This window comes from Schistocerca piceifrons, chromosome 1 (genome assembly GCF_021461385.2).
Source record: "Schistocerca piceifrons isolate TAMUIC-IGC-003096 chromosome 1, iqSchPice1.1, whole genome shotgun sequence".
In the NCBI taxonomy this organism is placed as follows: Eukaryota; Metazoa; Arthropoda; class Insecta; order Orthoptera; family Acrididae; genus Schistocerca; species Schistocerca piceifrons.
The window spans coordinates 1,220,277,776-1,220,349,864 of NC_060138.1; positions in this window are offsets into that span (position 1 = coordinate 1,220,277,776).

Sequence of the window (72,089 nt, forward strand, 5' to 3'; positions counted from 1 at the left end):
GGTGAGAAACACACTGAGGAGCCAAAACATGATGAACACCTAGTTAAAAGCGTGTTGGTCCACGTCTGGGACGCAACTTAGCAGTGATTCTGCGTGACATGGACTCGCCAAGTACTTGGTAGCTTTCCAGAAGTTTGTGGCACGAGATGTCTACGCGCTTTGTAATGTAATAAAATAAAAATTATTTGTGACTCTTTTTCTTTGCTCTCAGTGTAATTTAATAGAATGAATATGAGCCGTGACTTATATAAAAAAGAAACACACATTAATGCAATGGCTCAGCATAAAAGAAAAACAACTAATGTAGGAATATTATTAACAGTGTAATATGTTTCCAGAATGAGATTTTCACTCCGCAGCGGAGTGTGCGCTGATATGAAACTTCCTGGCAGATTAAAACTGTGTGCCCGACCGAGACTCGAACTCGGGACCTTTGCCTTTCGCGGGCAAGTGCTCTACCATCTTTTTTTTTATATATATATATATAGCCGGGAATCGAACCCGGGCCCTTAGAATTGACATTCTGTCGCGCTGACCACTCAGCTACCCTTTTTTTTTTTTCGGGACCTTTGCCTTTCGCGGGCAAGTGCTCTACCATCTTTTTTTTTTTATTTATTTATTTTTTTTAAATATATTTTCCTGGACCTCTTCCGCTTCAGGCGTTGGCCCCTATCATCCATATCACCCCCAAAATCCTATCTAACCTAAAAAATTTAAAAAAAGAAAATAATGATAAAAAAAAGAAATCTGTTGCCACCGCCACTTTCACCCTAACTTAACCTACTCTTTTTTATTGATTTTTTCCATTATTTTTTTTAACTAATATATAAAGGAACTGAATAAATCTTCTTGCCGTGACAATCTGTCCAACACCCGTGAAACAGAAGAACACGAAATCAATCAAGCACTTCTGATATGTTTTATGTTACGGCTTCTGGCAAAGTTAATTTTCCTGAGGCACTTTCACCTGTTGTACTATAAAAATAAATAAATAAATAAATGCCAACTTAATTATAATGAAGCACAATTAGTATCGACTCGCTGTAGTGTTGTGTACCGACCAAAAAAAAAAAAAATTACCGCTTCATTATGGCAAAGTGTGAAGTAAGAAATTTTGAAACAAAGCTTTGTATTTCCGACTCGTTTTAAGGTTGTGGTGCTCTTCCATTATATACTGTATGTACTCGTCTATACTCGCATGTGTATTCGTAACTGCAAAATATGCAAACTGGCCGATAATCCAAGCATAGCTATTGTGCTTTGTTGCAGGAAAGAAATGCCAGTCTGGTTGAAGTACATCTTTAAGTGTTATAGCAGAGTCTGTGGTTCTAGTAATTATTGCGAGTTTTTTTCTAGTCCAGTTCCATATGTGGTATTGGTCGCGGCAGATGAGAATGTGTGCCAAGGTATCTACAGTATGGCAATGATCGCAGTACGGACTCTGCTTCATTTTGATATTGTGCAACTTTTCACATGTGGGGACCTTCTCGTTCACAATGTCATACCACGTGGACACTACTTTGGAGTGGAGGATGGGATTGTTAATGTTTTTCCAGACGTTACTCCAGTTGACCGCTGGATATTTCGCTTCAATTGGGTTTTGCCTATGGTGTCTCGTGAGGTGGTAATAGGTCCTTCTGGTGTTAAGCAGCTGTGAAGTATCTTGAATATAGCTCATTTCCAGGTAGTAAGTCCGGACGTGATCGAGTTGAGCGCTGATGCGACCGACATCGACTGGGGCCTTTTTGCTCGTTGGTGCTAACCTGTTGAATAACGTTTTTGTAATTGTCGGATGGGGTGACTGCAGTATTTTGCGGATTCGGTCCATATATACGGCAGTGCATTGGTTCCTGATGTCTTTGACGCCCAAACCACCAGCGGCGCGGGTTAACACTATGGTTGGCATGGCGACTTTAAAGATGTTTCCGCTCCATATGAACCAATACGCTGCAGCTAAAAGCTTTTGCGCTGTATCCTTGGGTACTGGTAACACTGCTGCGATGTGATATATTTTGCTTAGCGCATAGCTGTTAATCAATAGAGCTCTCTGTATCCTATTGAGCGTTCTAGTTTTGTGTTCACGGAGAGTAGCCCTGAATATATGTAGTTTACGGTCCCAGTTGGCTACTGTCATCTCTCTTGGGTTGGCCATTAGAATCATACCTAAGTGGTTCGTCTTCTCTGTTCTTTGTAGTCATGTTCTTTGAATGGTCTCCATATGGGGTCCGACAGGTAAAATTTTCGATTTTTGTTCATTGAGTTTGGCTCCAGAAGAAGTGGCGTAAGCGTGGATTATTTGTTGAACGACTTCCATTTCTGAGTGCGTGTTAATTACTACACTGACGTCATCAGCATAAGCGTGACACACGGTTTTTGTACCCAACACCTGTAGACCTTGTAACCTGTGATGCAGGTTTAACAGTAACGGTTCTACGGCGATTGCGTATAGTGCCATAGAAAGAGGGCAGCCTTGTCTCACTGATTGCTTGATCGGGACTGGTGAACTTAGCTGACCATTAATTTTGATTCGAGAGGAAGTGCCGACTATACATTTGCGTATGATCTGAATAAAATGAGCACTGAATCCCATCCGTTGCATTACAGTTAGTAGAAAGTGGTGGTTGATGCGGTCAAAAGCCTTATCGAAGTCTAAAAACATGAGACCAACATTGCATTTGCATAGCCACGACAAATATATTATGTCTCTATATTCACATAATGCATTCGACATTGATCTCCCTGGGACAGCACTCATTTGATAAGGGCCAAGTACTTTCGGCAGTACCGTCTTCAGTCTACAGTTTATGAGTCGGGTGAAGGTTTTATAGTCGGAATTGAGGAGTGTTAGTGGTCGAAAATCCTTCAGCGTAGCGCTACGTGGTTTTTTGGGGATCAGTACAATCATTCCTTCGGTAAACTGAGATGGCATCTGCACGTCTCCCAATAATTCATTGCATATTTTGGTGAATTCCGGTCCTATGATGTGCCAAAAACAAGCATAAAATTCTATGGGTAGGCCATCTAAACCAGCAGATTTCTTTGTAGGCGAGTCTTTGATTATGGCACATACTTCTTCCTCAGTTATGTGGGCTACAAGGTCGGCGTTGTCAGTCGGATGGACCGTGGATTGAATGTTGGATAAAAGCAGCTCACCTGCCGTCGCGTCAGTCGCCGATGCGGAGTAAAAATCTGTATAATGTTGCACCACGTAGTTTTTTACTGTGACCTGTTGATCGTATTCGTTCCCCTGTTCATCACTGAGAGTGTGGATTAACTTTTGTTTACCTCTCTTGGCTTCCCGTATCACGTGATATACGGACGTATTCTCCTGCGTCAGTTCAATCGGAGGACGCGATCGAACTTTTTTCCCCTCTAGTGATTGTCGTACCAACGCCGTTATTCTTTCTTTAGTGCGTTTTATTCTAGAGCTGTTTGCTACTAATCCCATGGGGTCATCATATAGTTCGCGGAGGCAAAGAAAGTGATACTCCAAGGTGCGTTTTCGCCAGTACGCTTTCATGCGACCATATCGTGCGATGCATTTTTTTATCTGCGGTTTCGCAGACTGTAGCCACCACATGATGCGTGTTGGATATCTGGATTGCATCCGAAGACAACGCTGCCATGTAGCATGGACCTCCTGTTTCAGTACTGCGTCCTCCAAAAGTGACACGTTTAGCTGCCATACGCCCCTTCCCAGGAATGTTTTTTGTTTAGTATGCTCCGCGGTTATATGAAATGCGCAGTGATCCGAGAAGTTAAGAGGCCAAATTTCACAGTCAGTTACATTATGGATAAAACCTTTCGTTGCATACAGCCTGTCTAGTCTGCTTGCTGAAGTACTGGATACATACGTGTATCCTCGGGTGTGCGGGCGGAGGTGGCACCAAGCATCTATCATATCTAGCCCGTTAATTAACAGCAACAGCTCCTCACAAAAGTTGAAGTTCGGGATTTTATCTTCTGGACGCAATACGCAGTTAAAATCTCCACCCAAAATTATGTGCAGTCGAGGATCCGTTATTAATGGGACAATTTCGTCCCGGAACAGGTTGCCCCTAGCTCGTTTTCCGCTGGATCCAGAGGGAGCATATATATTAACAAGAAGCAGATCATATATTTGTGCAGTTATGCCTCGTCCAGATTCAAGTATTGCTTTTGCTGTACATGGTATGCCGTGTTTGAACAGTATTCCTGTTCCACATTCATTGCCTATGTTTAAGATCGCCTCATATCCGTACACATCCGCTATTTTGGTCGTAACTACCTCTTGTAACATCGCTATGTCAATGTCGGCGGCATATAAGTAGTCCTTCACAGATTGTAACTTTACTTCCGAAACTATTCTGTTTACATTGAGCGTGGCGATTTTATACGCCTGCGTCATTCGGTAGTCCGAACTAAGCGCATTCAGTGTCGTCAGACCATGCTGTCCCCATATCAGTTCCGCAGCGGTCAACAGTGTCCATTGGTTCTTCAATTGGAGGGGCGAGGTTCATCTGTACGTCCTCATTCGGGTTGGGGATGTCTGGTTTTCCGATGTCTACCACGCCTTGCTTTCCGCTTCGATCTGTTTTAAGAATTTTTTTGGTACGGGAGAGTTTTTTCTCCAGTTCTTGAATCTTATCAGGGCTCTGTTTTCGTGTTTGCCGTTTAGGTTTCACCGGCTGCTGTCTGATGTTGTCTTCCTCAGGATTCTTCAAATCTTCTAAGCGGATGGTGTTTCGAGCTAAATTGTCGACCGTGCTCTTGGTGGATGATGGTGTCAATAGAGAAATCGGTTCACTATGAGGTTGCTCATTCCGGGATGGTTCTTGCATGTCATTCTCAACAGCGGAGGAATCGGAGAATTTGCTGTGGCTCCCAATATCTTTCGGTGTCTGTTGTGTTGAAACCGTTACAGCTGTCACGATTTCCTTAGGTTCGGTTGGTCTAGCTTCTGTTGTGTCAGTGGTGGCAATCTGGGCTTCTTCTCGGGTTGGATGGTTCTCCGAATTCACATCAGGGCTTGTGGTCAGGACTTGGCCGCGGGCAGCCGTAGCGTAAGTCGCCGGCAGCGCAGTCATAGCCGGCGGTCGCGGCGCCTCGCCAGCCGGCAGCTGCGCCACTCGCCGCTGTAAACACTCAGCGCGGACGTGGCCGGGAGAGTTGCACGCCGCGCACGTCCTCGGCTGGCCGTTGTATATAACGATGCCTCGGTATCCGCAGACGCTGATGTATGACGGTACATGTTTGTGCAAATCGACCTTTAATTGCCTCACTCCGTTGAGAACTTGGAATTTGCGCGCGTTGGACCACCGTTCGGCAACATTGCTGAGAACTTTACCGTACGGCGCTATCACTGCGTTTATTTGTTCCGCCGGTACTTCGAATGGTAGTTCGAATATCCTGATAGTTCGTATTCCAAACCCTGCATGCGTTACGGTGACTTCGCCTACGTTTCCATCACAATGTTTAAATTTCATAATTCCTCCGCAAGACTCAACTATTTTGTCACATAAGTTAGCATTCCTCAATTTCACAAATACAACGCTGCTCACTATCGAAAGATGCATTCCAATGACATCCTCTGAATCAACTTTCACTTCGTATTCCAACCAATCTTCGATTTCGTGTAGTTTAGGTCGGGCGTAATTACGATCAAACGAGAATTTCAAAGTATCTTGTCTGTTCAAGTGGGCCATCACGGATTCATATTTCAAATTTCAATATGCGTAGAAGTTCTGCAACGATGCAAGAAGCACTGCGACTTACCACGCCGAAGCACAGCAGACCGCGGCGCACGAAACTCAGCACACGTCCGCACAGCACGGCTGACGCGGCGAGACTGGCACGAGATGTCTACGCGCTTTGTAATGTAATAAAATAAAAATTATTTGTGACTCTTTTTCTTTGCTCTCAGTGTAATTTAATAGAATGAATATGAGCCGTGACTTATATAAAAAAGAAACACACATTAATGCAATGGCTCAGCATAAAAGAAAAACAACTAATGTAGGAATATTATTAACAGTGTAATATGTTTCCAGAATGAGATTTTCACTCCGCAGCGGAGTGTGCGCTGATATGAAACTTCCTGGCAGATTAAAACTGTGAGCCCGACCGAGACTCGAACTCGGGACCTTTGCCTTTCGCGGGCAAGTGCTCTACCATCTGAGCTACCGAAGCACGACTCACGGCCGGTTCTCACAGCTTTACTTCTGCCAGTATCTCGTCTCCTACCTTCCAAACTTAACAGAAGCTCTTCTGCGAACCTTGCAGAACTAGCACTCCTGAAAGAAAGGATATAGCGGAGACATGGCTTAGCCACAGCCTGAGGGATGTTTCCAGAATGAGGTAGGAGACGAGATACTGGCAGAAGTAAAGCTGTGAGTACCGGGCGTGAGTCGTGCTTCGGTAGCTCGGATGGGAGAGCACTTGCCCGCGAAAGGCAAAGGTCCCGAGTTCGAGTCTCGGTCAGGCACACACTTTTAATCTGCCAGGAAGTTTCATATCAGCGCACACTCCGCTGCAGAGTGAAAATCTCATTCTGGAAACATCCCCCAGGCTGTGGCTAAGCCATGTCTCCGCTATATCCTTTCTTTCAGGAGTGCTAGTTCTGCACGGTTCGCAGAAGAGCTTCTGTTAAGTTTGGAAGGTAGGAGACGAGATATTGGCAGAAGTAAAGCTGTGAGTATGGGGCGTGAGTCGTGCTTCGATAGCTCAGATGGTAGAGCACTTGCCCGCGAAAGGCAAAGGTCCCGAGTTCGAGTCTCGGTCGGGCACACAGTTTTAATCCGTCAGGAAGTTTCAGTGTAATATGTTGTTTAATTTAGCCCGACGTGTATAAGCACTCAGTAAACTAGCTCAGTTCTAAGGGTAGTTACGTAATCGCCGATAATTAATTGTCCTTTTCTTATTTACCCAACGCTACATTTATTATCCCAGGCTCGTGAGAATTCGTGTGCTTATTGCACCAGAGAATATTTGCCAAGTCTATTCGATGTACACTACTGTAATACGTAACTTAATGTCGTGGTTTCTTCTCGATTCCCCAATATAAGATAACAAGAGCAGCATCTACAAATGAAATCCTGTAATGGAACTGGAATCCCGTGACCAGAACTTTTCTGCCTGGGATGTTATCTCGTTATATAATGAAAATCTGTAAGTAAAATTGTTAAATTATTAGTAACTGCCTCCGGTCTCGTGGGATCTGAAATAAGATTAATTGTCCTAACGGACGGCACGTCTCGCAGATGAGCCAAAAGAAAAATGTTAAAGATTTTTCTATTTCAGAGAATCCAGGTATCAGACTACCAATTGATTGAGTACATACACAAATTCTTTTGACAAAATAACCATTATATTTTTCGTGTTTAAGTACAACTTACATTATCAGCTGGTACAGCAAGATGAGCTTTACACAAGAACGTCCTCTTAGGTCCGAATCCAAGCAGATAAGATAAGTGAAAGACAGAGGAAAGATAGTTCATGCATATAAGCGCTAAGAGTGCATGGAATAACATGTCTATTGTAGTTCTATCTCTTCTTCTTTGGCGTACTTGTGAATTATTTATGAAATTTATCGTAATATTTAGTTTACATTTTTTTAAACCCAAGTCCACCCAGGAGAAACAGTACAACTTCCCGTAATTAACGGGCGGTTGGTTTTTGGACGCGGAGCTTGCGCTCGATAGCGTTCCAGGTGGGTTTCATCGGATTCAGATAAGCCGAATTTGATGGCCAACACATCAACGTGAGTTCACTATCATGCTCCTTAAACCACTGGAGCACGATTCTGGCCTTGTGACGCGGACAGTTCATAATGGTTCAAATGGCTCTGAGCACTATGGGACGTAACTTCTGAGGTCATCAGTCCCCTAGAACTTAGAACTACTTAAACCTAACTAACCTAAGGACATCACACACATCCATGCACGAGGCAGGATTCCTAGAACCGCTCGGACAGTGCGGTCGGCTAACATGGAAAAAAAACACATAGAAAATATTGTGGGGAAGACGAATCAAAGACCGTGCTTTATTGGCAGAACACTTAGAAGATGCAACAGAGCTAATAAAGAGACTGCCTACACTACGCTTACCCGTTCTTTTCGAGTACTACTCCCAGTGTGGGATCCTTAAAACATAGGATTAACGGACTACACCGAGAAAGTTCAAAGGAGAGCAGCACGTTTTGTATTATGGATAAATATGAGAGAGAGTGTCACGGACATGATACAGGATTTGGGATGGAAATCACGGCTCCAACCTGCCAGCGTCCGTGGCGCGCTGCACGTTTCGAGCAGCCGTTCACGTGGATGGGGACGTATCTGGCCACGACCATCAACCTAGTTTAACCATAATCCGACCAGCCGACACGTTTCCATTGATCAGCGATCCAACCTTGATGGTCCCGTACCCCACTTTAATCAGAACTGACGTTGTTGTTGGGTCAGCATGGCAACAGGTAGGGGTCCTCTGCTGTGGAACACTATGTTCAACACTGCGAGCTGGACGGTGTGTTCCAAAACACTTGCGCCTGCGCCGGCACTCTACTCTGACGCCAGTTCTGCCACAGGTCACCGCCTATCTTGCTTTAGAGAGCCGCCAGTACTCCGATCCCTATGTTCTGTGGTGAGGTATGGAGTGCACCTTCTTGTCGCTTACTCGTTCAACCACTTTCCTTTAATGCTCACGACAGCATCATGTTCGCTGTTTCCAAGATTCTCCCGCCCAGGCGCTGGGCCACAATAATTGGGCTTTTGTCAAAGCCAAATAAGTCTGCGGATTTCGGCATTTGCGCTACTTATCGTCGCTAGAATGATTCCCCAATGGCCCGCTCTGCTCATAAACTTGTCTTACCCCTCAGTGCCCCCAGGCAGCATACAGCCTTGCGGTGGGCAGTGGCCATAATGTTTTGGCTCATCAAAGCAATTTATGAACATATACCAACAGATTGCAAGCAAAAGTACTGCGATGCCTCAGACTACGCATAATGTAAATGAGATCAAGTCTGTCATAAAAGAAAGAAAACCAAAATTACCGAAAAAATTTGACCCTTCAACTCGCATACTAATTCACTTGGTGGTGCGTCGCCATACTGGCTAAACTGTACAAAAATCTGGCAATATTGTCAATAATAATAAATAAATAATAAATAAACTTTTATTTTAAAACAGGGTGGTACAACTTTACATATCAAGTGGATATCAGAAATGCACCTCCAGTCACGTCTTCGACCTGGAATCTCATTGAACGGAGTAGAATTGTCTTCAGTGATGAGTTCCGCTCCGACTTGAGCCCCGATGACCTGCGAAGACGTGTCTGGCACCATCCTGACTGTCACTCACCACGCGGGCCGACAACCAGGAGCGATGGTCTGGGGTGCGTTTCACATCATAGCAGGACCCCTTTGGTTGTCATCCGTGGCACCTTTATGGCAAAGCGTTACGTCGGTTACTCTACGCCCCATTTTGTTGCCCCTCGTGGTAGGCCATCCTCGTCTTACACTTCAGCAAGATAATACTTGCCCACACACGACGAGAGTTTATACTACTTGTCTTCGTGCTTCCTAAACCCTACAGTGACCAAAACGTTCATCAGATCTCTCCCCAATTGAGAACGTTTGGAGCATTATGGGCAGGGCCCTCCAACCACCTCGGGATCTGATGATCTAACGCTCCAATTGGACAGAATTTGGCAACATGCCTCTCAGGAGAATATCCAACAACTCTATCAATCGATGCCAAGCCGAATAACTGCTTTCATAAGGGCCTGAGTTTAAACAACGCTTTATTGACATGCTCATTTTGTGAAGCTCTTTCTCTTGAATAATGGTTCAAATGGCTCTGAGCATTATGGAACTTAACATCTGAGGTCATCAGTCCCCTAGAACTTAGAACTACTTAAACCTAACTAACCTAAGGACATCACACACATCCATGCCCGAGGCAGGATTCGAACCTGCGACCGTAGCGGTCGCGCGGTTCCAGACTGAAGCACCTAGAACCGATCGGCCACTGCGGCCGGCTCTTGAATAAATAATACATTTTTTTCAGGAAATTGTAATAATTTGTTTGCCTGTATATGTAGGTCACATCTACACTCCTGGAAATGGAAAAAAGAACACATTGACACCGGTGTGTCAGACCCACCTCACTTGCTCCGGACACTGCGAGAGGGCTGTACAAGCAATGATCACACGCACGCCACAGCGGACACACCAGGAACCGCGGTGTTGGCCGTCGAATGGCGCTAGCTGCGCAGCATTTGTGCACCGCCGCCGTCAGTGTCAGCCAGTTTGCCGTGGCATACGGAGCTCCATCGCAGTCTTTAACACTGGTAGCATGCCGCGACAGCGTGGACGTGAACCGTATGTGCAGTTGACGGACTTTGAGTGAGGGCGTATAGTGGGCATGCGGGAGGCCGGGTGGACGTACCGCCGAATTGCTCAACACGTGGGGCGTGAGGTCTCCACAGTACATCGATGTTGTCGCCAGTGGTCGGCGGAAGGTGCACGTGCCCGTCGACCTATGACCGGACCGTAGCGACGCACGGATGTACGCCAAGACCGTAGGATCCTACGCAGTGCCGTAGGGGACCGCACCGCCACTTCCCAGCAAATTAGGGACACTGTTGCTCCTGGGGTATCGGCGAGGACCATTCGCAACCGTCTCCATGAAGCTGGGCTACGGTCCCGCACACCGTTAGGCCGTCTTCCGCTCACGCCCCAACATCGTGCAGCCCGCCTCCAGTGGTGTCGCGACAGGCGTGAATGGAGGGACGAATGGAGACGTGTCGTCTTCAGCGATGAGAGTCGCTTCTGCCTTGGTGCCAATGATGGTCGTATGCGTGTTTGGCGCCGTGCAGGTGAGCGCCACAATCAGGACTGCGTACGACCGAGGCACACAGGACCAACACCCGGCATCATGGTGTGGGGAGCGATCTCCTACACTGGCCGTACACCACTGGTGATCGTCGAGGGGACACTGAATAGTGCACGGTACATCCAAACCGTCATCGAACCCATCGTTCTACCATTCCTAGACCGGCAAGGGAACTTGCTGTTCCAACAGGACAGTGCACGTCCGCATGTATCCCGTGCCACCCAACGTGCTCTAGAAGGTGGAAGTCAACTACCCTGGCCAGCAAGATCTCCGGAACTGCCCCCCATTGAGCATGTTTGGGACTGGATGAAGCGTCGTCTCACGCGGTCTGCACGTCCAGCACGAACGCTGGTCCAACTGAGGCGCCAGGTGGAAATGGCATGGCAAGCCGTTCCACAGGACTACATCCAGCATCTCTACGATCGTCTCCATGGGAGAATAGCAGCCTGCATTGCTGCGAAAGGTGGATGTACACTGTACTAGTGCTGACATTGTGCACGCTCTGTTGCCTGTGTCTATGTGCCTGTGGTTCTGTCAGTGTGATCATGTGACGTATCTGACCCCAGGAATGTGTCAATAAAGTTTCCCCTTCCTGGGACAATGATTTCAAGGTGTTCTTATTTCAATTTCCAGGAGTGTATTTATTTCTATCCCATTCGGATAAATCCTTAGCGCTGTGTCGTTTTCTTTTCATATTATGTAACAAACAGACATCCGGTGAACAAATATTTCTAGTCTCAGATTCTCATCTCCATGAACTAAGGAATCTCCTACATCATTAATTTTATGTCTCATTTCACAAGAACTGATCAGTAGATACCGTCAGCAGGAATTCTCAGGAAATTCCTCGTCACCGATCACCCGTAGGGTTAGCTACTTACTGTGCCGCTCGTCCCGGCGGAGGTTCGAGTCCTCCCTCGGGCATGGGTGAGTGTTTGATCTTAGGATAATTTAGGTTCAATAGTGTGTAAGCTTAGGGACTGATGACCTTAGCAGTTAAGTCCCATAAGATTTCACACACATTTGAACATTTTTGTTAGCTACTTACCAAACATTCAGCAACCACTAACGACAATAAGCCACTTGACAATGTAACTGACACATTCTTGCAAGACTGATTAGAGGAATACATTGTTCATCATAGCCATTGAGACTGTTCACTTGATTTCTGCCAGGTTTCGGAGTCCAAGGGTAGTGAGTTAGCTAGAAGTTGAATCCTAGTGCGTGTTCAGTGGAAGTAGTTAATCGTATATAAATGATACAGCTAGGCCATTCCCATGGATAAGTGGCTGATTCGCACTGGTGACAATATATCTCACGCATGTGATTCATGTAGTTCCTCTTCTCCTTCGAAAGTATGCAGTTCTAATAAGGAAACAGATTAGAATTTAATCAAAATGCATTCTTCTTCTTCATCGTTTTCTGTTCTGATCAGCAACATTATTTCTAAACGCAAAACCGAAAAGCGTAAATATAACAGTCTGACATCAGACTGTATCGGCATTCTTTTGAATACTGAGGAACAATAGCAGCGTTTTCATTCTTTGGAGATTTTACCCAACGATATCCTGAAGCCTACAAAAGAGTCACCTGTAGACAAAATATCCTAACCATGTAAGTAAACCCAACGAATTTTCTAAGCGTCATCAGGAACAACTGAAAGGTACTCAACTGCGAAATAAAAATAAAAAAACATATATACTAAGAAAGCCCTAAGGGTAACCCTAGAGGTATTCTACTCAATTGCAAAATCCAAATGACGACACGTTATTGGTGAGAAAAGTTGCGAAATCATGCAAAGAGAAAGGTTTAGCGAGAGTCTGAAGTCGATACTTCCAGATGATGAAAAACCAACTGCTACCACGTCTTCATGATAGCCCACTGTCTAGGACTGTCTATTTTGTAACTCTCTGGAAAGAAGGACTATTGGCGAAGATATTTTCTTTCGTGCGAATTAGTTTTTTGTTGATACCGATATGTCATGGAGAAATTGTGTTGGTATACGTACCGATGGGATGGCAAGAGTGTGTGCTGTTTCTCTTTCTGTAAAATTCACACATTGCACGATACACACAGGTAGGCACTGGCTTCTAAGTTAGTCCAACCAGAAGTCAATAAAGTTCTGAACTAAGCAGTTAGTGTTGTAAATTTTGTGATAGCATAAGCTTTAAACAGTGGGCTTTTTCCATTCTTTGGGAGGAAATGGGTGCTACTCATGATTCTCTTTCACTGCATACGGGCGTACCTAGGTTGTATCGTGGTAATGTTCTTCGTTGCATTGTGGAGCAGAAGGGTGAACTTCGTCTCTTCCTGCTGAACAGAAATCATACAGTCGTGGCAATGTTTCTGGGTGAAAAATGACTTCTGGTACTGTCCCAATTGGACGACGTTTTTGAGGAACTGAAGGATGGTATCGCAATACTAATATCGTCTTTCTGAGTTAGAAAGTACTTGCGTTTAAGAGAAATACTGAACTTTCGAAAATCCGTATGAAGAATGGTAACTGAAAATTATTTCTTGTCTCAGTGATTTCGTGGATATACACTACTGGCCATTAAAATTGCTACACCACGAAGATCACGTGCTACAGACGCGAAATTTAACCGACAGGAAGAAGATGTTGTTATATGCAAATGATTAGCTTTTCAGAGCATTCACACAAGGTTGGCGCCAGTGCCGACATGGGGAAAGTTTCCAACCGATTTCTCATACACAAACAGCGGTTGACCGGTGTTGCCTGGTGAAACGTTGTTGTTATGCCTCGTCTAAGGAGGAGAAATGGGTACCTTAACGTTTCCGACTTTGATAAAGATCGGATTGTAGCCTATCGCGATTGCGGTTTATCGTATCGCGACATTGCTCCTCGCGTTGGTTGAGTTCCAATGACTGTTAGCCGAATATGGAATCGGTGGGTTCAGGAGGGTAATACGGAACGCCGTGCTGGATCCCAACGGCCTCGTATCACTAGCAGTCGAGATGTCAGGCATTTATTCGCATGGCTGTAACGGATCGTGCATCCACGTCTCGATCCCTGAGTCAACAGATGGGGACGTTTGCAAGACAACAACCATCTGCACGAACAGTCGACGACGTTTGCAGCAGCATGGACTATCTGCTCGGAGACCATGGTTGCGGTTACCTTTGACGCTACATCACAGACAGGAGCGTCTGCGATGGTGTACTCAACGACGAACCTGGGTGCAAGAATGGCAAAACGTCATTTTTTCGGATGAATCCAGGTTCTGTTTACAGCATCATGATGGTCGCATCCATGTTGGGTGACATCGCGGTGAACGCACATTGGAAGCGTGTATTCGTCATCGCCTTTCTGGCGTATCACCGGGTGTGATGGTATGGGGTGCCATTGGTTACACGTCTCCGTCACCTCTTGTTCGCATTGACGGCACTTTGAACAGTGGACGTTACATTTCAGATGTGTTACAACCCGTGGCTCTACCCTTCATTCGATCCCTGCGAAACCCTAAATTTCAGCAGGATAATGCACGACCGCACGGTGCAGGTCCTGTACGGGCCTTTCTGGATACAGAAAATGTTCGACTGGTGTCCTGGCCAGCACATTCTCAAGATCTCTCACCAACTGAAAACGTCTGGTCAATGGTGGCCGAGCAACTAGCTCGTCACAATGCGCCAGTCACTACTCTTGATGAACCGTGGTATCGTGTTGAAGCTTCATGGGTAGCTGTACCTGTACATGCCATCCAAGCTCTGTTTGACTCAATGCCCAGGCGTATGAAGGCCGTTATTACGGCCAGAGGTGGTTGTTCTAGGTACTGATTTCTCAGGATCTATGCACCCAAATTGCAAGAAAATGTAATCACATGTCAGTTCTAGTATAATATATTTTTCCAATGAATACCCGCGTATCATCTGCATTTCTTCTTGGTGTAGCAATTTTAATGGCCAGTAGTGTCGGTAAAATTAGTGGAAATGGCGTAGTACATCTCGAAGACCTTTGTCAAGAGTTCGAGGATAAATTTTCGCAATCTTCATCTGCTTATTATAGGAACCACAAGCCGTTCAAACGAACATAACAAACGAGCCGCCAACAGAAGACGGAGCTAATAGAATTCTCAAGTGATAGAATACTTCGATTTGAATTTAACTCGAAGTCTCTTAAAAATTTTTCGTTAAAGACTCGAAATGAATATCCCAATTTACAAGAAGGGCAGTCAGTGGACTTGTTATTATCCCTCGTATCAACTTATTCGTGTGAGCCAACATTTGCCGCAATGTCGTCAAGACAAAACAATGCTCTCGGCTGTAACTGAAAGGGATCTGCGAGATCCTGTTTGCAAATTCCAACCAAGACTAGATCCCAAATTCATGCGCACACATCATACTAGGATGTGTGTGTTTGTGTTGGCGGGGGGGGGGGGGGGTACGACGAAAAACGTTTGAGAACTCCTAATCTCAGCCACGATATTCAGAATGTATCATATTGATGTCAATGGCAGTTACTGATGAAGAGATTCGTAGGGTAAAACAGGCAAAATATTTTTCGATCTCGTTCAACTCCACTAGAGACAGTAGCCGAGTTGAAAAAATGTGAGTTAAGGTTTTGTAATACATCAGCTGCCGCAATAGAAGAAAACTTTATCGGGTGTTGGGCCATCGCTGAGACAACCGAGGAATATCTTACTAACGCAGTACTGGAAGAGATAGAGATCAATGGATTAGATATTCAAAACTGTTGTGGCCAAGGATACGACAATGGAGCAGATACGCCGGATATAAATAGTGGAGCTAAAACTCGAATATTAAATATAAATCCCTTGGCGTCTTTTACGCCCTGCGCGTGTCATAGTTGGAATATACTGTTGGCAGACGCAGCTAAATTCTTCAGCGACAGCAAAAACATTTTTTGGTTTTATTCAGGAAATTTATTTGCTATTTCCAAGATCCAGTAAACGCTGGAAATTAATTTCAGGCAAGTTAAAACTTACGATAAAATCTTTATGAGACAGAGGGTTGAAAAGCAGAATCACGGAAGTGAAGGCATACTATAGCAATCTGAGGATGTGGAATGAACTGAGATCTTAAAAAATTACTCGAAAAGATGAAACACGCACAGTGATTCTGACTCAGCTTCGAACGAAATGATCCGCTTAGAATTTATCAGTCATTACTTTTATGCTATGGGATGTTATCGTATGTTAATATTGTAAGTAAATTATGGCAATCTGTAGAAGTTCATCTAAGTACTGATCTTGAACACTTGCGTACATTTTGTGACTGGATCAAAGAATGTCGACAAACTGGGCTCGAGCAACAGTTGTCTGACTCTCGTCAGTTTGCTGAGAAAAACAGCTATGGTCTGCCAAAAGATTTTAAAAATGAAATGTTAGCCAACTGAAAAGGATATTCATTTACGAAAGCACTGATGAAACTGTACAGTTTCACGAAAGCCAATACGAAACGGATATTTTAACACCATGATTGATTCCATATTGAGCAATATGGATTCAAGGTTTATATCTTTAAAATGTTTTGAAAATCTAAGTAAAGTAAAAGTTATTCCAAAACGTATGTTAAAAATTTGTCAAGTTTTACACTCAGTGAAAGCTGTGGTTCTAACCTTACGAAATGAAGAATTGCAAATAACGATCCAAATTGACCCAACATTATTAGAGATGTGGAACTACTGCCGCAGTACATAACAGAAAATAACATAGAACAAATTTGTCCAAATAACTGTATTGTCATTCCAATTTTGTTAACAGCACCTGTAAGAGCCTCAGCAGAGAGAGACTTCTTAAAATTAAAACTAAAAGGAAAAATATTATTTAAGTAGTACAATGAGTCAACAAAGGCTTTCAGCTTTGGCAGTTTTATTTGTTCAAGCAAGGATACAGCATCTACACTAGATTACAATACAGTTTTTAAGGAATACATTAAGGCTAAAAGCTGAAAAATTTAGTTTCATTAATGTTTAACTGCTGGTTATTAGTAAAATTACTTAACAGAGTTCCATAAAATTAAAATGAATTCATTTTTATGAACGAAGTTTGAAAAATTCGAAAAAAAATTTTCATATAAAATGTATACCCTTTTGCCGCCAAAGGGCCTCGCAAAATTTATCTTGCCCACACCAAATATTGGTCTTGCCCCGTCACTGTATGTAATATAAATGACCAAATCCAGAAACAATAATCACAACGACAGACTCTGTCTCTGCTGTTTTCTGGAAGAGTCGATCAGCACAGGGTCTGCATGTGACGTTATCTTTGCCTTCTTCGCAGTTTGAACTTAAAAACTCCAATTTCAGTCGGTATCTTTAGTCACCCTTGCACGAAATTTCCCCCGACATGCGACGAAGAGCTATGTATCGCCAAATTGTAAGGTGTCAGGCAAATCCAACACATTCCATGAAAACCCTGACATGATAAGCAAATCCAGTAGTATGTCACATAGCTCCGAATAAATCGTGACATTAAATTACCCAAAGTAATACGAGTAACCAGTGAGCAAATGGAATACCACAGACTAACACAAGAATGCCTAAATGCATGTCATACCTTCCCACCGTGAGACAGACGCAGTTCCGAGGGGAGAAACGAGAACAGAAGCCGAGAGCAGAACCGTGTGAAGCTAGAAGGCCCTACGATAAGGGACGGACACCCACGTCACCAGATAACCACCAGGACCACCCCCAGCCCATGTTAAAAGCTAGAGCCCTCCAGAAGAACAGTATAGATCTTACGATAACACTAAAAGGGCCACACCAGCCGTAAGTTTTAGCGTGAGATTTTTTCGCTTCTCTGTTACGTTGCAAACCTAAAAAAACATTGCCCCACCACGAAAAGTAACCGCTAGGACCATCCCCCAGCCCATGTTAAAAGCTAGAGCCCTCCAGAAGAACAGTAAAGATCTTATGATAACACAAAAAGGGCCACACCACCCGCAAGTTTTCGCGCCTCTGTTACGTTGCAAACGTTAAAAACATTGCCCACCACGAAAAGTAACAGCTGGACTACCCCCCAGCCCATGTTAAAAGATAGAGCCCCCCAGAAGAACAGTATAGATCCTACAATAACACTAAAACGGCCACACCAGCTGCAAGTTTTAGCGTAAAACTTTTTCGCGTCTCTGTTACGTTGCAAACTTTAAAATCATTGCCCCACCACGAAAAGTATAATGTTTCTCATTGGATAGACAGAAGTTTTGTAGGCGGAGCTTAAGGTTAACATTGAGACCCTGATTGGTCAGATGAAAACACAGCCAGACAGTTTTATTTTTAAACCAACTTCGGTAAATTGTAGTAAGGAGAAGTTAGAAAAGAGTTGCTTCGGAGACAGCCAGGTGTATGGAGCTGCGCCGGCCGCCGCCCCGTGACGAACACCGACAAGGTAATGAACGCACGCGATACCGAATTTTTGAGTGCATAAGGCTTCACTCAGAACTGCGGAAGTCTCATCTGTTACATCCCCTTTTTACGTAATACTAGTGTCGATCGTCAATTGAAGCTCATGGTATTCACATTTGCTACATAAGTTAAAATCTGAAACGCGATGATTTTTCTGTTATATAATTATTGAGAAGCCACATCAGCCACTGTAATTTACGACAAGTTAGATAAGTAATTAATTGAGGGTCACTGTAGACCATTTTGATAGTTTTCTCTTTTGTGAAACTTAATTTAAACCTAGATTATAGATGTGATATGGCATAGGTCATCCTTTGATCCATTGTAGAACTTGGAAACCCATTCAGGGAATATTCGTTCTCATTTTTGTTGAACGCAGTTGGTTTTTATCATCCTGTATTAAAACATTTCCTTTTATCAATAGTGCAATTTATAAACAATGTTTTGTGAGTAGAATGAAATTTCCAATGGTAAGCTTAACTGCTTTTACGACGTTATTTTACCAACTAACTACAAATAGGAAAGCCTTGAACCCCTTCCACTAAATTTAATTAGTATTAAGATTCTTTTACAGGGAGTACAGTGGAGTTGACGCTGAAATCATTAAGTATTTGGTTATATCATCGCTAGTCTCACTGAACTCCTCTGAACTCTACATGTCATGAGTGGTCTGGCGTCTCCTTACCAACAACAGGTGCCAGGTTCAAACTAGTCAATTCCCTAAAAAACACACTCAGAGCGTCGTTGCCTGAAAGTGGTAGGTAGACACGACATAGAACAAACAGAAACCACGCAGAATGTTTGAGAATGGCGACCCTGCCAGGTTGGTAAAATACCATGATTGAAGGTCGACCACATGCCTAACTAGGTCAGAAAAATATCTTGTTGAAAAATTTTTGTAACAACATGTTTTTTCCTAAAGTTATACATAGTCGAAAACAGTATCTGAAGCGATAGATAGTAAAAGTATTCAATAGAAAGTGAGACATTCTGGCAGAGACAATAGCATAATTAAGTTATGAATTTTAATATTGTTAGAATTAAGTTTTCTCTCCAATGCAAGCGCACAGATGGCGGATACATTGCTGACAAGTTGGTTCTGACCCAACAAGTAAGTGAATGTATTGTCAAGTCGTGTGTGCAAAACGTTTATGAAACGCGTGAGATCGTATGAGCGCATATTGACGCGAAGTAGGGCGCGTGAATTGCTTTTAAAACAGAAAATAAGGGATTCGGAAAAATCAGCAATGGCAGATCGAGACCTTGACCGAATTGAGGTAGAGACCCAACATGAAGATGGACAGAGAATAGAGGACAGTACAACAGACGATGCAGTATCGCGAGAAATAGGACAGATAACGCACCATAACGAGGATAATGTACGCCAAGGCACAGAAAACCTAGGTCAGCATACGACAGAGGAGCAGGAAAGTAGAGAGACAGGCGATGAGGATTCTAACTTGCGTCTTCAATACGTAGAACCCATAGCACAAGTAATCAGAGCTCCGTCACCACAGAGTACAAGGAATGCGAGCAGAAATATGTCACAGCACAGTTCAATGCAATCCGTTGCGAACCAACACAGAGCGTAGGACGTCGGAAGAAAACGCAAGAGGACCCACCAATCTGGCAGAATTATTACAATTAATGACGGAAAGCATGACAAGACAAAATAAAGAAATTGCGAACCAAATTAAAATTCAGTTGCAGAAACGACGAAACAAATTGCAGAAACCACGAGATAAATGCGTGATACTAAAGAACAAAACAAAAAAAAATTCAGTTACACCTAAGTCATATTGAAGACGAGGCAAAAGAATCTCGAGAAGTGATAGGAAACTTAATAACAGGTCACAATCAATTGAGAACAGACATTTACAGAGTACAAGCGGACGTACAAACATTGCGTAATGACACTCAGGACGAGATCAAAACATTACGTAACAACACCCAGGGAGAAGTCAGGAAACTACAGATACAGATAAACGTAATTACTAGACAAGCAGCAGGTACAGCGCGTGAAATTGTTGAAAACAGTGTGTTACACAAACGTACCACAAAAGCAGCGCTGAAAAGATATGATAACCGCATAGTCAAAATAGAAGCGCAAACGAAGCGACAATTTCAGAAATTGCGAACAGAGTTGTTGCAAACTATTGAAGAGCGTAGTGAACAGGATCGAACAAGCACAGAGTCTGCAACCACATCCGTATCTGTAACAGCACCGGAAAAACAAGCAACTAACGAAGATATTACGCATTTGCGATTCCAATCACAGGCGGAAAGTAACATACGTGAAATAAAACAGCCTGCACAGCAACAAACACGTTTCGAAATTCTTGATGAACAAACGGCATCACAAACACATACGGAACCACAAATATATGTTTCAAGACAGTTTGGATCATGCATTGAAGCAGCAAGGTTAACCAGACAAGATACCGAACCAATACCTGACAATGGAAAGCCAGGTCGCGAAGAGTACAGTGCAATGCATTCAGCTACACGTTCACAACCGATGGAAGAAAATTATTGCGTACCACTCCAACGATACTACGCGAGGGTAGGCGAAAGTTACAGTGGACAATATCCAATGGATCTACCACAACCGGAAAGAACGACGGGAGAAATGATCAGAAACAAAAGTGGCGAAGAATCGCGAATTTCATATGGAACTATGACGAAGTACGACAACGATCATTTCCTCACAATTAGAAAATTTCAACACTTTCGAGAAGGAAACTCGTTACATCCACGAACTTTTATTGATCAATTCCGAGTAGCCAGAACACTGGACGATAGCACACAAATTAAACTTTATATGTGCACACATGTCAGGAACAGTCGCAGAAACCATGCAGAATGTTGCAGCGACATGCCGATCGTACGAAGATTTCAGAGAGAAGTTTCTCTCACGATACTGGTCCAGCGAAGCACAGAACAGAGTGAAGTACGAATTATTACAGAACCCATATTTTGAAAATTCAGGAAAGAAGAGTCCCGTGAAATTTTTCGAATTAATGGCAAAGAAAAATCAATGCTTAGATGTACCATACAGTAACGGAGAGTTGATTAAATTATGCGCGATGAAGTTACCATTGAAATACCAGCAATCACTAGTAGGTCGCGGAGGCAATGACGTCGAAGCATTTAAAGGTATTCTAAGGGAACTAGAGTTCATATTTTCGGAAGATGACGCAAGAAAAAGACGAAGCGTACGTGAAAACGAAAGCAAAAAGCAGTACGAAGAAACAATAATTACGAACCACGTGATAACTTCGCACCAAGAAACGACTATAGATTTCAACAAAGAACCGGTTATGGATTAGAAGAGAATATGGCAATAAATATAATTCACCCAGGAACGGCAACAACTATTACAGAGGGAATAACGACAACCGGAACGGGCATTGGAGCACCAATAGATCGACAAATTATCAACAAAGAATCCAATATCAACAAGCGGAGCAAGAAAAGAGAATACAGATAGAAGAGGTGGAGGTAAGACCACCAAACCCCGAAAAACGTTCGAATTGACAGCTAAGCGCCCATGCCAAAGGGAATGACGCACCGACCCAGGAAAATTGCAGCCCCTTGAACAGAGAAGTAAATACCTTATCACGAGAAGAGAAGAAGGAAGAAACAAATGCGCAGGGACCAGATGAAAACGAAGGCAGGAAAATAACAATATCGTGTTGGGACGAAATTAATTGGGAGAATACTGACGAGGAAGATGAATTACTAGAGGCATGCACAACGAATGTAGGAGGAAAGGACGAAGTAATGAGTATTGCAGAGCTATTTGAGATGGAAGCGAATTCAATGAGGATAATGCGCAGTCGACAGAAGTTGAAAATAAGTTACTAGTGGGCACACAACCGAACGTATATAATGAAGGAAGTTATGAAGCGATAATTAGAGCATTTAGATGCGATTATGTGGAAGTAGCGACGAAGAAGGAGAAGATAGACGAGGATGAGGAAAAAGTAGAGGATGTTGAAGAAATCGTAAATGAAGGAAGAAATAGAGAAGAGGAAACAAAAGAGAGAGAAGTAGCAGTCGAAGCTTATCCTACAGAAAGTTCGAATTCACAAGGGAAATTCCTGAAAAGACTCATGTATGATTCAGTGGAGGATTCGTTGATGCAAGAAGAAGAAGAACAGAACCAACCCTTTCAAATTCAACCAGTTGTGAAGGCCATGGTAAGGCACATCCCAGTCAATATTGTAATTGATAGCGGAAGTGAACTGACTGCGATCTCAGAAAATTTATTCATGCAGTGTAATGCCAAAGAGGAATTGCCAGTTCTGAAACCACGTAAGATTAAAGTCCTATTAGAAACAATGCTCCGGAAGTTACGAGACAAACGAGGTTGACTCTTTCGTGTCAATGTCAAGAGGTCGAAGCCAATTTCGTGATTATACCTAAACTAACTGTAGATTTGATTATAGGTGCAAATTTTTTAAATGAGAGATGAGCGATAATAGATATGGGGAAAGGTAGCGTAACATTCGGGAATGTCACACTTCTCTTTGAGCAAAAGCTAAAATTAGAAGAAATACCGGTTATAAACAAACAATTAAGAATGACGCGAGATAAAGAGGATGAAGAATTAGAATGGTATGCACAAAAGGGGGAATCGCCTCAACTCATGTTAGAAGTCCATAAAGAAATCGACGAAAAATTGCAAGAAGTTCAAGGTATTTCGGAACACAGTAAAAGAGAATTAGAGGGTATTTTACGAGATAAAGCAGAGGTATTTTTACCTAAGACTGGCAGTATTAAGCACTTTCAGTACAAGTTTGTAGTAAAACAGCACAGATGTTTGGAATCAGCAGAAGACCAGTTTACAATGTACTATATGAAACAAGTACCTTTCGAAAACTACATTACGACAGCATTGAAAAACATAGGCAAAGAACAGGACAAGGATCCCGAAATACTAGGAATCAAACACAAGTGGAGAAGTAAGGATTTTCCAGACATTCGACAGCACTATCTCGTAAAAAACAATGTTTTATTTTTTAGACGAAATGTTGCAACGAATGAATGGTTCATTTGTATCCCAGATGAACTAATTAATAAGTACATATGGAATACACATTTAAGTAATGACCACTTTGGACCAAAGAAATGCTTTTTAAAAATAAAGCAAACAAGCCATTTTCCTAATATGGAAGGACGAATTAGAACAGTATTAGTCAAATGCAAAAAATGTATGAGGGCTAAACACGTCACTTTCCAAACCAAACCACTTATGTTTCCAATAATCCCTAAAAAATTAAAACAAATAGCTGCAACAGATTTGATGGGGCCCTTCCCACGCACAAAAAATGGATACATTTTCATATTTGTCATTTTGGAACTTACTTCTAAATATGTTACCTTGACACCATTAATACGGGCAACAGGTCTTACTATAAGTAAAGCATTTCGACAAGATTTTCTCAGACAAGTAGGTCGAGTGGAACGAATAATTTCGGATAATGGCCCACAATACAAATCAGTGCAACAGGTTAAAACAACACAAAATAAAACCCATCTACATATCTAAGTACAAACCTAGTGTAAATCCAGCAGAACGATCTATGAAGGACATAGGCGCTTTATGCCGATTACATGCAGGCAAAAGACACAACACTTGTGATATATACCTTAAAGATTTTCAAGAAGTAATAGATGAACTGCCACATAGCACTACACTACTACCTCCAGTTACTGTACTTAAAAATATTGAACCCCCAAACATAACCAGAGAAAATGTTAGATTTCCTATTGTACCACATAGACAGCACAAACAAATCATAGCAACAGCACTCTCCAACATCAGAAAGGCAGCCATTAAAAGAAAAGAAAGAGGAGATAGAACAGCAGTTAAAAGAACATTCTCAGTAGGCCAGATAGAATTTTAAAAACACATCATCTCTCCAGCAAACAGAAACACAAAATACATAAGTTTTACGCTGCATACAAAGGACCTGTCATAATTAGCCGAATTGCTCATGATAATGCTGTGGAACCCAAAAACAGGCAAAACCTTAGGATTTCACCATGTGAGCCACATCAAAAAAGTTTGAAGATTAATTTTATTACTGGTAAATAATTAGCACAATATTTCAAGTTTATGTTGCAGATAAGATCGTCAGGAGAAAGAAGAATGAAGAGAGAGGAAGGTGGGAAAAAGAAAGTAGTGTCAATAAAACAAAAACAAAAATAACACCTATACTACCATAGATTAAGGTGAAGGGATAAAGCGTAGACAGTCTAACAGCATGAAATATTAAAATGCTGTACACCATGACACTATACAAAAATAAAAAACGAATTTGAGGATTCTTGTAGAAGTTAAGACTCAACATATCTTAGAATTGTAACATGGAAAGGGCGTTGAAATTTGTAACGCTTTTTAAGAAGGCCTAAAACAATGTAGGTACTAGACATATGATAGATGATTATAAGTAAAACTTTTTGTAAGAATCATTGTAAAATCTCCAGCAAAGACCAGATGCAACGACCCACAAGTTGCAATGCGAGAAGTATCAAGAAAGAAAAGGATGTAATTAGCAAGACACAATCCTACAAGGCAGAAGCGTCGCAAGAAGGGAAAGGACAGCGAGACCAACAGAGGGCCCTTGTATCTGATGTGGGCAGTAAATCTGTCTGCTAAGCGGAACCCTGCTGTGACAGAACACGGAAGGTCAAGAGGGTCTTGCGACGCCCCGACTCAGTGGAGTGAGCGAAAAACGGCCCGACGAGAAGACCACTTGGGCAAGCCACCACTGGCAAAAAAATATGTATAAAAGTCACAATACTGCTATTAAACAGCACGCTGTGCACGAAACTGAAGAAAACTTCCACAAATTAAAAATGACATGCCCAAACAATTTATCAAGCTGTTACTAAGAGGAGAACTTCAAAGCGACTAGTTATCAATAAATATTTCCATATCCTGCCCAGAGAAGAACCAATAATCAAGTAAGAAACAGAGAAAAAGGAGGAAGAACAGAAGCTGAAGATTCGCAAGATTGAGACCAAGAAAGAAGATGAGTGAAGAATAGACGACATACCTTCCCAGATCCCTGTCCCATTGTAAACTAGTCGTCTGTGAAGTGTTACTACAAAAAACGACCGCTTTCAGTGACACATAACGATGACTTTCACGCATACAAAGCCAGTAAACCACGAGATTCTGCACTCACAGCTCCATTCCATTATGAGACCTCCACAACAGCAACACACACTTGTAAAGCCAACTAGGAACGACGAACAAAGCTGTACATCAAATACTTGCCCACATCCATCTCGCTCAAGTCCATCACCTTCATGCAAAAACATTCGCCAACCTCATGCTTAAACATTCATAGGATTGTGTGAATGTGTGAAATCAAATTATGTGATGTAGGAATTGTGCAAAAGAAATGTGTGAAAAACTAAATAAGTTAAGCACACCAGACAGCTAATAAACTACAAAGTAACAGTCATTGACTATGGACATAAGTAAAAAATAGACTATCGATAAAAATAAATCATTAGTTCTGAAATGGACAGTATATAAAGAACAAAAGTAAGGCATAATAAACACTAAAACTATATGCCACTTATTTTCTCCTCATAAAAATATAAGAATAACTATATTTTAATTATTTTCTCCTTATAAAAACAAAGAATAAAAAATTATCTTGTTGGAGGTTTTCCATTTTTTTTAACATGTGTACCATTTGTTAGGATAATATCTCAATACTTGTGTATGTATATTACTTTGACAAAGCAATTCTTGGAAATAATTCTTATTTGTTAGTGTAACAATGTTGAAATGAGCGTCTAGAAACAAAAACATTTTACTTGTACATGATATTTAGAAAATGTGTTAGGAATAGATTTTACTTAATTACTACATTTATAAAAAAAATATTTCTAAGAAAATCGATGTGGAAGACTCCTCACTTTTGATAATGAACTTCTTAAAAAACAAACTTCACACTTAAATAAAGAAAGAGAATAAAAATAATAATAATTATAATAGAATAAAAATATTCTTCTCTTGTCAATATAAACATATTTTTGAGAATAATGTGGAAGAATTTAAAAATATAAATTAGTAATACAAACTAGCATAGAACCAGAATAACGTGGCTGAACAGTAGGCAACAAAATTTAGATAAAGGAATAATTTTGGACTGACTTAGACAATGATTCAATCATTGCCTAAGTTCAGTGCAAAAATTAAGTTCGAAGGGTGGTGATATGTAAGGTGTCAGGCTAATCCAATACCTTCCATGAAACCCTGACATGATAAGCAAATCCAGTAGTATGTCACATAGCTCCGAATAAATCGTGACATTAAATTAATCAAAGTAATACGAGTAACCAGTGAGCAAATGGAATACCACAGACTAACACAAGAATGCCTAAATGCATGTCATGCCTTCCCACCGTGAGACAGACGCAGTTCCGAGGGGAGAAACGAGAACAGAAGCCGAGAGCAGAACCGTGTTAAGCTAGAAGGCCCTACGATAAGGGACGGACACCCACGTCACCATATAACCACCAGGACCACCCCCCAGCCCATGTTAAAAGCTAGAGCCCTCCAGAAGAACAGTATAGATGTTACGATAACACTAAAAGGGCCACACCAGCCGCAAGTTTTAGCGTGAGACTTTTTCGCGTCTCTGTTACGTTGCAAACCTAAAAAAACATTGCCCCACCACGAAAAGTAGCAGCTAGGACCACCCCCAGCCCATGTTAAAAGATAGAGCCCTCCAGAAGAACAGTATAGATCTTACGATAACACTAAAAGGGCCATACCAGCTGCAAGTTTAAGCGTGAGACTTTTTCGCATCTCTGTTACGTTGCAAACTTTAAAAACATTGCCCCACCACGAAAAGTATAACGTTTCTCATTGGTTGGACAGAATTTTTGTAGGCGGAGCTTAAGGTTAACATTGAGACCCTGATTGGTCAGACGAAAACATAGCCAGACAGTTTTTTTTTTTAAAAACCAACTTCGGTGAATTGTAGTAAGGAGAAGTTAGAAAAGAGTTGCTTCGGAGACGGCGAGCTGTATGGAGCTTCGCCGGCTGCCACCCCCTGACGAACACCGACAAGGTAATGAACGCACGCGATGCCGCATTTTTGAGCGCATAAGGCTTCACTCAGAACTGCAGTAGTTTCATCTGTTACATCCCGTTTTTACGTAATACTAGTGTCGATCGTCAATTGAAGCTCATGGTATTCACATTTGCTACTTAAGTTAAAATCTGAAATGCGATGATTTTTCTGTTATATAATTATTGAGAAGCCACATCAGCCACTATAATTTACGACAAGTTAGATAAGTAATTAAAGATAATTGAGGGTCACTGTAGACCATTTTGATAGTTTTCTCTTTTGTGAAACTTAATTTAAACCTAAATTACAGATGTGATATGGCATAGGTCATCCTTTGATCCATTGTAGAACTTGGAAACCCATTCAGGGAATATTCGTTCACATTTTTGTTGAACGCAGTTGGTTTTTATCATCCTGTATTAAAACATTTCCTTTTATCAATAGTACAATTTATAAACAATGTTTTGTGAGTAGAATAAAATTTCCAATGGTAAACTTAACTGCTTTTTCGACGTTATTTTACCAACTAACTAAAAATAGGAAAGCCTTGAACCCCTTCCATTAAATTTAGTTAGTATTAAGATTCTTTTACAGGGAGTGCAGTGGAGCTGACACTGAAATCATTAAGTATTTGGTTATATCATCGCTAGTCTCACTGAACTCTTCTGAACTCTATATGTCATGTGTGGTCTGGCGTCTCTTTACTAGCAACAGGTCCCAGGTTCAAACTAGTCAATTCCCTAAAAAACACGCTCAGAGCGTCGTTGCGCGAAAGTGGTAGGGAGACACGACATAGAACAAACAGAAACCACGCAGAATGTTAGAAAATATGTTATATAATATTTCCTCAAAATCACAGGTCCAGCTTTGTGGTAATGTATCAAACTTAATAACAAAATGTTAAAGGAGAATATGGGCTTGGTGGTAGGAACGAGAGAGGAGAAAGGGTAATTGAGTTCTGCCATAAATATCAGCTAGTATTAGCAAATACTCTCTTCAAGAATCACAAGAGGAGGAGGTATATTTGGAAAAGGCCAGAAGATAAGGGAAGATTCCAGTTAGATTACATCGTGTTCAGACAGAGATTCAGGAATTAGATATTGATTTGTAAGGTGTACTCCGGAGCAGATATTGACTCATATCACAATGTAGTAAAGACGAAAACTTGGTTGAAGTTTGTGAGATTAATGAGGAAGAATCAATAAGAAAAGAAGAGGGATACGGAATTACTAATGAATGAAGAAATACGCTTGAAGTTCTCTGAGAATAAAGATACATCGATAAGGAACAGCTCAGTAGGGAGTACAGTTGAAGAGGAATGGTCATCTCTATAAAGGGAAACGCAGGTACAAGGAAGGTAACTGCGAAGAAGCCATAGGTAACTGAAGAAATACTTCAGTAACTGAAGAAATACTTCAGTTGATCGATGAAAGAAGGAAGTACTAAAATGTTTAGGGAAACTCAAGAATGCAGATCAAGAATAAAGAGATACAAGTAATTTGTTAGGAATAAATTAAACTGGAAGTTCGACGAAGTTAAGGCAAAATGGCTGGATGGAGAATGTGAAGGAGTCGAAGAAGAACTGACTGTCGAAGGACTGACTCAGCATATAGAAACGTCAAAAGAGCCCCTGGTGACATTAAAGGAAAGGGCGGCAGCGTAAAGAATACATTGGGAATTCCACTGTTAAATGTGGAGGAGAGAGCGGATAGGTGTAAATAGTGCTCTGTAGGGCTCTATGAGGGTGAAGACTTGTTTGATGACGTGATGGCAGAAGAAACAGGAGTCGACAGGGAAGATATAGGGGTTCTAGAATTAGAATCAGAATCTGAAAGAACTTTGGACGATTCAAAAACTAGTAAAACAGAAGGGGTAGATGACACTCCACCGAGATGTAAAAAATCACTGAAAAAAGTAACAACAAAACGACTGTTCTCGTTGGTGTGTATAATGTATGAGACTGGCAACATACCGTCAGACTTTCGGAATAACGTCATAAACACAATTCCGAAGAGAGCAAGAGCCGACAAATGCGAGAATTACCGCCAAATCAGCTTAAAGTTGAGGTATACAAGTTGTTGACAAGAACAGTATTGAGGAGTATGGAAAAGAAAATTGAGGATTTATTAGATGACGATCCTTTGGCTTTAGGAAAAGTAGAGGTACCGGAGATTCGTTTTTGATGTACCGTTAATAACGGAACTAAGACTGTAGAAAAAACTAGGACAAGTTCATAGGAATTGTCGACCTTGAAAAAGCGTTTGACAATGTAAAATTGAGCAAGATATACGAAATTCTAACGAAAATACGGGTAAGCTACAGGGAAAAACGCGTAATACGCAATATGTACTAGAACGAAGAGGTAAAAATGAGAGTGAAAGTCCAAGAACGAAGTGCTCGAATTAAAGAGGGTATAAGGCAGGGATATAGTCTTTCGCTCCTACTATTCAACCTGTACATCAAAGAAGCAATGGCGGACACAAAAGAAAGGTTCGAGAGTGGAATTAAAATTCAGGATGAAACGATATCAATGAGTCACTGATGACATTGGTACCATGAGTGAAAGTGAAGACGAATTACAGGATGTGTTGAACAGAATGAACAGTCTGATGGGAACATAATATGAATTAAGAGTAAATCGGAGAGAGACGAAAATCATGAAAAGCATCAGAAATGAGAACAGCAAGAAACTTAACCTCAGAACAGGGATCACGACGCAGACCAAGTTAAGGAATTCTCCTACCTAGGCAGCAAAATAACCTGTGTTGGACGGAGCAGAGAGGTCGTAAAGAGCAGACTAGCACTGGCTGTCACATAGAGAAGTCTGCTAGTATCAGGCACAGATCTTAATTTGAAGAAGATATTTCTAAGAATGGCACAGAATTTGGAGCAGAGCACTGTGTGGCAGTGAAACAGAACAAAAGAGAATCGAAGCATTTGAGATTTGGTGCTATAGAAGAATGTTGAAAAATGGGTGGAGTGATACGCCAAGGAATGAGGACACTCTCTGAAGAATCGGCGAGTAAAGGAATATACGTAAAAGACTGACAACAAGAAGGGACAGGATTATTGCAGATCTATGGTGTTGGAGGGAGCTGTAGAGGGTAGAAACTGTCGAGGAAGACAGAGATTGGAATACATCCAACAAATAACTGAGAAAATAGGTTGCAATCAATTGCTACTCTGAGATGAAAAGATTGTCACCGGAGAGGAATTCGTGGAGGGCCACATCGAGACAGTCAGAAGACTGATGACCGGAAAGAAAAAAAAAAGAATTAGTAGGAAGAGAGAGGGAGAGAGAGATAGAGAGAGGGAGAGAGAGAGAGAGAGAGTGATCGAAATATTCGTATCAGTGCAAAGTGGATGCAGGCTACAGCAGATACTCAGAGATGAAGAGACTTGCAGTAGAGTGGAGGGCTACAAGGCTACATGAAATCGGCCCCTCCAGCAACGAGGCGACAGCTGGGAAGGCCTCGCTGGTACGCCGCGCCGCCAATACTGCCTGGGCAGTAGCGCCCGCTGCCTCTCGGCTGAGGACTCTTCTCTTCTCTCTGCTTTGTCGGCCTGCCTTTAGAAGTTGCCGCGGCAGCCATTGCCTCTGCAGAGCAGCGCCACAAAACACCGGCAAAGAAAACACTCCACGCAAGTTCACGCCTCCACTTCACTCTAAACACACAGTCCTTTTTCCCTTAGGAGCGTACACTCTTCGCAAAACTTTATTTTTTTTATGCTCATGTCCAGTGGAGGTTTCGTCTTCGAAAGACATTCGCAAATGATCCACCGCATAATCCCACGTCGCACTGTAGTAGTAATACTAACACAGCAATAGCAGTAGTAGTAATAATATTTTCATTCAGCTACATATACATCTGCATTTACATGGCTACTGCCGGCCGCTGTGGCCGAGCGGTTCTAGGCGCATCAGTCTGGAACCGCGTGACAGCTACTGTCGCAGGTTCGAATCCTAGTTCGGGCGTGGATGCGTGTGATGTCCTTAGGTTAGTTAGGTTTAAGTAGTTCTAAGTTCTAGGGGACTAATGACCTCATATGTTAAGTCCCATAGTGGTCAGAGCCATTTGAACCATTTTTGAACATGGGTACTCTGTAAATCACAATTCAGTGCCTGACACACGATTCAGAGAACCAGTTTTACAATAATTCTGTTATTCCACTCTCGAACAGCACACGGGAAAAACAAACACTTATATCTTTCCGTGTGAGCTCGGATTTACATTATTTGATTATGATGATCGTTTCTCCCTATGTATGTCGGCATCAACAAAATATTTTCGCCTTCGGAGGGGGAAGTTGGTGATAGAAATTTCTTCAGAAGATCCCGCCGCAACGAGAAACGTCTTTAATGATGTCCACCCCAAATCTTGTATGATGTCCGTGACACTCTCTTCCCTCTTTTTCGGTAGTACATAACGTGCTGCCCTCCTTTGAATTTTCCCGATGTACTCCGTTCAACCTATGTTGTAAGGATCCTATTCCACACAACAGTACTCCAAAAGAGGACGAACAAGCGTAGTGTGGATATTCTCTTTAGAAGATCTGTTGCATCATCTAAGCGTTCTGCCAATAAAACGCAGTCTTCGGTTCGCCTTCCCCACAACATTTACAATATGTTCTTTCCAAATTAAATTGTTCTTAATTGTAATTCTTAGGTATTTAGATGAATTCACAGCCTTTAGAATTCATTGATTTATCGTGTAACCGAAGTTTAACGGATTCTTTTTAGCACTCATGTGTACAACCTTACACCTTTCATTATTTAGTTAGTTGCTCCAACACTCAAAATTTTTCTTAATCCAACATCGAGGTCACAGTCTGCCTGGTCAAATATGAGCTGTCGAAAGCATCTACATCTACATCTACATCTACATTTATACACCGCAAGCCACCAAACGGTGTGTGGCGGAGGGCACTTTACGTGCCACTGTCATTACCTCCCTTTCCTGTTCCAGTCGCGTATGGTTCGCGGGAAGAACGACTGTCTGAAAGCCTCCGTGCGCGCTCTAATCTCTCTAATTTTACATTCGTGATCTCCTCGGGAGGTATAAGTAGGGGGAAGCAATATATTCGATACCTCATCCAGAAACGCACCCTCTCGAAACCTGGCGGGCAAGCTACACCGCGATGCAGAGCGCCTCTCATGCAGAGTCTGCCACTTGAGTTTGTTAAACATCTCCGTAACGCTATCACGGTTACCAAATAACCCTGTGACGAAACGCGCCGCTCTTCTTTGGATCTTCTCTATCTCCTCCGTCAACCCGATCTGGTACGGATCCCACACTGATGAGCAATACTCAAGTATAGGTCGAACGAGCGTTCTGTAAGCCACCTCCTTTGTTGATGGACTACATTTTCTAAGGACTCTCCCAATGAATCTCAACCTGATACCCGCCTTACCAACAATTAATTTTATATGATCATTCCACTTCAAATCGTTCCGCATGCATACTCCCAGATATTTTACAGAAGTAACTGCTACCAGTGTTTGTTCCGCTATCATATAATCATACAATAAATGATCCTTCTTTCTATGTATTCGCAATACATTACATTTGTCTACGTTAAGGGTCAGTTGCCACTCCCTGCACCAAGTGCCTATCCGCTGCAGATCTTCCTGCATTTCGCTACAATTTTCTAATGCTGCAAGTTCTCTGTATACTACAGCATCATCCGCGAAAAGCCGCATGGAACTTCCGACACTATCTACTAGGTCATTTATATATATTGTGAAAAGCAATGGTCCCATAACACTCCCCTGTGGCACGCCAGAAGTTACTTTAACGTCTGTAGACGTCTCTCCATTGAGAACAACATGCTGTGTTCTGTTTGCTAAAAACTCTTCAATCCAGCCACATAGCTAGTCTGATATTCCGTAGGGTCTTACTTTGTTTATCAGGCGACAGTGCGGAACTGTATCGAACGCCTTCCGGAAGTCAAGAAAAATAGCATCTACCTGGGAGCCTGTATCGAATATTTTCTGGGTCTCATGAACAAATAATGCGAGTTGGGTCTCACACGATCGCTGTTTCCGGAATCCATGTTGATTCCTACAGAGTAGATTCTGGGTTTCCAAAAACGACATGATACTCGAGCAAAAAACATGTTCTAAATTCTACAACAGATCGACGTCAGAGATATAGATCTATAGTTTTGCGCATCTGCTCGACGACCCTTCTTGAAGACTGGGACTACCTGTGCTCTTTTCCAATCATTTGGAACCTTCCGTTCCTCTAGAGACTTGTGGTACACGGCTGTTAGAAGGGGGGCAAGTTCTTTCGCGTACTCTGTGTAGAATCGAATTGGTATCCCGTCAGGTCCAGTGGACTTTCCTCTGTTGAGTGATTCCAGTTGCTTTTCTATTCCTTGGACACTTATTTCTATGTCAGCCATTTTTTCGTTTGTGCGAGGATTTAGAGAAGGAACTGCAGTCCAGTCTTCCTCTGTGAAACAGCTTTGGAAAAAGGTGTTTAGTATTTCAGCTTTACGCGTGTCATCCTCTGTTTCAATGCCATCATCATCCCGGAGTGTCTGGATATGCTGTTTCGAGCCACTTACTGATTTAACGTAATACCAGAACTTCCTAGGATTTTCTGTCAAGTCGGTACATAGAATTTTACTTTCGAATTCACTGAACGCTTTACGCATAGCCCTCCTTACGCTAACTTTGACATCGTTTAGCTTCTGTTTGTCTGAGAGGTTTTGGCTGCGTTTAAACTTGGAATAAAGCTCTCTTTGCTTTCGCAGTAGTTTCCTAACTTTGTTGTTGTACCACGATGGGTTTTTCCCGTCCCTCACAGTTTTACTCGGCACGTACCTGTCTAAAACGCATTTTACGATTGCCTTGAACTTTTTCCATAAAAACTCAACATTGTCAGTGTCGGAACAGAAATTTTAGTTTTGATCTGTTAGGTAGACTGAAATCTGCCTTCTATTACTCTTGCTAAACAGATAAACCTTCCTCCCTTTTTTTATATTCCCATTAACTTCCATATTCAGTGATGCTGCAACGGCCTTATGATCACTGATTCCCTGTTCTGCACATACAGAGTCGAAAAGTTCGGTTCTGTTTGTTATCAGTAGGTCCAAGATGTTATCTCCACGAGTCGGTTCTGTGTTTAATTGCTCGAGGTAATTTTCGGATAGTGCACTCAGTATAATGTCACTCGATGCTCTGTCCCTACCACCCGTCCTAAACATCTGAGTGTCCCAGTCTATATCTGGTAAATTGAAATCTCCACCTAAGACTATAACATGCTGAGAAAATTTATTTGAAATGTATTCCAAATTTTCTTTCAGTTGTTCTGGCACTAATGCTGCTGAGTCGGGAGGTCGGTAAAAGGAGCCAATTATTAACCTAGCTTGGTTGTTGAGTGTAACCTCCACCCACAATAATTCACAGGAACTATCCACTTCTACTTCACTGCAGGATAAACTACTACTAACAGCGACGAACGCTCCACCACCGGTTGCATGCAATCTATCGTTTCTAAACACCGTCTGTACCTTTGTAAAAAATTCGGCAGAATTTATCTCTGGCTTCAGCCAGCTTTCTGTACCTATAACGATTTCAGCTTCGGTGCTTTCTATCAGCGCTTGAAGTTCCGGTACTTTACCAACGCAGTTTCGACAGTTTACAATTACAATACCGATTGCTGCTTGGTCCCCGCATGTCCTGACTTTTCCCCGCACCCGTTGAGGCTGTTGCCCTTTCTGTACTTGCCCGAGGCCATCTAACCCAAAAAACCACCCAGCCCACGCCACACATCCCCTGTTACCCGTGTAGCCGCTTGTTGCGTGTAGTGGACTCCTGACCTATCCAGCGGAACCCGAAACCCCACCACCCTATGGCGCAAGTCGAGAAATCTGCAGCCCACACGGTCGCAGAACCGTCTCAGCCTCTGATTCAGACTCTCCACTCGGCTCTGTACCAAAGGTCCACAGTCAGTCCTGTCGACGATGCTGCAGATGGTGAGCTCTGCTTTCATCCCGCTAGCGAGACTGGCAGTCTTCACCAAATCAGATAGCCGCCGGAAGCCAGAGAGGATTTCCTCCGATCCATATCGATACACATCATTTGTGCCGACATGAGCGACCACCTGCAGATGGGTGCACCCTGTACCCTTCATGGCATCCGGAAGGACCCTTTTCACGTTTGGAATGACTCCCCTCGGTATGCACACGGAGTGCACATTGGTTTTCTCCCCCTCTCTTGCTGCCATATCCCTAAGGGGCCCCATTACGCGCCTGACGTTGGAGCTCCCAACTACCAGTAAGCCCACCTTCTGCGACCGCCCGGATCTTGCAGACTGAAGGGCAACCTCTGGAACGGGACAAGCAGCCATGTCAGGCCGAAGATCAGTATCAGCCTGAGACAGAGCCTGAAACCGGTTCGTCAGACAAACTGGAGAGGCCTTCCGTTCAGCCCTCCGGAATGTCTTTCGCCCCCTGCCACACCTTGAGACGACCTCCCACTCTACCACAGGTGAGGGATCAGCCTCAATGCGGGCAGTATCCCGGGCAACCATAGTCGTAGTCCGATCGGGAGATGTGTGGGACGAGCTGGCCGTCCCCGACAGACCCCCATCCGGACCCCCACAGTGATCCCCATTGGCAACAGCCTCAAGCTGTGTGACCGAAGCCAACACTGCCTGAAGCTGGGAGCGAAGGGATGCCAACTCAGCCTGCATCCGAACACAGCAGTTGCAGTCCCTATCCATGCTAAAAACTGTTGTGCAAAGAACGTCTGAACTAATCTACAGAGAGCGCAAACAAATCGACACAAAATTTAAACGGTTATTAAAATACAAGATTGCCTAGTAAATGCAGTAATGCTGCTACTTGCGCACTGCTGACACACTGCTCGGCGGCGGAAGGAGACTACGCGATTTTACACTATTCAGGTACTAAAACGCGATGCTACAACTCTCAAATACTATAATACGCCCGAAATTTATAAATTAAACAATGCAAGTACCAAAAACACGCAAAGAAATTAAGAATTAAACTATGTAACAAATGAGTGAGCTAGGAGTATACGACTTGCTGCTGCAGCTGCTTATCCAATGGCGGCAGGGAGCAATTACGCTGTTATCCCAAACGTAGATAAATCTTCTGATCCATTATCGCTCCATACTGATACCTTATCTAAACCGTTTTGCAATTGGCTTTGATCTTCTGATGACTTTAGTAGACGAAAAGCACAGCATGAACTGCAAGAAATCTAACACGACTGCTAAGATAGTATCCTAAATCGCTTATAAAGGTAAGGAACAACAGAGCGCCTTTAACACTACCTTGGGGAACGCCAGAAATCATTTGTTTTACTCGATAACTTTCCATGAATTGCTACGAACTGTGACCTGTCTGACAGGAAACCACGAATAGAGTCACATGACTGTATCATTTTTACAGATATATTAGAAAGGTGACGGTATTACAATTTAAAAACAACTGAAGTAAAATAAACCGCATTTACATACTTACAGGTCTAGTTCGACAAGTGTAAGACAGGTATTCAGCTTTGGGCTTATGGTAAGATCCAAGCTGGCGTATGCATGAACTAATTTAGCCAAAAAATGGAAAACTAAAAATAGGATGGTCGGATAGAGATGGGAGCCGCCACCCTCCTGAATAGAAACCGGTCTCTTTTAAAAGAGTGCAACATCTGTTTGATCCTAGTGCACAAAACTGCTTTGCAAAGAGGTTATTTAATAATAATCCAAAAGTCTAGTGCTACATTTTTAATCCATTTCCCATTGCCAGTCACTCCTAACATCATATCATAATATAACACTATACGCAGTTTCAGCTGACATTAGGAATTTTGTTTTTACGTATGTACTGCAACTTCCCACGCGCTTGCCAGAAAAGCTGAGGGAGCATGCTTTTGTAATGACTGAGATTTTGAGCGCAGAAAGAAGGTAAAGTGCTGGTTTTCTACAGGGCAGAACTTTGTCGGTAAAGTATAGCAGACAAGGAAAAAAATAAATAATTATTTACTTGTGTTACATTTTTCACCTAAAGCCTACTCTTTGTTATCCAAGTAACTCTTCACTGTATACAGTATACTAATTAATAGATACTTTTTAACTATCTTTTTTAAATAAATTGTTTTTACTCCGTCTCCATTACGTTCTTGGAAAGTTTTATTATACAGATTTATTACTTGACAGAAAATGCTATTTTGACTTCTACGTATTTCTTGGTAAATTCATTCTACACCTAGTCCCATAGTCATGGAGGGAACTATTTGTGCACTAATTGTTATCAGTCTTATTTTTGATGTGCACACCAGACTGTTAAATGTACTCAACTAATGTAGTTAAAATTGCCAGTGTTTTGAAGACTGCAGTGATCTCCATTACTCTTTTGGTTATTATCCTTGTGACCCGTTTCGAGGTTTGAGAAGTGTCCATATTTTGCTCATTTCGTCCCCAGAAACAAATGTCATTGATTATTGATGTAAATAACGCATATAAAATTGCGTTAACATCCCACTACATAGTGATTTGTAACCGAAGACAGTTGAAACTGTGCTTATGAAGGAAGGCATTAATATTCGATGAGGCAGCTACCAGCTGACTGGTTCTGACAGTATTAATATGTCGTCAGGCAGTGATCTTAAAAATTTTAATGTCAACTGAGTGAGTACATATTAAACGTACACAAAAATGCTCCAGATCAGCAGGGAGTTTACTGTTAAATAACAACTAATGCACAGTAAAACGTTAAAAAACATTTTTTTTTTCGGAAATACTTAGTATGGAATAGTCGTAAATGAATGAATCTTTAATATTCGGTCACATAAGAGTTTGATTTGAGTTATCCTGAATAGGTAAAAATTGTATAGTCAATGTTTACAAGATGGTCCATTGATCGTGACCGGGCCAAATATCATAAGAAATAAGCGTCAAACGAAAAACCTACAAAGAACGAAACTTGTCTAGCTTGAAGGGAGAAACCAGATGGCGCTATGGTTGGCCCGCTAGAGGGCGCTGCCATAGGTCAAACGGATATCAACTGCGTTTTTTTTTAATAGGAACCCCCCATTTTCTATTATATATTCGTGTAGTACGTAAAGAAATATGAATGTTTTAGTTGGACCACTTTTTTCGCTTTGTGATAGACGGCGCTGTAATAGTCACAAAGGTATAAGTACGTGGCATCACGTAACATTCCGCCAGTGCGGACGGTATTTGTTACGTGATACATTACCCGTATTAAAATGGAGCGTTTACTAATTGCGGAAAAGGTCGATATCGTGTTCATGTATGTCTATTGTGATGAAAATGCCCAACGGGCGTGTGCTATGTGTGCTGCTCGGTATCCTGGACGACATCACCCAAGTGTCGGGACTGTTCGCCGTTCGCCGTTTCTCACTCATGCTCCAGTTTCGAGTGATTTCACTCAGTGTCAAAGAAGTCGGTGACACAAGTGTCTGACAGCTGCGTCAGGTATATGATTGTTTTCATTCAGTGTGCGGGTGGGAGTTTTTTCGCTGACGTATTTGTTTAGCCTTCCCGGTTATATATGAGCCGTGGCTACCGTTGACAGCAATAATGCACTGCCGATCCGGTAGAAACACATCTCACACAGGTATGGAACGCGGCATGCCGTGCCTGGTATTGGCCACTTTTCAGGGTCACCTAACTACCCACTTTCGGCCACTTTTAATGGGCACTTACGAGAGCGTGCTGAAAAATAGTGCCTCCAAATTTATGTGAAAATTCTTAAAGCACTTTAAGTAAAACAAATGTTATTAAAATTCTACACATCTATTTTTCATTTCTATACATTTATTTCTCAACATTTTTCCCAACGAGCTACCAATTTGTCGATACCGTCAGTGTAGAATGTTACAATGTTTGTTGATCGAGCCACAGCCTCACGTATGTTCCCACCACTTCATCACGATCAAAGTGAAGTCCTTGAAAATGTTCTTTAACTTCTGGAAACAGACGAAAATGAGATGGGGCCGGGTTGGGACATTATGGGGAATGAATGTAACTCCGTCCTATGTCCGGAGTGCGGGACTTCAGCTGGTCGATTTCCAATAATAAAATGCCAACAGCCATTATTTTGGTTGTATTTGTTAGGCAACCAGTTTCAGCATTACATTATGCCATCTTCAGGCCTGCATACAGCGAGTAACCCTCGTGTTAGAAACCAATGCAGCTCTGTCAACTGGTATCGTGAAGATTTTTCTCCCACGGGCATGTGCGCTCCTTGGACGGTTGCTGACAATACGAGGGTTACTCGACATATGCAGGCCTGAAAATGGCATAATGTAATGCCTAAATTGGTTTCCTAACAAATAGAACCAGAACAACGGCTGTTGGTATTTTATTATTGAGGTTTGTGGGGAATGATCGATGACGGTGAACCTCGGGTGTCAGATTTTTGCACATGCCGCAGCGTTCGTGTGTGGCCCGACAGTGTCATGTCGAAGGGGAAGGTGTTTCCTGTGCGGACAGACTCTACGAATTTGAAACTCGACTGCAGCACGCTGTTTCCCACGCAATTACATAGTTACGTTACGCACTGTCATGTCACACGCTACAATTCAGACTTCTGCAGAAGCATGGGTGGCAAATGCTGCGTGACCATTATTGAACTACATGAAAAAAAAACAAAAACAAAAAAAAAAAAACGTAAAGCGGGGTGCACACACTTTGTTCAACACGTAAACGTTACTGCAGATATTCGGATTTATGTTATGACATGTTCGATATTCCTGCAGTCATTGGCGATGATGTAGCTCAGACTGTACTGTTTCTCCTGGGTGGACTTGGGTTTTAAAAAAATGTAAACTAAATATTACGACAAATTTTATAAATAATCGACAAGTACGCCAAAGGAGAAGAGATAGAACTACAATGGAGATGTTATTCCATGGACTCTTGCGCTTCTATGCATGAACTATCTTTCCTTTGTCATTCGCTTATCTTATCTGCTTCGATTCTAAGAGGACGTTCTTGTGTAAAGCTCATGTTCCTGTACCAGCTGATAATGTAAGTTGTACTTAAAACCCAAAAAATATAATGGTTATTTTGTCAAAAGAATTTGTGTATGTGGTGAATCTATTTAAATCTGATACCTTTATTGTCTTAAGTACATATGGGCCTTAACAAAGAATTTCATTGTTAGGCGCCACCTTAGAAAATCTTTAACATTTTTCTTTTAGCTCATCTACGAGACGTGCCGTCCGTTAGGACAATTAATCTTATTTCAGATCCCACGAGACCGGAGGCAGTTACTAATAATTTAACAATTTTACTTACAGATTTTCTTTAAATAACAAGATAACATCCCAGGCAGAAAAGGTCTGGTCACTGGATTCCAATTCCATTACAGGATTTCATTTGTAGATGCTACTCTTGTTATCTTATAGCGGGGAACGAGACGAAACCACCATGTATCGACGATTATGTAAGTACCCTGAGAACTGAGCTAGCTTACTGAGTGCTTATACACGTCGGGCTAAATTAAACAACGTATTACACTGTTAATTATATTCCTACATTAGTTATTTCTCTTTTATGCTGAGCAATTGCTTTAATGTGTGTTTCTTTCTTGTATAAGTCATGGCTCATATTTTATTTTATTACATTACACTAATAGTCACAAAACAAATAAATTTAGTACGTACCAAGCTGAGCTGCAGTCACAGGTAAGCTAAAATACGCTAACAAAACTCGCACTGTAAATTTGTGCTTGGGTAATCTAAATATTGTAGCCAGCTATGAATACCTTAACTCAACTTTGAAATTAAAGCAGTGAAATCGAATGATGCTGGCGTTTGAATTTCAACGACACTCGGGTTCATTCCGGAAAAGGAAGGGACCCTGCTTGGTAATGCAATTGGGACAATGAGCAACAAAGGTTCATGCTACGTTGCTGTAATTTAGTTATGAAAATGGAACAGTTTGAAAAGCTGAGGTCTGCCATACAGTTCTAAAACTTTACGTGCTTCCAGTCTTCCTTGTTGGTTGATTGAAAGTTTGAAGCCGTCGATCGAGGAGGTGGCGACAGTCACTCATTGTCGGCCCTCGCTGTTGCAGAAGCTGGATGTTGGTGCGCCTTCTTCTCGACACGGTCACCAGACGAAACGGGCTCTTGATGTGCGCCAGCTAATGCTTCCCGTCCGCGACACCGTGTCAGAAACTATCATAGCAAGTCGAGCGCAATTACATGCTGCCCAACCCCGAAAGTGCGGCAACTCGCGGGAGCGTCACACAACACACCTGCTCCGCTGCACCACCCCAGCCAGACTCTCCCTCTGCCCACGCCCCACGCGACAGAGTTAACACTACCAAAGATCCTAAACACTTTGCTTCTCCACACGACCTATCGATGTATTCGTTCGATAGCATAGTTTTCCCTAGGCCAGACCCAGCGTATAAATACAAATAATATTCACAAAACAAACCTATTATAAATCGACATAAATGCATATATATACAAATAGTAAAAAAATTACAATATACAAAGACTCAGAAATGTTATATCTTCAGGTAACAAAATAAGGAAAAAAATTTGCAGTGAAATAGATGGAAATAGGAGGGTATGCATTTCCGGCGTTACAGCATCTTCCAGCAGGATAACTGTCCATGTTTCAAGGTCATTTTGTGATTTGAAGGGCATTATAGTGAACTTACATTGATGTCTTAGCCAGGAAACGAGCCTGATGGGTGACCACTGGAACATACATCGGTCGCCAGCTGTGTGTCTGTAAACAACCATCCTGTAACTTGCGGGATCTGCTTGACTTGTGCGTAGACGTCTGCAGCCAAATACTTCTGGAATCCTGATAACGACTTTCGGAACGCATTACAAGCAGAATCTCTGTTATACTGGGTTTGAAAAGTGGAACAACACACTATTAAACAGATGGTGATAATATTTTGGCTCATCGGTGTATACTGAGACAATGTCCGGCCACGGCGGATTGCCTGGTCAGTCCAGACGTGTGTGTCGTGGTATCGGCGCATAGGTTTTCCACGGTGCGACAAATCTGTCTGATGTATGACTTCCCACACCTTTATAAACGCCTGTCCTTCTCAAACTAAGATATTGTATAACGGAACCTAGTACATTTCTGACTTTTCTTGACGGATGGAAGGCGCATTTAACTTTGTGTTACTTCAGTAATCTTCCTGTTCTGTGAGACGACGGACAAGCCGACGATTCCCGTCTGTTCTTCACTTTCACCTGGCTCCTCACATTGAGATGACCTGCGTGCAAGAAACGGAGACACTCCCGCGTGGAATATTCTTTCGGCAGGAGCACGGTACGGAGGTGGTGGAGCTCATTCGATAAGCTGTTTGCATCCGATGTAGCACGTGTTCTGCGGGCCGACAACTTAAGCTTAGCACACCGCTTCGTTGAGGAGTATAGTGACAGCCCGCAAGTACAAGTCCACTTGTGTCGGTTTACCAAACGTCCACGGTACCATCCTGTTTTCTCCGCACCGATATGTCCAAGAACGGTACTTCACCGTGTTTCTCCATCTCCACTGCATACTTGACGTTAGAATGAAGAGACTGTAGGTGAAAAAATGCGTCACAACTGCATACCGCCGAAAGGATTTAGGTCTTAACTTCGCCGACTGGAGTACTCGCTCCTTGAAATCTATTGTGAAACAGCCATAGTGCCTTCTGCGACAGCCTTAACCTAGGACGCTGAATAAAGAAAGTAGGTCGAAGTGGGTGCGTGCTTCAGCAAGTCTAAAAATTTTCCTGTACTCCACGCCATTGAACGACAGCGATTCCTACAAGTACTCGAACGAAAAGAGTGAGACCACATTAAAGAGCTCAGGAATACATCATACGGTGTGGTCCATAAACTCTTGAGCCGATGAACAAAAAATTCTTAGTTGTGCTTACATTTTCTTACTAAAGTGCTTAGAAGCGCTTTCCAGGCTTTTTTGCCCAATTGTACCAGATGTACAAGTATGTAGCCGGAATTTCCCTATAGATGGTGCTAGCCGTCAGTGTAGAGTCCGTGAGACCGCGTGTTCAGCGTCACCTGCTTCCTGCTACATCCGATGAGGAGCGCCATCACACAGTAACCCGAGTTCCGTACATCGGTATCTGTTTCAAACCCGTAAACATGTCGAATTTTGTGCCTACGAATTACTATTTGCGGACAGCATCGGCTTTCTGTTATCATTTGAAGAAAACTGCTCCAGGATCGCATCGAATGCTTGTCGAAGCTTTCGGTGAACATGATCTTGGGAAAACTCAGTGTTTCGAGTGGTTGAAAAAAAAATTCATAAGTGGTGATTTTGACGTGAGAAACGACGAGGGCGTGAAACCACCGAAAAAGACAACGAATTTCAGGCTTTATTGGATGAAGATGATACTCAAACTCAACAGGAACTCGTGGAAAAATCGAATGCGACGCAAAAACCTGTTTATCTTCGGTGGAAAGCTATGGAAAAGTTGCAGAATGTGGGGAGAATGGGTCCCACATGAAGTGAATGAAAGACAGCAAGCATATCGAAAGACCACTTGTGAAATACTGCTCGCCAGATACAAAAGAAAGTCGTTTCTTCATCGAATGGTGACAGGTGATGAAAAATGGATACATTTTATGAATCCTAAGCGTCGTAAATCATGGGTGAATCCAGGCAAACCATCGATATCTACTCGAATACGAAATCTCTTTGGAAAGAAGACAATGCTCTGTGTTTGGTGGGATCTATTATGAGCTGATAAAACGTGGTGAAACCGTTAACACTGGTGGCTACCAACAGCAAATGATCGATTTAAAACGAACATTGCCTGAAAAAGGCCGGAATATGGAACAGGCAACACAGTCATATTGCTCCATGATAACACCGCATCGCACACAGCAAAACTGGTCAAGGAAACGACCGAGGCGTTCAGTTGGGAAATACTAGGGGATGCTGCTTATCCTCCAGACTTGGCTCCGTCCGATTATCATCCATTTGCATCACTGGGACACGCTCTCAGCGAAAACGCTTCAGTTCGTATGAAAATGTACGAAAAAGGCTCGCTGACTGGTTCGCTTCAAAAGAAGAACTGTTTTTTTGGCATTCATAGCTTGCCGGAGATGTGGGAGAAATGTATAAACAGCAATGGAGATTATTTTGAATAAAATATTGTTTATCAGTTTCAAACAATACACGTGTAATTATTGCAACCAAATTCCGGTTTCATACTTCTACACCTAGTATGTCGAAGTCCCAATATTGCTCACAACTGAGGGACAAAGTCTCTTGTCCACAACATCGGAGTTGCTGCTCTTGAGCGGATCTAGACTTCCTCATTGCATTTTGGCTGTGGGGATCTTACTTAATATCTTGTAAGACGTCGTGGTCTCCTGACCTTCGTTGCTTACATATTCCCCCCTCACAACAATATTCCGCACATCAAGACGGTACATTCGAACCCAAACTCGATAAGATAAAGTCAATGTTCTATGAATTCATGTAAACGATGTAAAATAACTAATAAATCGCAAGTGCGCACCGTGGTTGAAATACTCGAGGCTGGCGTACACACATACATTGCAGACATGACGGTCACAGGAGCTTTTAGTTCGAGAGAGGCAACCGCACGCCAGGAGGCCAGTCCCAACCCATCTACGTCAGCCGGTGGCTGCCCGTGGAGCAGACAGCGTTCACCCGAGGGAAAGGAGGAACGACCCCGTGTTCGGCTTAAAAGCAAATTCCGCTGCATTGTGTGGAAGCGGCCAGCCTACGCATTCTTTACACATAGCATGCAGTTTCAGAGATTTTCACAGGGAGGCAGCAAACGCCAAACGCGAATACTACACGTTTCCGGATTGGTCGCCTTAAACGAAACGTCATTCTCCCATTTTAGAAGAGCAATGCTGATTGGCAGACGATATTTCTGACGCCTTGAGTTGAAGGAGTAATGGAAGAGACCGAAAGATATACCCCTTCACGTCTGGCATGGAGAGGCGCCGTTCCATTGTCGCTCTTGGAGCGAGGACCAAGTCTCTCCTCAGTACTTCACTGGGAGAGCACCTCTTTCGACAGCGAATCGAAGTGCGGCTCTATATTGAGTCATTGCGATTAAGCATTGTTCACAGTGTTGGCCAACACATTTATTGTGTGGTGTGAACGGACAGAGTTATAGTTAAATGCCTGTGAGTGAATTGAGAGGTAACTTCACATTCCGAAAAGAACCAGGATATAACTTGTTCAATACATAACTAAAAGTGCCATTGTGATTTCTGAGAATTTTTGCACAATAAATAATAACTTTTGTTAGTTTCACGTTTTTGTTACACAAACTAGCACTACTCCAGTACCCAAGTGTCCAACTAGTTACGTAAGAAATTTTGTGAATTTTTGTGTCATTTCCTTAAAGCGGACGACTCCAGAAGATATTTATTTCTGAAAGTTTTTCAGGCATTTCTCTTCAGAACGTTAGGAGCGTCTGTCTGACTTATGTAGTAGTGTGGGGGTGGAAATTGCATCTTGCAGGAGCCACAGGGTAAAGGGTACATCTCAGATTAATCCGTTGCGCAGAGTAACAGAATCTCAGATCTACCCCACGCTCACATTCTGATACACAGAATTGTCCAGTAGCTGGGTGTATTGGTTTTGACAGGATGACATTTGCATTACTTTCCTAAGGCTGTCCTCATTTCGAATGTTAACTTGAAACTCACAGTACTTGCTGACTATGTGTGACGCTATTGGAGATGGTATGCCCTTCACTTCGTTCCAAGTGACTTAAGCAGCCAGTAGGTGGGCCTACAGTTTAACATACACTTCGATCTACGCTGCAAGTTCTCTTTTTTCACAAATACAAGTCTTTGCCATTGGTGAAAGAAGAGGTAAGTGGATCGTTGGACCTATCGAGATTGGACCACTGGCCTTTGGATTTGTGATCTGACACTTGCATGTTTACTGAAAGGTACAAAGAAAGAGCGGAGTAGATGTTGTTGTTGTTGTGGTCGTCAGTCCTGAGACTGGTTTGATGCAGCTCTCCATGCTACTCTGTCCTGTGCAAGTTTCTTCATCTCCCAGTACCTACTGCAACCTACATCCTTTTGAATCTGCTTAGTGTATTCATCTCTTGGTCTCCCTCTACGATTTTTACCCTCCACGCTGCCCTGCAATGCTAATTTGGTGATCCCTTGATGCCTCAGGACATGTCCTACCAACCGATCCCTTCTTCTGGTCAAGTTGTCCCACAAACGTCTCTTCTCCCCAATCCTATTCAATACCTCCTCATTAGTTATGTGATCTACCCATCTAATCTTCAGCATTCTTCTGTAGCACCACATTTCGAAAGCTTCTATTCTCTTCTTGTCCAAACTAGTTATCGTCCATGTTTCACTTCCATACATGGCCACACTCCGTACAGAAATGACTTCCTGACACTTAAATCTGTATTTGATGTTAACAAATTTCTCTTCGTCAGAAACGCTTTCCTTGCCATTGCCAGTCTACATTTTATATCCTCTCTACTTCGACCATCGTCAGTTATTTTGCTCCCCAAATAGCAAAACTCCTTTACTACTTTAAGTGTCTCATTTCCTAATCTAATTCCCTCAGTATCACCCGACTTAATTCGACTACATTCCATTATTCTCGTTTTGCTTCTGTTGATGTTCATCTTAGATCCTCCTGTCAAGACACTATCCATTCCGTTCAACTGCTCTTCCAAGTCCTTTGCTGTCTCTGACAGAATTACAATGTCATCGGCAAACCTAAAAGTTTTTATTTCTTCTCCATGGATTTTAATACCTACTCCGAATTTTTCTTTAGTTTCTTTCACTGCTTGCTCAATATAAAGATTAAATAACATTGGGGATCGGCTACAACCCTGTCTCACTCCCTTCCCAAACATTGCTTCCCTTTCATGCCCCTCGACTCTTATAACTACCATCTGGTTTCGGTACAAATTGTAAATAGCCTTTCGCTGTATTTTACCCCTGCCACCTTCAGAATTTGAAAGAGAGTATTTCAGTCAACATTGTCAAACGCTTTCTCTGAGTCTACAAACGCAGGAAATGTAGGTTTGCCTTTCCTTAATCTAGCTTCTAAGATAAGCCGTAGGGTCAGTATTGCCTCACGTGTTCCAATATTTCTACGGAATCCAAACTGATCTTCCCCGAGGTCGGCTTCTACTAGTTTTTCCATTCGTCTGTAAAGAATTCGCGTTAGTATTTTGCAGCTGTGGCTTATTAAACTGATAGTTCGGTAATTTTCACATCTGTCAAAACCTGCTTTCTTTGGGATTGGAATTATTATATTATTCTTGAAGTCTGAAGGTATTTCGCCTGTCTCATACATCTTGCTCACCAGATGGTAGAGTTTCGTCAGGACTAGCTCTCCCAAGGCCGTCAGTAGTTCCAATGGAATGTTATCTACTCCTGGGGCCTTGTTTGGACTCAGATCTTTCAATGCTCTGTCAAACTCTTCATGCAGTATCATATCTCCCATTTCATCTTCATCTACATCCTCTTCCATTTCCATAATATTGTCCTCAAGTACATCGCACTTGTATAGACCCTCTATATACTCCTTCCATCTTTCTGCTTTCCTTTCTTTGCTTAGAACAGGGATTCCATCTGAGCTTTTGATATTCATACAAGTGGTTCTCTTTTCTCCAAAGGTCTCTTTAATTTTCCTGTAGGCAGTATCTATCTACCCCTAGTGAGATAAGCCTCTACATCCTTACATTTGTCCTCTAGTAGATAGACGATAGCAAATACGGAAATGTCATACAATTGTTCAAGAATAAACGTGAGGGATAGGTAGGGGTAGGCTTGGTGTAAGAGGAACAGGACAGCGGAGCCTCGTGTCTCTATCGCCTGTCAGGGACAGGGAGAACGTCACCACAGCGCACTTGGTGTTCGGCCTGTTCCCGCGCTGCCTGCGGTGCGGCTCAGCTTGCCGCCATCCCTCTCGAGGCTCCAGCATGAAGCCGGCGCGACCTTGCCGGAGCGTGAGGTCTCCAGCTCCCTACGCGGGCTCGTAAACCTGCGCGGTCCGGCGCTCCAGGCGCCTCCAGACAGCGAGTAGGGTAGTCGGTGAGGCGTGGCCCTGGACGCGACGTGCTGTTGCTGACGACGCATACGAGTGAGAACCTCCTGACCCTTGACTTCTGTGAGTCAGTGAGCCCGTGACTGGGTCTTCTAGACGTCTTAGTGCGTTACGACCTTCACCTGTACATCTCGCTACTGCATCTTTCGTGTTGAAATAAACTCTATCATATTGTCACTGTTTCCCCATTCACAGCTTTAAGCTACTTTGACATACACTGAAGTGTCGGACCTTCTCTTGTCTGGCGTAGTACAGCGGAACGACATCTATGAAACATCCCCTTACAAAAATTTATAAACTGACAGTGCTGGAAAACCTCCACGTACTCAGACATTTCTCTCTTTACTTAGTCTGATCAACACTAAACCGACACACAATAATTTTTTTAGCGCAACGCAATCTGACTTTCAATAATTTCTATAAAAACATGGCCCTGACTAACAGTAACCTATGTTGTTGTTGTTGTGGTCTTCAGTACTAAGACTGGTTTGATGCAGCTTTCCATGCTACCATGTCCTGTGCAAGCTTCTTCATCTCCCAGTACCTACTGCAGCCTACATCCTTCTGGATCTGCTTAGAGTATTCATCTCTTGGTCTCCCTCTATGATTTTTACCCTCCCCTCTGCCCTCAAGTAGTAAAGTGGTGATCCCTTGATGCCTCAGAACATGTTCTACCAACCGATCCCTTCTTCTAGTCAAGTTGTGCCACAAGCTCCTCTTCTCCCCAATTCTATTCAATATCTCATCATTAGCTATGTGATCTACCAATCTAATCTTCAGCATTCTTCTGTAGCACCACACTTCGAAAGCTTCTATTCTCTTCTTGTCCAAAGTATTTATCATCCACGTTTCACTTCCATACATGGCTACACTCCATACAAATACTTTCAGAACGACTTCCTGACACTTAAATCTATACTCGATGTTAACAAATTTCTCTTCTTCAGAAACGCTTTCCTTGCCATTGCCAGTCTACATTTTATATCCTCTCTGCTTCGACCATCATCAGTTATTTTGCTCCCCAAATAGCAAAACTCCTTTACTACTTTAAGTGTCTCATTTCCTAATCTAATTCCCTCAGCATCGCCCGCTTTAATTCGACTACATTCCATTATCCTCGTTTTGCCTTTGTTGATGTTCATCTTATATCCTCCTTTCAAGACACTGTCCATTCCATTCAACTGCTCTTCCAAGTCCTTTGCTGTCTCTGAGAGAATTACAATGTCATCGGCAAACCTCAAAGTTTTCATTTCTTCTCCATGGATTTTAATACCTACTCCGAACTTTACTTTTGTTTCCTTTACTGATTGCTCAATATACAGATTGAACAGCATCGGGGAGAGGCTACAACCCTGTCTCACTCCCTTCCCAACCACTGCTTCCCTTTCATGTTCCTCGACTCTTATAACTGCCATCTGATTTGTGTACAAATTGTAAATAGCCTTTCGCTCCCTGTATTTTACCCCTGCCACTGTAACCTATACCTTACATGTATCACTTACCTCACAAAAATTTTCGTTTCTCGAACTACTGCGATACAGCAAGCGCCAATACTGCCAGCTAAATAAAAGATTCTAACTACTGGCATAGTTAGCAAATGAAAGATTTTGATAGAGAACAAAAAATGCATTTACCTTAATAATGTTCAAATATATATATATATATATATATATATATATATATATATGTGTGTGTGTGTGTGTGTGTGTGTGTGTGTGTGTGTGTGTGTGTGTGTGTGTGTGTGTGTGGTGTCACCGCCAGACACCACACTTGCTGGGTGGTAGCTTTTAAATCGGCCGCGGTCCGTTAGTATACGTCGGACCCGCATGTCGCCACTGTCAGTTATTGCAGACCGAGCGCCACCACACGGCAGGTCTAGAGAGACGTCCTGGCACTCGCCCCAGTTGTACAGCCGACGTTGCTAGCCATGGTTCACTGACAATTACGCTCTCATTTGCCGAGACGATAGTTAGCATAGCCTTCAGCTACGTCATTTGCTACGACCTAGCAAGGCGCCATTTATCTTTTGCTGGTTATCTTATAAAGCCTGTACCGTCAGACCTATGTTCTCGAATTATGGAATAAAGTTAAGTATTACATCAACTACGTACTTTATTTGCTATATTAATTACATTGTAATGTTCCAGACCTCACGCCAGCCTGCGTGAGTTAAACGCGTGCCTTTCGGTTACCCGTCACTATGGATTGGCTGTCGGATCAGTCCACTACAATATATATATATATATATATATATATATATATATATATATATATATATATATATATCAGTTCATGATATCCAGTATTACAAATTTACTCCTTCTGATGGAAACATGTCCAGATCGTCCACTCTCAAACTTCTGCCATCTCTGTCCCCACATCCACCACTGCTGGCGACTCACCTCCAACTGCGCAACGCTATGCGCTGTTCGCATCCAACTGCCCAACGCTACAATAGCGAATATTCCAGCAATGCCAACCAGCCACAGACTGCACACAGCACAGTTAGTGATTTTCATATAGAGTGCTACGTGGCGTTACCAACATAAAAACCTAAACAGCCTACTTACACATGGTACGGCCTCAACAGGTCTTTGGAAGTCGCCTGCACAAATACTGAGGCATGCTCCCTCTGTGGCCGGCCATAATTGTGAAAGGGGTGCCGGCGCAGGATTTTGTGGAAGAGCTGACCTCTCGATTGTGCTCCGTAAATGTTCGATATGATTCGCGCCGTGTGATCTGAGACGCCAAATCATTCACTCGAATTATCCAGAATGTTCTTCATACTAGTCGCGAACAGTCGTGGCCCTGCGACATGGCGCATCGCTACCCACAAAAATTCCGTCGTTGTTAGGGAACATGAAGTCTATGAACGGCTACAAATGGTCTCCAAGTAGCCTAACATAACCATTTCCAGTCAATGATCGGTTCAATTGGACCACAGGACCCAGTCCATTCCATGTAAACACAGCCCACTGCCTCATGAACCACCACGAGCTTGCTCAGTGCCTTGTTGATGACCTGGGTCCATGGCTTCTCTTTTTCTTCACATACACATATCTTTGCCAGTGATGAAACTCTAACCCTTCTATCGTCTCTTATCAAACTACGAGGTGCATTCAAGTTCTAAGGCCTCCGATTTTTTTTCTCCGGACTGGAAAGAGATAGAAACATGCGCATTGTTTTAAAATGAGGCCGCGTTCATTGTCAATACGTCCCAGAGATGGCAGTACCGTACGGCAGATGGAATTTTACCGCCAGTGGCGAGAATGAGAACTGTTTTATATACTTAAAATGGCGACGTTTTCCTTACTTGAACAGTGTGCAATCATTCGTTTTCTGAATTTGCGTGGTGTGCAACCAATTGAAATTCATTGACCGTTGAAGGAGACATGTGGTGATGGAGTTGTGGATGTGTCGAAAGTGCGTTCGTGGGTGCCACAGTTTAATGAAGGCAGAACATCGTGTGACAACAAACCGAAACAACCTCGGGCTCGCACAAGCCGGTCTGACGACACGATCGAGAAAGTGGAGAGAATTGTTTTGAGGGATCGCCGAATGACTGTTGAACAGATCGCCTCCAGAGTTGGCATTTCTTTGGGTTCTGTGCACACAATCCTGCATGACGACCTGAAAATGCGAAAAGTGTCATCCAGGTGGGTGCCACGAATGCTGATAGACGACCACATGGCTGCCCATGTGGCATGTTGCCAAGCAATGTTGACGCACAACGACAGCATGAATGATGAGACGTGGATGCCATTTTTCAATCCAGAAACAAAGCGCCAGTCAGCTCAATGGAAGCACACAGATTCACCGCCACCAAAAAAATTTCGGGTAACCGCCAGTGCTGAAAAAATGATGATTTCCATGTTCTACGACAGCGAGGGCGTAATCCTTACCCATTGCGTTCCAAATGGAACTACGGTAACAGGTGCATCCTACGAAAATGTTTTGAAGAACAAATTCCTTCCTGTACTGCAACAAAAACGTCCGGGAAGGGCTGCGCGTGTGCTGTTTCACCAAGACAACGCACCCGCACATCGAGCTAACGTTACGCAACAGTTTCTTCGTGATAACAACTTTGAAGTGTTCACCTGACCTGGCTCCTAGTGACTTTTGGCTTTTTCCAACAATGAAAGACACTCTCCGTGGCCGCACATTCACCAGCCGTGCTGCTATTGCCTCAGCAATTTTCCAGTGGTCAAAACAGACTCCTAAAGAAGCCTTCGCTGCTGCCATGGAATCATGGCGTCAGCGTTGTGAAAAATGTGTACGTCTGCAGGGCGATAACGTCGAGAAGTAACGCCAGTTTCATCGATTTCGGGTGAGTAGTTAATTAGAAAAAAAATCGGAGGCCTTAGAACTTGAATGCACCTCGTAAATCGCGTGTCATCTAACCAGGCCATGGTTTTCCAGTCATAGGGTCCAACCAATATGGTTACGACCCATGAGAGGGGCTGCATGCGATGTAGTGCTGTCAGCAGAAGCAATCTCTTCGGTCGTCTGCTGGTGTAGTCGATTAATGCTAAATTTCGCTTCATTGTCCTAACGGATACCTTCGTCGTACGTCCATCATTGATTTCTACGGCTATTTCACGCAGTGTTGCTTCTCTGTTAGCACTGACAACGCTGCTCTCGGTTGTTAAGTGACGGCCGTCGGCCATTGGGTTTTCTGTGGTGAGAGATAATGCCTGAAATTTGGTATTCTTGACACATTTTTGATGCTGTGCATTTCGAAATTTTTTGGAAACTTGTGGTAATGTCTTGTGGGACCATACTGCTGAGGTCATCGGTCCCTGAGCTTACGCACTACTTAATCTAACTTATGCTAAGGGCAACACACACACCCACGCCCGAGGGAGGATTCGAACCTCCGAGGGAGGGGAGGGGGGGGGGGGTAGCCGCGCGGGCCGTGACAAAGCGCCCCAGACAGCGCGGCTGCCCCGCGCGGCTCATCTCGGAATATTGAATTCAGTAACGATTTCCTAAGTATAGTGTCACATGCATCTAGCTCCAACCACCATTATGCATTCAAAGTCTGTTTATTCCTAGAGTGCGGCCATGATCAAGTCGGAAACCTTCTCACATGAATCACTTGTGTACAAATGACAGCACTGCCAATCTATTGCCCTTTCACAGCCTGTGTACGCGGTACCACCGCCATCTGTACATGCGCACATTGCTAGCCCATGACTTTTGTCACCTCAGTATATGTAATGTCCATGTTTTACACTTCTTCGGTTCTCTAATTTAGATGTGTTTTGTATATTCAAAATTATCAAACTTTATGTTTCTGTATGCAGATACATATACAAAGGAATGTGCCTGGGTCTCAGTTAGGGGGAATGAGGGTGGGGGTCGTGCTGGTTTAGCAATGCGTAATGAAATAGTTTTGAGACTTCTCGACAAATGGCTCTAAATACACTTCTTACCAATTTAATATCCATTCCACGTTATAATTTCCTTCAAACTTAAAATGTATTCATACTGCCCAATTAGTGAAGACTCTTTCTCTGCCCACCTCTGTCCCACGCTTGATATGACTTTTTGTCATTTCAAAATTCGTCACAATGTTTTCCATGACACAGGACGACATAGGTAGCTACCGTGACTCAGATACGATAATATGTTGCAATCAAACTTTCGATACAGACATCGCCGATTATGCATCTCTCACAAGCTGTAAATCAAGATGTTGTGGCAGTAGTCTGAGCGGGTGTTAATGATGCTTTCGAAAGCAGTCGACGAACGACGGAAAGTTATTCAGCAGCTTCCCAATTGAGATACCTCTCTTTTTCATATACTCAGAAGCTCTAAAAACCTTGGCAGCAATTAAGTGCAAGTACTTGGTGGAACTACTTGTAACTTGTGATAAAATTAAAACAGCAACTGAGTTAAAAAAGAAAATAATAAGATTTTAAATCTGAGGATCATAATTTTAGTATAAGTTTTTTTTTTATTTTTTTTTTTTTTTTTTTGGTTACAGGTTTGGCTATGAACGTTATATGAATTACTTCTGCCAGTACCTCGTCTCCTGCGTCGTGAATCGTGCTTGGGTAGCTCAGTTGGTAGAGCACTTGCCCGCGAAAGGCAAAGGTCCCGAGTTCGAGTCTCGGTCCGGCACACAGTTTTAATCTACCAGGAAGTTTCATATCAGCTCTCACTCCGCTACAGAGTGAAAATCTCATTCTCAAATGACCATGTCCGACGTTGGACGCTAGTTAGGCTTTATTACTCGTAAACAGAGTATTCCTATACTAACAGTAAACAGCATATAAAATTCAAGGGCAAACAATTATACAAGACAGTAAAAGAAAATGGAAAAAGCTATATGCGATTTCAGTCTTTCTCGGCGTATTCCACTGATGAATTCTTCTCGGGTTATCAGCCGAGTGGTGGCGTCGTCTCGTCGCAACGTTTCAATGAGTTTCGTACCCATCATCTTCTGGCGAAGTCTGATTATGTAGGGGCGATACATTCCCAAAATTTGTAGCAGTGTATCTGTTTGAAATGTCTCTTTTGACACGTCAAGCATATACCGTGAATACATTTGGAGCACGGAATTGTATACTAGTGAATCAAGCACTTTGGGAAAAACAGAAAAGGAGAGAATCAAAGTGTTACGGGTGTGGAGCTGTGGAGGGATGTTGAAAATTAGGTGAACTGATAACATAATAAATGAGGAGGCGCTCCGCAGAATTGGCGAAGAAAGGAACACATGAAAACTAATTTTCGACATGCTTCTAAAGCAGCAGTCCTGAAATGCTTTGATCCCTTTCCACTATGGTTTTCTCAGTGTGTGTAGTACACTGCCATAAAACTCTGTTCTCCCATCATGACCGAGCGGTTCTAGGCGCTACAGTCTGGAACCGCACGAGCGCTACGGTCGCAGGTTCGAATCCTTCCTCGGGCATGGATGTGTGTGATGTCCTTAGGTTAGTTAGGTTTAAGTAGTTCTAAGTTCTAGGGGACTGATAACCTCAGATGTTAAGTCCCATAGCGCTCAGAGCCATTTGAGCCATTTGTTCTTCAAACAGAAAATTACTTCCTCAAACTACGGCCTGTGTTTAATACCAGTAGAAATCTTGCGCACCGAAATGCGCTCTTTGCCTGTAGTTGTTTGCTTTGTATGTTCTCGTCGCTTTGTCCGTCATATGTTACTTTGCTTCCAACGTAGCTGAATTCTCTAACCTCCTCTGTTTTATGCACACGAATTTTGGCATTAAGTTTATCGCTAATATCATTTCTGCTATAAATCATTATTTTCGTCTTTCTCCCGTTTACTCTCAAGCCATATTCTACATTCACTAGACTGTTCAATCCATTCCACAGATCCTGTACGTCTTCTTCACTCTACCAAATTATGCAATAAACAGCAAAAAACAGCCGAAGTTGCAATTTTAATTTCCGTCATTGGTGACTGGTTTTGAGCCCTAGGCTCGTTATGAAATCGTCCCATAGAACAGAAAACAAATAGTAAGTACTCTGTACATTACACACATTGCCACAGTACAAAGATTACTTATGAAAGTTGGTACATGCGACTAAGCTATGCAGTACCGTTCCTTACGACAGCCATATACTTGTACGTTTTAATGAAACTCATGTAAAGTGGGGAAGGTATAGGAAGACTAGGACAGGCCGCGCTTATCAGAACTTTATTTTACATATTTGTTTTGTTTTTCTTCATCCAGTGTTTTATCAAATGATTAACAGCATATGTGGTAACAAGCATTAAAAATACATATTTCATATAGAAACGAAATTTTCACAAGACGATGTCTAACTTGCAATTTCACTTTCACTAACAGTAGCAGCGCCAACAAATCCTATCGTTGACATCCTTTCACCCTGAATTTTAACCCAGCTCTTGAAACTTTCTAACTTTAATGTTTGAGCTGTCTTTGGTAATTTCTTGAATGTGTGAATCATGTTTTTCCGTGTCTGCTGGTATATCTCTAGTCTCAAACATACTATAAACGAACTTGTATTGTGATTTGGTTGTCACTTCCCTGGCTGATTTTAGAGGGTGACAATTACTGAAATGTAACAATCGTTATAACTTCTGAACGGTTTGCGTTAGGACGTTCAAACTGCACGTTTGGCCGATGGGCATGACGGAAATTACTAAGCGCATGCGCACGTGGGTATAGTCTGGTTTAGCCACGAAGCCTACTTTCATTAGGAAGGGTTCGTCAGTAACCAAAATTGGGACTGAGAATCCGCATTTCGAGATCGAGAAGTTTGTTCACCCTCAACGGGCGACTGTGTGGTGTGCAATGTCCAATCACGAAATAATCAGTGCGGTATTCCTTAATGGCACGGTGACTAGCGGACGGTACGTGAAGATTTTGGAAGATGGTGGTGGCATGGGCCTCGATGGCCGCCATATTCTCTTGATCTGAACACATGCGACCCCTTTTTGTGGGGCTGTATTAAGGACAAGGTGTACAGCAATAACCCCAAAACCATTGCTGAGCTGAAAACAGCCATTGAGGGTATAATCGGCAGCAGCATCGATGTTCCGACATTCAGCGAGTCGTGCAGAATTGCGCTATTCGTCTGCGCCACATCATCGCCAATGATGGCAGGCATATCGAACATCTCATAACCTAAATCCGAATAGCTGTAGTGACGTTTGCATGTTGAGTAAAGCATGTGAACGCCGTAGTTTGTAACTAATTTACGTCTTTTTCATATGGGTCAATAATTGTCACCCTCTATAAATTCAGATGGAATGCGCTCGGACGTGTAACATTCTCAAACCTTCGAAAGCTCTGTCAAAGTGTGACTGCAATACTGAATCACCTACCCTCTACCGCACCCTATAATATGATGGAAGTTATATCCCTCATGTCACAACAGGTGTCCTATCCTCGTGACCCTTCTTCTTGTCTGTGTTTTCCATATATGACTTTCCTCACTGATTCTGCGCAGAACATCCTCATTCCTTACCTTATCAGTCCACTTAACTTTCAACATGCTTCTGTAGTAGCACATCTCAAATTCTTCTATTCTGTTATGGTTTTCACACAGTCCATGTTTCACTATCATACAATACTGTGCTCCAAACATTCTCCGAAATTTGTTCCTCAGATTAAGGTCGATGTTTGATACCAGTAGACGTCTCTTTCCTACCGACTCCAATTTTTTCTTCTGTCTCGTCATCAGAGACCTCTTTCCCCTCATAGAGGCCTCTTACATATTTTTTCCACCTGCCCACTCTTTCCTCTGCGTTTGAGAATGGAATTCCTCCTACACTCTAAACGCTGACGCCTTTCCTTATAATTTCAGTAAATGTTGTTTTGATTTTTCTGTATGCCGAATCCGTCTTTCCGACGACCATATTTTCTTTTCCAGTTTCTTCACGTGTTTACTGTAACCATTTCGCTTTTAGCTGTCCTGGGCTTTCTCTTTATTTCATTCCTACGTGACTTAACAGAATCTTCCGTCGGTTCTTGGTAGAAAATTAGTAAATGCAGGAAAATTGAGGTGTTTGAGGGAACCTACAGTTTGAGAGTGTGGTGGTGCTGTATTTTAACATTAACATTATAATCAAAGCAGTGGCTGTACACCAGTTTACATTAAATAAATGAGCAAAGTAAAATATGAACAGTATTTAATGTAAACTGGTATACAGCCACTGCTTTGATTATAATGTTAATGTTAAAATGCAGTACCACCACACTCTCAAACTGTAGGTTCCCTCAAACACCTCAATTTTCCTGCATTTACTAATTTCTGTTTATCTTATTGATATTGCTTAAGTTCCTCGTGTATTCTGTATTTACATTGACGACTGTCTCTTCTTTTTTAATTGGTTGTGTATCACTCTCCATGTTTCATACCTCTTGATGCAGCCTTGTCTAGTACTAATTTTATCTTATTTCATTAGTTTTGTTTATTAATAGAAACTGTTATGTAGGCATGCTATTCCTATTTTGTGCTAAAGGTTTTCCTGTCAACTCCATTGTTATTTATGTACTGTTCAGTTTTTACTATTTCATTGCAAAGATGTTACTGTGTGTTTCTACTTCACTCTAGATGTGTTACTTCTCTTCCAATGTTGTCTGCTAACATTTAACTTCTTTGGTGATAATTCTCAGTAAATGTCTGAAGATGGCCTTGTAAGCCGAAAACCGGTTAGCAATAAAAATAATATTGTAGAACAAAAGCAAACTGGTGCTTTTCATTTATTATTATGACTTTTATATTGCCATGAGAGCTATTATGGACTAAATAAAAGCTGTGAATCTTTAGGTTGAAGCTTGGCGGTGTCGTGCACCTGACGTCAAGATGAATGACAGAGCCGGCGCAGCTCGCTGTCGCCTACCACAGAGGCAGCTGCAGGTCCTCCGCCAACCGCCTGCCTCGACCTTGACCTGCTGTTCGATGCGTTGAATCACGTGACTGTGCCCCCCCCCCCCCCCGCATTCTGCCTGCCCCCACCCCTCCCTGCTATCAGCGCATAAGCACAGCGAGTGCATCTTCATTCTACCCACGCGAGCAGCGCACCTGAAGTAGAAACTTTGTCAAATTTATTTCTGCGGGCAGTCCTCAAACGACATCTTAAACCTCGTGACATAACTACCAAGGGAGCAAACGAACGGTTGCGATGTAAAACACGTTCTGTTCGAGCGACTTTCTGGTCGAAAACGACTAGTCGTGGTAGAAGAGCATCACATGCCAGGGTGTAAACCAGCCGCCAGTCACGTAGTCAGTAGACAGGTGGAAATGTCGAACATTCGACGTGCCAAATCTAACATCTGTCGGGACAATCAAAGAAGACTGTATCTCTTTTTGTACATAATTTGCATGTACCCAAGGAGGTGAGAAGGTATTCTGACACCACGTAATTATTCTGCTCACCTCGTCTCTGCGAAAAGCTGTGGGACAAATAAGGATATAAATAATTTATTAAGTACGTTCTAGGTGCCACACCGGGCAGTTAACTAGTTCTAAGTTTCAATAAGAAAGTTTTTGTTTCAAGTGCCATTTATACACAGGCACAACGTTTTATACAGAGAGATATTCTAACTAATAGAACTGTAGTCAACAAAAACTATTTCTCATCTACTTTAAATTCATTACGATGGAGTAACAAAATGATGTATTATAAATTATGTTCAAGAAAAAAACCTCAGTATTGACATCTGTCTCGTACACGACTCGATTCTTGGGATGAGATGTTGCAAAGCTTGCCGTGGAACTCACTGCCCCTTTGAGAAAGAAACGGCAATTTCCTCAACAGATCTTTCTGTTTTGCATCTGATAAGCATGGCTGGTCTTTTTGATGAAGTACGGTATTGCATCCATCAACAGGGTCTGCCCCTTCTTTGAACAGACTGACATTTCTCCATTCCTCTATTTCAGAGTAATAATTACTGAGCGTTATTTGACATGTATGAGTATGAGGCACTTTTATCAAAAATGGTTCAAATTTCTCTGAGCACTATGGGACTTAACATCTGTGGTCATCAGTCCCCTAGAACTTGGAACTACTTAAACCTAACTAACCTAAGGGCATCACACACATCCATGCCCGAGGCAGGATTCGAACCTGCAACGGTAGCGGTAGCGCGGTTCCAGACTGTAGCGCCTAGAGCACTTTTATCGTACTGCATCTGTACATAATACACCCCTCCGTCGACAGCAGTGCTTCAGCAGCATGTTTAAAAATCAATTGCATTACTACTGCATAAGTTTACAGCTTTAGCTCTTATCAAAATCAGTATGCATTGGTATTTCATGGGTTTATAGTTTTAGCTCTCATCAATCTTGTGGTACAAAGGCCTTGCTTAGCATTCTTCGTTTCCCTACAACTGCAAAATCTTTCTTCCATTACAAAGATTTTTAGTGATACAAATAAAAAAATTATATATGCTCTTCTTACCACACAAACTGTGCATAAAGTCTACGAAAGCCTTGTCGGACAACGCTGGGTGCGCCATAGGGAAGTGTGTGCTGCCTGACGCAGCGTAGTAATGAATGAAACGTTTTCTCCATGATCTGGCACTTGTAACAACTCTAGCGACATGTAGCAGAGTACTGAAAACATAATTGCAGCGGAAACGCGTTTTCTGAAAAAATGGCACTCAGAACGTTTCAATTTTCTTCTCATCAGTTGGTTGCGCTGACAGCAGAGTTCTGACATGCTGAGTATTCTGAACACCGTTCAAGCTCAGAAGCAGCGGGCTGTGTCATCGTCTGCTAACATCGGAAGTTGTGTTCAGTTCTCGACGCGTCGTGTATTGGATTTTGTGATTTTGTGTCTTCTTAATTTTTATTTAAATTTTCCTTCGTTTTCATAACAAACAGTAAAGGCTGCATGATGACCTGAAATTGAGTGTCCTCGCACGAGAAAACCCAAATACATGATAGAAGAAATGGATAAATTTTAAAGTACATGGAGGAAGAAACGCCTATACTGAGCCTAAACGCAAAAACGGAAATGTTAGGTGAAATATGTTTTTAATGAAAATTATTAAACAAAATAGAGAACCAAAGTAGTTATGCATATTACTTCGCATTCAAACAGAAAAACAAACACTAAAGATGGATGCACCATGTACTCAATCCTAAAATTAATATTATATGGTATACTTTCTCGAGACAATAAATTTTGGTGTTGTGAAATGTCTGGACGAAACTATCCTATTCCTTCAGTTGTCAGTAGTGTGGAGAATTTATTCTACAACCTTTATGCATTCTGCTTTCGTAATTAATAAACAAATCACTGAAATATGAAACAAGTGCAGGAAAGCTAAGGCAATATGGCTGCAGGAAAAAATGTGAAGAAATATAAAAAGAAATTGCTGTCGGAAGGACTAACTCAGCACACAGAAAAGTCAAAACAGTTTCGATGACATTAAAACCAGGGGCGCTTAACATTAAGAACACTATGGGAAAGAGTGAATAGGTGGAAGGAGTACACCGAAAACCTCTGCTCTGTGAGGGGGAGGAATTGTCTAATCCCGTGATAGAAGAAGAAAGAGGAGTCGACAGGGAAGAGACAGTGGATCCAATACCAGAATCACAGTTTAAAAGAGCTTTTGTCGGCTTAAGATCAAATGAGACAGAAAGCGAATGGGATCGATAACATTCCAGCGGAATTCCTTATGTCATTGGGGGGAAGTGGCAATAAACGATTATTCACGTTGGTGTATATAATACAAGAGTCCGGTGATATATCATCTACCTTCCGGAAAAAACATCATCCGCCCAATTACGAAGGTAGCATAAGCCGACAAGTGCGCGAATTATCCCATAACCAGTTTAGTAAAAAATGGTTCAAATAGCTCTGAGCACTATGGGACTTAACTTCTGAGGTCATCAGTCCCCTAGAACTTAGAACTACTTAAACCTAACTAACCTAAGGACATCACACACATCCGTGCCCGAGGCACGATTCGAACCTGCGACCGTAGCGGTCTCGCGGTTGCAGACTGTAGCGCCTAGAACCGCTCGGCCACCTCGCCCGGCCTAATTTAGTAGCTCATGCATCCAAGTTGCTCACAAGAATAACATACAGAAGAACAGAAAAAAAATTGAGGATCTGTTATACAATGCTTAGCCGTGCTGTAGGAAAGCTAAAGGCATCACAGAGGCAGTGAGAACAATGTGGTTGGTCTTCGAAGCAAGACTGAAGAAAAATCGAGGCACATTTATAGGATTTGTCCGACCTGAAAAAAGCATTCGACAGTGTAAAATGGCGCAAGATGTTCGAAATTCTGAGGAAAATAGGGGTAAGCTAAAGAGAAGGACGGGTAATGTACTGTAACGTCACCTTAGAAAAATTATAAATGACTGTGCTCATAAACCTCTTACGTCATTTGATTTTCAAACAGCTGAGCAAAACTGAATGTACTCAGACGTTCTGATCATCACTAAACTGACACACAATATTTTTAGAGCAGCCCAATCTGACATTCAAAAATCTTTACAAAAGAATGGCCCTGACTAACAATAACCTATACCTTTCATGAATCACTTACCTCACAAAAATCTTCGTTACTCGAACTACTGAAATACAGCAAGGGCCAATACTGCCAGCTAAATGAAAGATTCTAACTACTGATAGGTACAGTTAGCAAATGAAAGATTTTGACAGAGAACAAACAACGTATTTACCTTAATAGTGTTCAAAAGTCGTAATATATATATATATATATATATATATATATATATATATATATATATATATATATATATATGTTGTTGTTGTTGTGGTCTTCAGTCCTGAGACTGGTTTGATGCAGCTCTCCATGCTACTCTATCCTGTGCAAGCTTCTTCATCTCCCAGTACCTACTGCAACCTACATCCTTCTGAATCTGCTTAGTGTATTCATCTCTTGGTCTTCCCCTATCATTTTTACCCTCCACGCTGCCCTCCAATACTAAATTGGTGATCCCTTGATGCCTCAGAACATGTCCTACCAACCGATCCCTTCTTCTGGTCAAGTTGAGCCACAAACTTCTCTTCTCCCCAATCCTATTCAATACTTCCTCATTAGTTATGTGATCTACCCATCTAATCTTCAGCATTCTTCTGTAGCACCACATTTCAAAAGATTCTATTCTCTTCTTGTCCAAACTATTTACCGTCCATGTTTCACTTCCATACATGGCTACACTCCATACAAATACTTTCAGAAATAACTTCCTGACACTTAAATCTATACTCGATGTTAACAAATTTCTCTTCTTCAGAAACGCTTTCCTTGCCATTGCCAGTCTACATTTTATATCCTCTCTACTTCGTCCATCATCAGTTATTTTGCTCCCCAAATAGCAAAACTCCTTTACTACTTTAAGTGTCTCATTTCCTAATCTAATACCCTCAGCATCACCCGACTTAACTCGACTACATTCCATTATCCTCGTTTTGCTTTTGTTGATGTTCATCTTATATCCTCCCTTCAAGACACCATCCATTCCGTTCAACTGCTCTTCCAAGTCCTTTGCTGTCTCTGCCAGAATTACAATGTCATCGGCGAACCTCAAAGTTTTTATTTCTTCTCCATGGATTTTAATACCTAGCCGAATTTTTCTTTTGTTTCCTTTACTGCTTGCTCAATATAGAGATTGAATAACATCGGGGAGAGGCTACAACCCTGTCTTACTCCCTTCCCAACCACTGCTTCCCTTTCATGTCCCTCAACTCTTATAACTGCCATCTGGTTTCTGTACAAGTTGTAAATAGCCTTTCGCTCCCTGTATTTTACCCCTGCCACCTTTAGAATTTGAAAGAGAGTATTCCAGTCAACATTGTCAAAAGCTTTCTCTAAGTCTACAAATGCTAGAAACGTAGGTTTGCCTTTCCTTAATCTTTCTTCTAAGATAAGTCGTAAGGTCAGTATTGCCTCACGTGTTCCAGTATTTCTACGGAATCCAAACTGATCTTCCCCGAGGTCGGCTTCTACTAGTTTTTCCATTCGTCTGTAAAGAATTCGGGTTAGTACTTTGCAGCTGTGGCTTATTAAACTGATAGTTCGGTAATTTTCACATCTGTCAACACCTGCTTTCTTTGGGATTGGAATTATTATATTCTTCTTGAAGTCTGAGGGTATTTCGCCTGTTTCATACATCTTGCTCACCAGATGGTAGAGTTTTGTCAGGACTGGCTCTCCCAAGGCCGTCAGTAGTTCCAATGGAATGTTGTCTACTCCGGGGGCCTTGTTTCGACTCAGGTCCTTCAGTGCTCTGTCAAACTCTTCACGCAGTATCGTATCTCCCATTTCATCTTCATCTACATCCTCTTCCATTTCCATAATATTGTCCTCAAGTGCATCGCCCTTGTATAGACCCTCTATATACTCCTTCCACCTTTCTGCTTTCCCTTCTTTGCTTAGAACTGGGTTTCCATCTGAGCTCTTGATGTTCATACATGTGGTTCTCTTATCTCCAAAGGTCTCTTTAATTTTCCTGTAGGCAGTATCTATCTTACCCCTAGTGAGATAAGCCACTACATCCTTACATTTGTCCTCTAGCCATCCCTGCTTAGCCATTTTGCACTTCCTGTCGATCTCATTTTTGAGACGTTTGTATTCCTTTTTGCCTGCTTCATTTACTGCATTTTTATATTTTCTCCTTTCATGAATTAAATTCAATATTTCTTCTGTTACCCAAGGATTTCTACTAGCCCTCGTCTTTTTACCTACTTGATCGTCTGCTGCCTTCACTACTTCATCCCTCAGAGCTACCCATTCTTCTTCTACTGTATTTCTTTCCCCCATTCCTATCAATTGTTCCCTTATGCTCTCCCTGAAACTCTGTACAACCTCTGGTTCTTTCAGTTTATCCAGGTCCCATCTCCTTAAATTCCCACCTTTTTGCAGTTTCTTCAGTTTTAATCTACAGGTCATAACCAATAGATTGTGGTCAGAGTCCACATCTGCCCCTGGAAACGTCTTACAATTTAAAACCTGGTTCCTAAATCTCTGTCTTTCCATTATATAATCTATCTGATACCTTTTAGTATCTCCAGGGTTCTTCCATGTATACAACCTTCTATCATGATTCTTAAACCAAGTGTTAGCTATGATTAAGTTGTGCTTCCTCTTTCATTTCTTAGCCCCAATCCATATTCACCTACTACGTTTCCTTCTCTCCCTTTTCCTACACTCGAATTCCAGTCACCCATGATTATTAAATTTTCGTCTCCCTTCACAATCTGAATAATTTCTTTTATTTCATCATACATTTCTTCAATTTCTTCGTCATCTGCAGAGCTAGTTGGCATATAAATTTGTACTACTGTAGTAGGTGTGGGCTTCGTATCTATTTTGGCCACAATAATGCGTTCACTATGCTGTTTGTAGTAGCTTACCCGCATTCCTATTTTCCTATTCATTATTAAACCTACTCCTGCATTACCCCTATTGGACTTTGTGTTTATAACCCTGTAGTCACGTGACCAGAAGTCTTGTTCCTCCTGCCACCGAACTTCACTAATTCCCACTATATCTAACTTTAACCTATCCATTTCCCTTTTTAAATTTTCTAACCTACCTGCCCGATTAAGGGATCTGACATTCCACGCTCCGATCCGTAGAACGCCAGTTTTCTTTCTCCTGATAACGACATCCTCTTGAGTAGTCCCCGCCCGGAGATCCGAATGGGGGACTATTTTACCTCCGGAATATTTTACCCAAGAGGACGCCATCATCATTTAATCATACAGTAAAGCTGCATGCCCTCGGGAAAAATTACGGCCGTAGTTTCCCCTTGCTTTCAGCCGTTCGCAGTACCAGCACAGCAAAGCCGTTTTGGTTATTGTTACAAGGCCAGATCAGTCAATCATCCACACTGTTGCCCTTGCAACTACTGAAAAGGCTGCTGCCCCTCTTCAGGAACCACACGTTTGTCTGGCCTCTCAACAGATACCCCACCGTTGTGGCTGTATCTACGGTGCGGCTATCTGTATCGCTGAGGCACGCAAGCCTCCCCACCAACGGCAAGGTGTCCATGGTTCATATATATATATATATATATATATATATATATATATATATATATATATATATATATATATATATATATATATATATATATATATCAATTCATAACGTCCAGTCTTACAAATTTCCTTTTTCTGACGGACACACGTCCATATCGTCCGCTCTCAAAACTCTGCCATCTCTTTCCCCACATCCACCACTGCTGGTGGCTCACCTCCAACTGCGCAACGCTACGCGCTGTTCGCATCCAACTGCCCAATTCTACACAAACGAATATTCCAACAATGAGTCCAACCAGCCACGGACTGCACACATCACAGTCAGTGATTTTCATACAGAGCGCTACGTGGCGTTACCAACATAAAAACCTAAACAGCCTACTTACAGTACAATATGTACGAGGACCAGGAGTGTGCAGTCAGACTCGAAGGCGAGGATCGAAGTGCTCGGATTAAAAAAGCAGTAAGACAGGGATGTAGTCTTTCGCCCCTTCTATTCAGTCTATAAAAGCAATGACAGAAATAAAGAAAGGTTCAAGATTGGGATTGAAATTCAAGGTGAAAGGACACGAATAATAAGATCCGCTGACGATTCCTCAGTGAAAATGAAGAAGAATTACAGGATCCGTTGAATGAAATGAACAGTCTAAAGAGTGCAGAATATTGGTGAGAGTATATCGAAGAAAAACGGAAGTAATAAGTAACAGAAATGAGAACAACGAGAAACTTAACATTAGAATTGGTGATCACGAAGTAGATGAAGTTACGTAATTCTGCTTCCTAGGCAGCAAAATAAACCATGACAGTCCTGAGTCTGTAGGTTTGAAGCACAGTATTGAATGGTAGTGAAACTTGGACTGCTGAGCAGCACTGAAGAAAATCGAAACGTTTGATATGTGGTCCTACAGCAGGAAGTTGAAAATTGGTGGACTAATAAGGTAAGGAATGAGGAAGTTCTCCTTAAAATCGCTAGGAAAAGGATAGGAGGGAAACACTGAGAAGGAAAAGGGACAGGATGATAGGATATCTGTTAAGACATCAGGGTACTAGAGGGAGCTGTAGAGAGTGAAAACTGTAGAGAAAGACAAAGACTGGAATGCATCCAGCAAATAACTGAGATTGTAGGTTGTAATTGCTACTCTGATATTAAAAGGTTGGCACCGGAGAGAAATTCGCAGGCAGTATCAAATGAGTCGAAGAATCATTGCAGAGGTAATGCACTAAGGCACGAGAATTGATTCACTTGGACTACTGGTCAACTAAGACAATAAAGTCACCCTCATAAAGGTGGCTATATTCTCTTGAATTAATCGCACATTCAAGCATAAATACCAAGCAGTTGAACAGTATCTGATAAGGCTTGCTTCTGACTGTTTTTCTTTAGCCTGAGCAAGCCATCACTGCTTGCGCGGATTACCCCCGCCACCCACATCACTTTCCGCAGTACTTAACGTTACTGGGCTGGATTCAGATCTCGCCGTTTTTAGTAGCTTTCCGTTAATACTACATCCATTACCCTCAGCCATTATTGGCTTTCAGTTACTCAAGCTGCATTGTCCGTGAAACATCATCACAGCTAGGAGGGCGCTGGTCATCCGCGCGAGCTGTAAAGCTACAGTCGTAAACATAGTAAGTGTATGTTACCTCATAGCCTTCGTAGGTTCAGTCCAACTTTCGTGTGTGTAATTTCTGGTGTTCCAAACTAATTAAAGTTAATTTGCTTCTTACCAAGAACACTCACTCAAGAAAAATAAACATTCTCTTTACTTTTCGTTCGTAGAAGAAATGTTGAAGATAAAAAGAAATCTAGGACAAAGTTGAGAGAGATCATTATGTACGACTGGAATGGTGGCATGAGCTGAGTGATGAAAACCGTGACAGTGATACAGCTGACTTAGAAAACGAGGATTGTGTGCGTGAAAACTACCAAGATTCAGGAAGAGAACAAGAAGCGTTAGAAAATAATGAATTTGACTCACAGGAAGAAGTAATTCAAGAGGTATCTTTTTTTTTAGGAAAAGAAGGAATAACTAAATGGAGAAAAAGTAAACATCCAACCAATATCAGAACAAGCTCTTGTAACATTACTACGCATTTACCTGGACCCAAAATAAAACTCATATAATAAAGAAATAGCAACCGACTCGAATCATGTTACTTATGTATGAGTGAAATCCAATTCAGTTTTTACTTGACGTGTCTGAGATTTGATAATATCCTTGATAAGGCGTCCGCAGAGAGACTGACAAACTAGTCGATATCAGACAGCTACTACAACTATTTAAGAACAATTGTCAAAATTGTGTTCCTAGGAGTTTCTACGGGGGATCGAGTATTCCATAATTTTTCGGACGGGCGGACGAGATATTATTAACTCTTGTACTGATATTTCTTCCGACAACCTTTGAGCCATTCTCAAGGTGAGTCGTTGTGTAAGGGGTTCACCACCATGCTGGGGCAAATGTGATTTCCATGTATTGCTCACGCGCTGCCTGCGAGAGAAAATATCTTTGCTGCAATACAGTCGCAGGTCGGAGAAGTCTCGGCAGCAGTTGAAGTCGCTCGCTGCTACAGCGCAGTTGTAGTCTGTCGCTGGTGGAGCGCAGTCCATAGCCATGTATTGTAAGGTAAATTTTATTATTTTTATTGGCATGCGCGTAGTTAAGTCACTTTTGTGAGATGTTAATATGAATTTGTTTCAATCTTTCTGTGATTCGTCAGCACCAGTTGACCCACCAGATTAGAAATATTCAATTTTTCATATAATGGATTGCAGATCTTTATCAATAATGTAAAAGATTTTCAGAATATAATTTTTACTAGTCGACAAGGAAAGGAAGGAATAATTTTGCATGAAGTCATTGCCAATCCCGATGCAGTCATTTATTTAAATTTAAATATTTCAGAAATTTTCTCAGATCTTAGTCATCTGTTCTTTAGTTATCATATGTCCGTCCCCGGTAGCTGAGTGGCCAGCGCGACAAAATGTCAATCCTAAGGGCCAGGGTTCGATTCCCGGCTGGGTCGGAGATTTTCTCCGCTCAGGGACTGGGCGTTGTGTTGTCCTAATCATCATCATTTCATCCCCATCGACGCGCAAGTCGCCGAAGTGGCGTCAGATCGAAAGACTTGAACCCGGTGAACCGTCTACCCTAGTCACACGACATTTATTTTTAGTAATCAGATGACCAGCTGTGCAGCTATGTCAATAAACAAAGCCGGTTTTTTTTATAATTCAGATCTCAGACAAATGTTATCCAGTATTAGTAGATAGGCAAGAATGCACTAAGCTGTGCCATTTACGAGCAGATATATACACTCCTGGAAATGGAAAAAAGAACACATTGACACCGGTGTGTCAGACCCACCATACTTGCTCCGGACACTGCGAGAGGGCTGTACAAGCAATGATCACACGCACGGCACAGCGGACACACCAGGAACCGCGGTGTTGGCCGTCGAATGGCGCTAGCTGCGCAGCATTTGTGCACCGCCGCCGTCAGTGTCAGCCAGTTTGCCGTGGCATACGGAGCTCCATCGCAGTCTTTAACACTGGTAGCATGCCGCGACAGCGTGGACGTGAACCGTATGTGCAGTTGACGGACTTTGAGCGAGGGCGTATAGTGGGCATGCGGGAGGCCGGGTGGACGTACTGCCGAATTGCTCAACACGTGGGGCGTGAGGTCTCCACAGTACATCGATGTTGTCGCCAGTGGTCGGCGGAAGGTGCACGTGCCCGTCGACCTGGGACCGGACCGCAGCGACGCACGGATGCACGCCAAGACCGTAGGATCCTACGCAGTGCCGTAGGGGACCGCACCGCCACTTCCCAGCAAATTAGGGACACTGTTGCTCCTGGGGTACCGGCGAGGACCATTCGCAACCGTCTCCATGAAGCTGGGCTACGGTCCCGCACACCGTTAGGCCGTCTTCCGCTCACGCCCCAACATCGTGCAGCCCGCCTCCAGTGGTGTCGCGACAGGCGTGAATGGACGGACGAATGGAGACGTGTCGTCTTCAGCGATGAGAGTCGCTTCTACCTTGGTGCCAATGATGGTCGTATGCGTGTTTGGCGCCGTGCAGGTGAGCGCCACAATCAGGACTGCATACGACCGAGGCACACAGGGCCAACACCCGGCATCATGGTGTGGGGAGCGATCCCCTACACTGGCCGTACACCACTGGTGATCGTCGTGGGGACACTGAATAGTGCACGGTACATCCAAACCGTCATCGAACCCATCGTTCTGCCATTCCTAGACCGGCAAAGGAACTTGCTGTTCCAACAGGACAATGCACGTCCGCATGTATCCCGTGCCACCCAACGTGCTCTAGAAGGTGTAAGTCAACTACCCTGGCCAGCAAGATCTCCGGATCTGTCCCCCATTGAGCATGTTTGGGACTGGATGAAGCGTCGTCTCACGCGGTCTGCACGTCCAGCACGAACGCTGGTCCAACTGAGGCGCCAGGTGGAAATGGCATGGCAAGCCGTTCCACAGGACTACATCCAGCATCTCTACGATCGTCTCCATGGGAGAATAGCAGCCTGCATTGCTGCGAAAGGTGGATATACACTGTACTAGTGCCGACATTGTGCATGCTCTGTTGCCTGTGTCTATGTGCCTGTGGTTCTGTCAGTGTGATCATGTGATGTATCTGACCCCAGGAATGTGTCAATAAAGTTTCCCCTTCCTGGGACAATGAATTCACGGTGTTCTTATTTCAATTTCCAGGAGTGTAGATAGCGTTATCCGGCGACACCATCATGAGGTAAGAATTTTTCAGTTTATTTCTCATGGACGGATTCAGATTGATTTCACAGGGCTTCTTACGTCAAAATTTATCAATTTTCATGAGCTAAGATATTAACTGAAAAAAAATATCATTTTTATTTTTATACAGGAAGGTTACACTTGGCGATATCCGGCCAGAATCGTAATTTTGAGAATTTTCTGGGAAGTAGTCAGCTATATATCTACTCGTAAATGGCACAGCTTAATGCAATGTTGGCCTATCTACTAATATTGGATAACATTGGTCTGAGATCTGCTTTATAAAAAAACTGACTTCGCTTATTGACATAGCTGCCACAGCTTGTCATCTGATTACTAAAGAACACATGACTATGATCTGACAAAATTTCTGAAATACTTAAATTTAAATAAATGATTGCATCGGGATTGGCAATGACTTAATGGAAAACTATTCCTTCCTTTTTTTGTTGACAGGTAAAATTTATATTTTGAAAATATTTTACATTATTGATAAAGATCTGCAATCCATTATATGAAAAACTGAATATTACAAATCTGGTGGGTCAAGTGGTGCTGACGAATCACAAAAAGATTTAAACAAAATTCATATTAACATCTCAGGCAAGTGACTTAACTACGCGCATGCCAATAAAAATAATAAAATTTACCTTACAATACATGGCTATGAACTGCGCTCTACCAGCGACAGACTACAACTGCAGTGTAGCAGCGAGCGACTTCAACTGCTGCCAAGACTGCTCCGACCTGCGACTGTATTGCAGCAAAGATATTTTCTGTCGCAGGCAGCGCGTGAGCAATACATCGAAATCACATTTGCCTCAGCATGGTGGTGAACCGCTTTCAGTTGGCAAGATTTTTAAAGCGCTGTACACTGTGGAGCAAACGCACATGCGTCAGAGTGACAGTGTTGGTAACGAGAGTCATAGATAAAATTTTATGCCTCTAATCTAAGAAGAAAACAAAGCAAACGCAGAGTCACCGAATCTACAGGGCTTACGAACTATTTAGTTGATTATTTCGGACGATACATGTTGGAATGCCACACAGTGAAAGCATAGAACAATACATCCATCGAGAGCGCAGATGTGAAATGAGAAGTTTCCATGATTTGTCGCGCTGGGAAGTTTCTTGAACACTGAATCCCAGCAGAGTGAGGCTGTGGTCAGTATTTCAATTTCCCCTACATGGAGTGGCCAGAGGAAATAAATTTTCAGCCACTGCAGGTTTGTTGGGCTGTAGAAGGGCTGTAGTTGCTCTTCTTTTGGTTCATCTGGCATTTCCACTTGCGGAACGCTCTTATATTTACATTTTCTATATTAATTCTTACAGAATATTTCTTCCAAGTGTATCTCTCCACTATGTAGGCAATCAGCACCGGAATACGCGAGCCCTGTGTATTACAGTATCGACCGCACTCATAGTTTGCA